Here is a 72089-nt window from a genome sequence, read left to right on the forward strand (position 1 = left end):
TGGAGGAGCAATCTTGCATCACCCAAAAAAAAAATGTTGTATTTTCCTTTTGTTTTGTGGTTTCTCTTTAGGTCTATGAGACCCATCATGTTGGTTGCACTATATAAGATGCATGGAAGCTAAAAATAGCCAAAAATAGTTGTTCACTATTTTTAGGATTTTTGCTCATTTTTGGTCGTATGACATGAAACCTAGACCCAAGGAGCGAATTTGAAAAATAAGATGATTGGTGAAAGAATCATCTCAATATCCTGAACAATTTGAAATATATTTTTGTCTTGAGCAATTTCTCCAATGAAGCTTAAAACTCAAAATTGAAAACCTTAGAGGCCTTGAGAAGGTTCAAAACCAAGACAAATAGATCTTTAATGTATTTGTTGTTGTAGATCTCTTTGACAACTTTCCAACAATATATTATAATAGTGAATTGGACACCCGAATCAAAGTATATGGCTCTCGAAAGTTGTGCCACCAAAACTCAAGTTTCAATGAATTTCACCTAACAAGAATAAATGAATCGATGGACTGCTAGGTGCTAAAGGGGGAAAGTTAAACTTTCTAGAATATTCTAAGGCGGTTATAGGTGCTATATAAAGGGGTGAATGAGGGTTATAGAGGACGGTTCTAGTGGTGCAAATTGTGGCTTTGACTTGCAAATTATTGTAATGAGAATACCCATGAGATTGTTGCATGTTATTTTTTGAATGTTGTAATTTCATTTCATTGAGATAATATAAAGCAAGTATTTCCTCTCTCATTTTCTGTTAATTTCTCTATTGTTATTGTGTGTTGGGTTATAAGGGGAGTACCCTTCATCAACAACACAGTTATTCTTAGTATACATGGCAATAATGGAAACTCTCCAATTAGCACAAAGAGTGGTGACAAGCATAGAGTAGGTCTCCAAGAGAGTGCATCAACTACGACATTCATCTTGCCCTTTATATACTCTATTTGGAAATCATAAGGTTGTAGTTTTCTTACCAATTTTTATTGGTGATCATTCATTCATTTATTTATTTGAGAACTATTATGATTAGTCTTTATGACAAAATTTTCACAAACTAAATATTGTTTGAACTCTAGTGCATGATGATCAACATCTCCTTATCATAAATGGGATATAGCCTTTCTCTAAAGAAATAGAAAGAAGAACATTAAAACACAATACCCACATATTGTAAGTAAAAATAATCTAGCTTAACCAACATAATAAAAAAATTCCAAAAGTAAAAAAATATCAATTCCGAAAATGAGGAACATAAATTCTACCAAGTTCAACAAAACATTAAACATAACCTCAAGAGTCACATGAATAAATAATATCAAATATTTATGGTTAAAATGATCACATATATGATTAAGAGGAATTTTAGATCTCTCACTAAAGGTTCATGCATGGAAGATTGACCTACAACACTATACTAGGATGAGATAATCCTTCCCAATATAGGAGTTTTTTCTTGGCTAGTCCAATTCTAACAAGTAAAAGAATTAAAACCATGAGCATCTCCTAGTCTTTAATTGTTTCTTAGGTAGTAAAAATCTAGAAGATATTGAAGTACTGCCTTCTCCTTAATTGCAATTTTAGTCTCCGATGGTGGAAGTGGTTATGCAACAAACTAAATTGGCAAGGAATCTTCCCCAATCCAATTAGACAATAATTATAGAGTTTCCACTTGTGCATCATGGCTTAACCTCTACTTTCATCTGGAAAATGTCTTTGTTTACTATAATTTGACTGCTTTAGAAAGAAACAAACTTCAAAATATCTAGAAAAGCCCATTGTTCTTTGAACTCTCTTATTTAGCTTATTGAAAGATCTCTTTTAATAGGTAAGTTCCTTTTTCCACCAAAATACCAATAGCCCCAAGGCATTCTCAGATAGGGATGATGAGATTTGAATAATTGAAGTTGAATGCACCCCCTTAGTCAAATTTGCTCATATTTTGGTCAAGTGGAAAGCACCTAACCTTCTTTCATAAAGCTCAACTTTGATGGGCTCTTTAGATAAATCTAGGGACTATGGAATGTGATGTGTACTTAATAATGAAGAAAAAATAACACTAACAAGTTTTTAATTCTTATATTATTGGAGTTGAGATAAAATCAACTCTACAACTCCCAAAGATCACCTGCATGCAAACCTGTCACAGAAGGAGAGAAGCAAAAAAGCTATGGAGGCCAGAATTTAATAATTACAGTTGTTATGAAAATACAAAGAGAGAATCCTTATAAAAGGATACTTGAAACCCTAAAGGAGAAAACCCTAAAGAATTATAAGATTCCTAAGTTTAGCTTAAGCATAGAGTATAATAGACTAATAATTAAATAAATAATTATTAGCTAATAAAAGATTACTTTAACACCCCCTCTTATGATAAACTTAGGGAGTAGTTAAAAAACAACTAAGGACTAAAAAAACATGTAAAAAATTCAGGAAAGCAACAACGGGTCCCGACAACTAGGCCTGATGAGGTACCCAAGTACAATAAAATCTCTGTAAAGTGGAGAAAAATGAGAAAACCCCATGGGAACAAAACTCCTCTCCAAGAAGAGATGAAAGCTCAAGTGAAGGACTAAGAAGCCTCCCAACAAGAGTGTTCCAAAAAATAGGAACAAAAAAAGAGCATGAAATAGCTGCAAGCATTGTTGAAGAGTAACTGTTGATCTGAAGAACCTCCACTGAAATAGAACATGACTAGGTAGAGAAGACTGTAATCTGCATGAGTGCCCTCAAATGCCACTACTGGAATTAGATAGCAAACAAAGGCAAACAACTGAAATCGAAGATACAGATGGCATAAAACACCAAAGCCTGAAGAGCTGATCAATTGAACCAAGGAAGCATTAGAATAATAGGACAAACCTCCTCATAATGCTGAAAAGGGAGAGGGACAGGGACACTGAAAAGAACGACCAACAAGAATTGCATGACAAAGAACCAAGAACATCGAAGGTGCAGAGAAAGTACATAGTATCATGGAAGGAACACTCACTTGACACACATCACGAGGCTAATGTTGTGGAAGGAACACTCACATGACAAAGGTAGATGGAAAACAAGGCAAACATCAACCCCCTCATTGCACTTTATAAGTAGTGCATGTACAATAAGACACAAGATGTGCAAGATCCCAAGTATACAATGCATGGTGGCACTTTATCTCAGTGCATTTACATAAATAAAATGCTACAATGATAAGAAGAGACAAAAGACTGGAAACAGAAAGCCAAAGACAAGACATCCTACTCAAATAAAGAGATCCCAAGACCTGAAACATCCAAGGTATTCACTAGAGTGCTGAAAAGAAAAAAACCGAATAAAATATACCTAGAGAAGAAACTGGAAAGAACACTCATATGAATGGAAAGTACACAGAATAAGATTTCCAACAATATAAAGTTTTCAAAAAATGGAGTTCGGGTGCTCAAGTGATGTCTCCCGGAGTGCAAAAAGGAACCTCTGACTTTGACAGCAAAAAATGCCATCAAAAAAGAAAAATCAAAAGTTCAAACCTCCAGATCTGGATAGAGCTCGGAAAGAGTTTTCCGACGATATAAGGTTTTTGAAAAAATGCCTCTGTATGACCAAGTTACAACCAAAAGAAAAAAAAACCCGTTTTGTAGGGCATAAAAAGGGTATATATTCTTCACTCCACCTTTGCTTGTATTCTAGTTGAAATGGATGTCTCAAAAGGGCTGCTTGCTAAGATTGTGCTCAAATCTTCTACGGGTTGTTGGGCTCAATCTTTGGACTATGAGGGGATACCTTTTTGGTGTAGAAGACGTTTTAAAACATGTCATGCGGTTGCACAATGTGGATTAGAGAAAAAGACTATGTCGGCTTCATGGTGGAAAGGGGCTTCTGAACAATACTATACAGTTGAGAAAAAATCTGAGCAACCTAGGAGTTTTTCACAAGTGGTTGCGTTGGACTCACAGGGTGTTGCGACATCCCCACCAGAGACCACAAATGGTGGGAATGTTAATTCGACATCTTCTTTGGATGTCTCAAAGGGAGGGAACGTTGATGTTGAACATGTTGTACATGGTGATTCCCCGAATGCGAAAGGGATTCGACCTCAAGTTGCTGTGTCTTGTGATAGCATTTCGGCTATCAATCTCGGTGGCTCTTTTGATGTAGGGAGGAATGTTGTTGATCCCCCTGATACGGTGAACACTCTTTCTTCTAGTTCTCTTTCTCAGATTGATGGTGGAATTTCGTTGGCTTGGCATAACAAGGCAACTCATGTGGAGGAGGGCTGGATTACTGTTAAGGGTAAGAAATCGAAGCTTTCAAAACCCTCTCTTGATAAGACTCTCCACTCCCACAAGAGCAGTGCTAAGTGTAAATCTTGATGGTTTTAGTATGGGGGAGCCCTGGTTGGATTTTTTCTGGTCTTTCTCTGGTTTTGTTTTAGGTTGTGGGAGCCTTTTGTTAAAACCCATGTCTTTATTTTTGGGAGTTTTATTCGCTGATTGGCTTTGTCTCTACCCCATCATTGTAATATTGAAAATGTTTTCTATGGGGTTGTTTTGTTGTTGTGGTCTATTTTGGCTTAATGTCTTGTTAAGTCCAAACTAATCTCCTTTTATAAATGGTTTCAGGTCCCTTCAAAACCTGTTTTTGCTTTAATAAAAAACATAATCATCCTATTCTAGTGAAAAATCTTTTATGACTTTACAAGATTAAAAAATATTAATTCTCTTGAATTATTATTTTTTATACTTCAAAGGTTTTAATAGGAGCTATGAATTGATGAGGTCACAACATTTTTAGTGGGCTTGCTAGTTTCTTCAAGTATACCTAAAACCCCAAAAGATATTAAAAGAATCTATATAGAACCATTTACTTAGTTCATGACAACCATAAAAGATCTATGATTTTTTTTTATTTATAAATTGGGGGTAATTTTTTTTCTGATTGGAGTTATGATTTGGTGAGGTTATAAATGAGAGTCCTCATCTCTAACATAAACAACATAACAATAACACATTAATAGGGGTTTGAACTTCGGTGACATGAATCACATCACCACGATTTAACTATCACACTATGTCATTAGCAATATAAGATATTTATGAGTTATTAATCCCTTTATGAATTGATTTTTATCCCTAATTTATGAAGTTTTTGTAGAGTTTTGGTGAGCTTATCAAGGGATGTTTGAGGAGTTTGAGTTTTGTAGATTTAGATTAGTCATCCAACAATTTCTCAAAGTGGTGAGCTATAAAGATTGTTGACACCCTTAATAACTTACCTAGTTAGCAGTCATTAAACAAATTTTGTTGGATGGTTATTTTGGAATTTAATTTATTATAGACAACAAAGAGTCTTGAGTGTTTTGGATCTAAAGATCTTGTGCAAAGGAGTGTAGAGTACAATATTTTGTCAAGATCTTTGCTAGAAAGTGTCTATTCTATCTTTTTTAATCTTATTAACCATCAAAGGGGCAATTTTGTTTATTACCTAGGTTCTTTATTATCTTTATTATCTAAGTTCCATTTTCATCTAACTGATATGAAACTTGTTATCTATTATATGAAGAGAAGAGTGTGTGATTGATTTCTTAGGTTTGATTTGATTGTAAGGGTTGATATATATACAATTATGGGTATTGGATTTTTTTTTTTGAAAAACATCATCTATAGGAAAATTATATGCATAGGATTTAGATTGAGAATTTTGAGATAAAATAAACATATTATTCTAAGGATTGAATGAAAGGTCTAATAAAAATTGAGACCCATTTATCTTGATTGAATTTTAAAGCCACACTTCTATTATAAAGATAGAGGAATAGATAATTCAAAATAAGCATAACAATTGGGAACCTTAAGGGACAGCTTAAAGTTGTGCTACAAAAGAATTGGATGCTAAACATTAAACACCCACTAGTTGCCTTGGTTGAGATTGTAGTTCCAATATTTTCCATGTTTATGCTTATTATAATGTAAACTAGAGATCGCATAAAGTTGCATCCTACCCAAGAGTAGGCCATTGTATATTTAGAGTGGCATGTTTGTTGAAGTTGGTAACATTGATATTTCTACTAGTCTTTAAATTATTCTTAAATTTTGGTCAATTACTACAAAAAACTTGGCCTTTGTTCTAGACACTGAAGAGACTAAAACAAAATTTGAATGTTCATATTTGTGTTTTCTGCTCTTCAATTGGTTACAAAGACATTTAAGAGTACAATTTAACTTGAATTATAAATATGATCAAGGGAATATGAAAGTTGTACTTGATCAAGAATATCACACCTCTAATACAAATGGGCAATTATATTTCATTAACATGATATGATCATGTAGCTTGTCTTAGTTATTCGTGGATTTCCTTAGAATTTTTAAATGTGAAGGATATCATGGACACAAATGAATTGTATCTAATTGATTTATAATTAGAGGTTAATATTGAAAGGAAGACATAGAAAAACCTTTTTCAACTAATTTTAGAGAGTTGCACAAATTTCAGGTCTTTATAATCGTAAAAAATATAAATACATATAAAATACAAACAAAATTATCAAATACATGTGTACATGAGGAAACCTTTTTTAGAGAAAAGAATCCATACTCCAAAGTATGAATTTATTGTATTATTAACAACAAAGGTTACACTATAGTCTTAGGGACATGCTTTTATAAGAGAATCACTAGCATGCAACTTTGAAATAATTCTAGGAACATAATAATGCCTACAAATCAACCATCAAATCTCCATCTCAAGAATCTAATAAATAGGATAAATAATAGAAGGGAACCATTAGATGCTTGGTATTCTTGAAAATAAATATGATCAAATTTTTTCTTGGACATTGTTTAGGCCATCATTTATTTGTATTTTTCCTTTCCAACTTATGAATATATAGATGATGAATTCCACTCTATTGCTAACTAAGTTATTGGAGTATCGTACTTGTTGAGATTTTTTTAATCTAGTTTCATAGCTTATCTGTCTTGGAGAAGTAAAAAAATATCAAAGAGGGTCTACATGGGCTTAAAGGATTATGTTTTTACTTCTCTTGATTTCTTACACATGCAACCCAAACAATGATTGTAAGTGTCTACATTATGAATATTATTTTCTAATGTAGTGACACATCTATAGTTTTTAGATATTTCTTTATATGTGGGCTTAATGCAATTATGCAATCATTTCTAACTATCACACTTTTTTTTAAAGAGTAGAAAACCCATTAATGGTGGTAGTAATAAACACTTTTTTTTTGATTGGTAATATGTATTTTATTGATAGGAGAGGAAACATTACATATACAAAAGTATTGAAATTTGCCAACTTCCCAAAACAAACCACCATGGCTACCCTACACCTACCACCTAGACCAACATGTAATAGTTATCATGTAAAACAACAAAAAAACCAATTTTCGACTTGTCAAAACTACCCCTACAGTAAACCATCCATACTAGTACAATCTGAAATGCCTATACACCATAGTTAAAAAATCCTAAACAACCCTTATCAACCAAATCATTTATAGTATCAACAAAAAATTACAAGGTATTCACAAAATTTGGCAACAAAAATGTACAATTTTTAAACATCATTTTTTCTTTTTCGACCCAAGAGGGCCATTCACCCAATAGTCATTTGGGTTGAAAGACAAATGTTTCATGCTACCTTTCACTGTAACATCACTAGTTGGAGCCAACTCCACATCCTCCTTGCACATAAAGTCCTTCAGGGAACTCCACCTTATTTAAGCCTCGGTACGATGTTCTTTTGTGTCCAATAGTGCACTCCAATAGATGAAAGGTCGAAGTGGAGGCTCAAGATCCCCCACCTACAACCACTCCCCATCTCGAGCCATGAAACTGACCCCTGATTGAGCCATGACAAGAATGATTTCATCCCACACATTTATCCATCACCTAGAGAAATTCTTCTTTGTCACCCAACCCCAAATCCCACGCCATCATCAATGAGACAGTATAAATATTAGAATGATAATGGTCTTCATGAATTCCTTTTTCCATATCATGTCCATTATGACCTTGTTTAGAAAGCATGTCAAATTCAACATTGTAATGTATACACAACTCTAACGGGAAGGACTTTCATCATAAACCTCATTGAAAATGGTAGTGTAAGAATACTGTAAAACACCAAAAGGATGAATGGATGAAAAGGAATTGATCCTTATTCAAGGATACATATCTTTATTACATCATTCATGTCCATTTGGGAGGTAAAGGAGACTTCTTTCATTAGATTGTTCTTATGAATTTCGCCATTATTTTCATCTTCATCTTTTTTCAAGATAATTTTGGGAGAAATATCTTCAAGAAAATAAGTATCATGATGTTGCATTGAATGTATTTCTCAACAAAATAGTCTCTAGGAGAGGAATAGGCCTCTATGTCCATCAAAGTATCAAGATTTTGGCCATTAAGACCATGTTCCTCTTGTACTAAAGTATGCTTATCGGGGAGGTTATTTTTGGGAGAATAGTCATCATTATTCAACGATTCATCTCCAAAATAGAGATAATTGAAGTGATAATGATATCTTCTACTTGCACAAAAACTTCCTCGTGAATAAGAGAAAATTTAGGAGAGGTACAATCATGGTTCATTAGGGTCTTATCTCTAGAAGAGAGTTTATTGAAATGAATAGAAGGTAAAACTTAATAAAGAGGATTGTCAACCATATCAACTTGTATCACAAAAAAATCTTCACAAATAGGATTGATTTTGGAATGGATAGAAGGCAAAGCTTCATAAAGGGGATTGCAATGCATCACAATATCTTTATGAGTGAAATGAGTTTTTGAAGATTTAGAGGATGATTTATTTGAGATGAAGTCATCAAGAGATTCATATAACATATCAAAGTCATCACTAATAAATGGCTTATCAAAGACATTGAAGTCTTGGAAAAAGAGATCCGACATGACTTTCTTCAAGATAGAGATTGGTTTTTCTTTTAAAAGTTTTTATTTCTAATCTAAGAGAAGAAAAAATTGGTCTAACAAATACAATTAATTTTTGTAATCTAATGAAATGAAGCATCCAAAACACTAATGTAATGTAGATTAATACTATTAAGGACACAACAATGCATGCAAATGATTTTTGTGTGGCTTTTTTAGAATTAAAATGTAATATGAAATGACAATGCAAGCAATTGATAAATGATGCAATTAACTAAGAACTGCAAATATACAAGCATTGAATGAATACATATAAATTTGAAAATGTCATGCAAAATTAAATATAAACTAAAAATCCAAACTGATCCAAATGTAAGAAGAGTCGGGTAATGGGTTGGAAGTGACGATTCACTAGTTTATCTATGTAAATACGACATTAATTCACTTCTAATCTATTAATATTATAGGGGAATGAAATCAATAGATTCAACCTTGAGTCTATGGGGAAGAGGGATCAATGCAAATTGGATTCCACTCTCCTTAATTAAGTTGAAAATGAGCTATTGAAATGTTGTGAATTGAATGCAAGATCTAGGGTTAATGATGTAAAATTAACAATAATCAACATGCACAAACAATTTTAGATTATATATGCAGACATAAAGTACAGATCTGGAAAGGGGAAGTAGAGAGGAACCTATGTTTGGAAATTGGAATCGAAAACGTGGGACATTGGTTCTTGGATGCTATTGTCTAGGAGTGTCGGATGCATTAGAAGTGTCGAACAACGGTGTGCAAGTAACATTGTCCTCACTTTTTCACCTATGCAAATCTAGTTCTGATGCTCTGCAAAAAGGATTAGAAAATCTGTTTGATGGCAACACACACAAGAGCACAAGAAACAAACGTTAGTGTTAGCAACAAAAGATTATCCTAAACAGGCATATCAAGAGAGATATTAAGCATGAAATAAAAAGCATATAAACATAAAATGAAATAGCTAATCAAGATGCTCATAGTTGTTCCTCCCTTGTTCCTCTCCTCTCCAAGTCCCAAACGAGTGTAGCTCTCAGCTTTTAGCACTAGCCATGGATGCCATATGGAGATTCAAGATGGTTGAATATGATAAGAAAATACTATGCAAGAGTAGATAGTGATGCTATGAAAAAGCTCTATGCTAATGCCAGTATAACAACAATACTCTAAAATGCTTCTCTTTTGCTTGAGGAGAAGGGTTCTATTTATAGAAGAAATAGGGAAATGAAAGGTTAAGATTGAGCAATCTTAACAAGGGTTAGGATTGAAAGTTGGGGATCCATGTGCACAATTGGCACCAATAAAATGGTGACAAGTTTCAACATAGGACTGGGTTGAGAGAAGAGGTTGGAGGCATTAAAGGCCTGAGAAGACCTCATGGTTATCTAGAAGGTAAGGGTCAAGTCTAAATTAAGATTACCCATTGGATTAAGAGTTAATCCAAGGATAAACCTTTGTGCAAATGTTTAAGAGATAATCATGGTCAAAGCATTAATGGCCTGATGAGACCTTTGGGTTGGGTAGAGGTTGAGTCAAAACAAATGTTTTAACCATGTGGGAGGGTTGAATTAACCATTAATGGTTATTGGAGACTTTGGGGATTAAGTGGTTGAAGGTTGGAAGCTTTCAAAGGTTATCCAAGACTTTGAGGGTTAATTTGTTGAACACACAAAGCATTAATTGCTTTTCAAAGACTTTGGAGTCTTTGAGAAGTGACTCCAATTTGCTTAGGAATGTGACAATATTTAAGGGATGGATTTAGGCTAATTAGGAAGGGGTTAGAAGAATCTAGAAGGGGATTAGATTTTGCAAGTGGATTTGGTGGGTGAGGGAAAATAGGATTTTATTAAAATAAAAATTCATTTATTTCAATAAATGTGTGCAAGTTGTATTTGGATAAATATTCAAATAAATATTAATTTATTTAAATGAGAAAAAGGAAGATAAAGCATTAAAATGCTTGAAGACTTTGAGGGGAACCATTAAAGGCTTGAAGACTTTAAGGAAAACCATTAAAGTCTTAAGAAGACTATAGAAGGAAGCCATCAAGTTTGAAGACTTTAAAGCCATCAAGTTTGAATACTTTAAGGGAAACCATTAAAGGTTTCAAGTGGGTGAGGATAAATAGGATTTTAAATAAATAATTTATTTAAAATAGTTGTGCAACTTGCTTTTGTAGGAAAATACAAGTGGGTGGAGGATAAAGGTGATTTAAATAAATTATTTATTTAAAATAATTGTGCAACTTGCATTTGTAGGAAAATGCAAGTGGGTGGAGGATAAAGGTGATTTAAATAAATGATTTATTTATTTAAATGTGAGAGGTGGGATTTTGGGGGATTTAAATAAATATTAATTTATTTAAATGTGAGAGAAGATTTAATTAAATAAATATGATTTATTTATTTAATTAATGGTCTGAATTTGGTTAAGTGAATTAAATCAAATAAATTGAATAATTTATTTAATTAATAGGAGAAGAGGGTTAAGATGAATTAATTAAATATATTAATTTAATTAATTATTAATTGATGGTTAAATAATCAAATAAATACTAAGTATTCATTTAATTAAGTGGACAGATTTATGTGACTACATTTGCCCCTCTTTGAGACGGTGCGGTTTATCGCGTCGTTTCAAAGAAAGAAAAATAGGTTTGAAGAAATGCCCCATAAAATGTAAATTTAATGGGTGGTATGCCCCCTCGAGGGATGGGCCGAATTTTTTTGAAAAATCGGGCGATCTCTCGAAAAAGAATGAAAAGCGGAGGGGAGGTAGAATAGAAGAAATTAGAACTAATGATGAAAGAATGGGAGAAAATGGAGTGAATATGAAGAAACAACAAGCCAACGAGTACCCTGAGGTCATGCAAGAGATACATAGCAGATGTAGTGTGGGGTTTTGATTGATGCTATACAATTGATCAAAATTGGTTGGACAATCTGGTGCAATCGGTTGAATTGCCCCGGTCAAGTCAAAGCGTGACAGTTGATGTCAGTTGGTCGCTTGGACATGATAAAGTCTGAGTAAGTGAATCAAAGTGACCTGATGTGACTTAGACAATTGATGTAATTGCCCGATGAAGTCAAGGTATATGAAGCAAAATACTCGTTGAGATGTAGACAATTGATGTAATTGTCCGTTGGATTGTGTTTGATTGGTTGATCAATTGATAGTGTGTGCGTGTGATGGATGGTTGTGGGGAATCATAGTAGCCCCGTTGAGACTAGGTCATTATGATAAATGCCTGATGTAGTCTAGGATTACCATAATCGATTACCTGTTGAGACCCGAAGATACTTGATCAGAGTATCTGTTGATAGTCTAGGTGTGTGTGAGACGATGTATCTGTGCAGATAGAGTAACTTTCTTGACTTATTGGATGACTTAGGATAGGAAACACAATCCCTCCTAGTTAGAGATGGATGGTGATGAACGTGGCTTGATTAGGCTGATTGGGACACGATGTAGGGTATGTGATGCTGATTATTGAGATGGGGAGGGTGGGGGGGGGTGCAATGTTAGATAGAAGAAATGGAGGACCTATTACATTCCTATGGAAGAAGAGGAAAATAGAGTATCCATTGTCATTACTATGTATGAATGATATGCAGCTATTTATGAATGTATGGATGGATGGAATGCAACGGAATGCAATATATACAAATGAGATGGAATGATGATCCATGGTGCATTATTTTTCATCATTGAGCTTTAAAATGTTGTAAGAAAATACAAGCAACTTGACATAAAGATTCAAGATGACCAGAGTCTTTCTTACATGGATTTTGATATAGCAAGTTAATACAAGCAACTTGATATAATGGATCAAGTTGACCTGAGTATTGCTTGCGGAACAGATAAGGATTATCTCCTTTCATGCATGACTTGGATCGTCCTCCTTGATCTTAGGCTGATCAGATCCTGAGACAAGTGCATACCGTACTAAGAAATAAAACCTTTATCCAGTTTGGATGAGGTAGGAGGAACCAAAGAAAGAGCATTGTACCTGCAAACAAACAATATATACATAAAGAATAAAGAATATGGATCCTTGGTAATGGTTCATGCTCATATAGTCGAGGTATACGTTGTAGTCAGCAAGCCGTAATGATCTATGACTGCATTTTGCATAAGATCATGTAGCTTGGTGAACTTCCCACGTAGACACCATTAGTACATGCCCCAGAACTTCATCGGAAGTAATGCACAAACGATACAAAACAATGCTGAAAGATCCCGATACAGATAAACAAATGATTGTACTCATAAATCAACCAAGTATTTGATAGCTTAACATAATTTTCTTGTCAAAGAAAATGTCATCTTGTCTTTGTTTTGATAAGGAAGGATGCATCCTTGTTTAAGACAGTTTGGATTGTTGATGTTGATTGTGTTGGTCGAGTGATAAGTGGTCATTTGTGTGAGTATTTTGTCAATGTTTATTTTGTATCTGATCGGATAAATATGTACAAGGTGTTGCCATGTTTTTGTGTGATTTTTGATGGGTTTTCTGATGTTTTTTGGATTTTGTGAAACAATTTTGAATGTTTTTGGTATTTTGAGAGTCATTTTTGAATGTTTTTGATATTTTCTGATGATTGCCTGAATGAAGAGCGTAATGATATATAAGACAATGTAGAATCCACTTCCATCATTAGGGTAAGGGTATTGCCCCCAGTTTGTAGACCTGACTATGAAAAGGTGGGATGCTAGACGCATGGAGTACTTTCTTAATTGCAGATCAAATAACAAGCCATGGTTGGGATGGATGGATGTATGTGTGCATGAATGTGATCGCAACAAGTCTGAAAGATAATGGAGCTATTGCCTTTACGAGTGGCGCCTGTTTGCCAGGTTTTCACCATCGCACTTACCCAAGGTGCCACCGGAGTGGTTGTTCACCGTTTGGATGCATGATTTTTCTTTACTTTTTTGAATGTTTTTGTATTTTCTTTAGGACATTTTTCTGAATGTTTTTGGTATTTTCTAGTATGCAGGGAACCCTGATGCTCTGTACACCTTAGGTATAAAACCGTTTGAGGTGCATGCTATTGATTGGATCTGCAAGCGGTTTGCCTTCTGATGTAGCCAACTGATATGCCCCGGACCCGAATACAGCAGTGACAACATATGGGCCCAACCAGTTTGATTCAAACTTGCCTTGATGTTCTCTGTTTGGTTGGTTGCGAGGATTTTCTCGAAGAACAAGATCACCTACCTCAAATGTACGAGATCTAACTCGGTGATTGTAGCTTCTACTCATGCGCTGCTGATAGGCTTTGAGGTGATTGTATGCAGCTTGTCGCTTCTCATCTAGTAACTCTAAGTCCTGAAGATGAGATACTCTGTATGCTTCATCATCGATGAGATTGTGCAATGAAACTCGTAAGGATGGTATCTCGACCTCAATAGGTAAGATAGCTTCTGCACCATAGACCAATGAATAAGGAGTTGCACCTGTAGGGGTCCGAATGCTAGTTCCATATGCCCATAGCGCTGGATTTAGTTGAACATGCCAATCACGGCCGGCATCATTGACTGTCTTCTTTAGGATCCTCAATATGTTTTTATTGGATGCTTCGGCCTGACCATTGCCTTGTGGGTAATAGGGAGTGGAAAAGCGGTGTTGGATATGAAATTTCTCACAAAGCTCACGGACATCCTGATTTTTGAAAGGAAGACCGTTATCTGTGACAATGGACATGGGCACACCATACTGGCAGATGATGTAATTGAGGATGAATGAGGCGATCTGCTTGCCGGTGACTTGGGTAAGTGGAACAGCTTCGATCCACTTGGTGAAATATTCGGTGGCGGTAATAATGAATTTATGGCCATTGGATGAAGATGGATGGATTTTACCCACAAGATCAAGACCCCATTGACAAAAAGGCCATGGTGTTGTGATTGGTTGCAGTTCCTGGGCCGGTGCATGTATCAGGTCGCCGTGAACTTGACATTTCTTGCATTTCCTGACAAAGTAGTAGGAATCCTTTTCCATAGATGGCCAATAGTATCCAGCTCGCATGATCTTCTTGGCTAGTGATGGACCACTTGAGTGAGTCCCGCAAATTCCTTCATGTACCTCTTCCAAAGCCTTTGTTATCTCACCTTGTTCTAGACATCGAAGGAGAGTACCATCAAGACTGCGTCGGTATAGGGTTTCGGCAATAATGGTATATCGAGCAGTTTGGCGAATGAAGGTTTTACGTTGGTTATTTGATTGGTTGGGAGGAAGGGTGTGATCGCGGAGATAGGTGTAGAACTCACCGTACCATGGGGATTCAGAACCAACAAGGCAACATATCATTTCAGATTCGGGGATATCATAAGCGGGGATCCAAAGCTGTTCTACCAAGAACTCGTAGCGTGTTGAATTCTGTGGAAGATCTAGTAGAGATGCGATGGTAGCCATAGCGTCAGCAGCTCGATTCTGATCTCTTGGTATCTGCTCAAAAGTGATAGTAGTAAATGATGTCTTTAGAGTGTCCACCATTTGCTTATATGGCATGAGTTTATCATCTTTGGTCTGATATTCATCTATTGCTTGTCGAATGACTAGTTGGGAGTCGCCATATACTTGTAGTTCTTGTAATTTCCACTGTACGGCTAACCTGAGTCCTGTGATCAAGGCCTCATACTCTGCTATGTTGTTTGTGCATGGAAATGTGAGCCTGTAAGACTTCGGGATGCTATCACCTTGAGGTGTGATAAATAGAATGCCTGCCCCCGAGCCGTGCCTAGTGTATGACCCATCAAAATATAGTTTCCATGGTTGTGCTGTTGTGATCATGAATATCTCTTCATCTGGAAAATTGGAAATAAGAGGATGATCACCTGTGAGTGGCGCATCGGCCAACTGATCTGCAATAACTTGACCTTTGATAGCCTTACGGTCCACATACTCGATGTCAAATTCACTTAGAATCATCACCCATTTGGCCAAACGACCTGTCAATGCTGCTTTGCTGAGTAAATACTTGAGTGGATCAATTTTTGCGATGAGTTGTACCTTGTGTGTTAACAGATAGTGCCGCAATTTAGTGGCTGCTAGGATTACTGCTAGGCAAGCTCGCTCAATAGGTGTGTAATTGAGTTCATAGCCAACTAGTGTGCGAGAGATGTAGTAAATAGCACACTCTTTTCCTTCTGCATTATGTTGTGCCAGTAATACACCTAATGCTGTACTTGTCGCTGAGATATAAAGTAACAACGGTCTACTTGGATCTGGTGGCATCAGCAATGGTGGATTTATGAGATAGTCTTTAAGCGCCTGAAATGCTTGCTGGCATCTGTCATCCCACTGAAAGCGGATGTTCTTGTGTAGCAGGTGTGTGAATGGGTGACACTTATCAGCCAATTGTGCAATGAATCTGCGGATAGATTGAAGCCGTCCTTGTAGTGTTCTTAGCTGACTGATATTCTTTGGAGGTGGCATGTCCATGATTGCTTTAACCTTTGCTGGATCGACCTCAATGCCTTTGCTTGAGACAATGTATCCTAGAAGCTTCCCGGAGGTCACTCCGAAGACACATTTCTTTGGGTTGAGTCGAACATGGTACTGTTCCAGTCTATCAAAGATTTTATCTAAGATGTGAAGATGTCCTTCTCTAGTAAGTGATTTTGCTAGTAAATCATCCACATAATCTTCCATTATAGTATGCATCATGTCATGGAAGATGGTGGTCATTGCTCTTTGATAGGTCGCTCCTGCATTCTTTAGACCAAAAGGCATTACATTCCAGCAGTATGTGCCCCATGGACATGTGAAGGCTGTCTTATGTTGGTCCTCTGGTGCGATCTTTATTTGATTGTATCCTGAAAAGCCATCCATGAGTGAAAGCATGGCATGTCCTGCTGTCAAATCTACTATGATGTCGATATTTGGTAGAGGGAAGTCATCCTTAGGACATGCCTTATTCAGATCTCTGAAGTCTGTACAAATGCGGATGCCCCCTTTTGGTTTGCCAACTGGCACAATGTTGGAGATCCATTCTGCATAATCAATTGGTCTAATGAAACCAACATCCAGGAGTTTCTTGAGTTCTGTTTTGACTAGCACGGCAATCTGAGGATGCATCTTACGAAGCTTCTGCTTGACAGGTTTGGCTCCTTTTGCTACTGTGAGATGATGCATGACTAAATCAGGATCAAGCCCAGGCATGTCTGCATATGACCATGCAAAGTTGATCTGACGCTGTTGGAAGAACTCTATGAATTGAGGCTGTTCCTCTGGAGTGAGAAGAGATGCCAGATGTATGATATGAGGATTTTCAGGAGTCCCCACATTGTATTCTTTAGTCTCCTCAATGAGGATCGTTGATCGTTCCTGTTGTGTATTAGCAGGGAGAATGTCAAACCCTTCATCCTCAGGCGCCTCAGAGAGGTTTTCACCGTTGGATACGCTCTTTCTTTTTACTTTTGTTGGATCAAACAGTGCCACAGTGTGGTTTTCACTGGAAGATCCATGTTTTAATGTTATATTTTTGCAGCTGAAGGGTTTGGCATCCGCCCCGAAGTATGCTGCGCTATTAAGTTCAATGGCGAATCCAGCTTTGTGATCCCCGCTTGGTAGATTATCCCTTAATTCCAAAAAGTCAATGATAGCCTCATCATTTTTGAAGAGGTCAAGACATGGGGGATTTGGTTGGTTCCATTCGATGAGTTCAGGGTGGATAATGGGCATTACTTCATCGATTAAGTTAAGTGCGGGAGATGTATCAGTGAGGGTTAAGACAGTGTGGTGAAGGTCGTTGATGGTACTCTCCCTATCAGAATCCGGCATAGGATGAGACATAGGGTCTGTGGAAGATGTTTCCAGCTCAGGTACCCAAGTGGTCTTTATCTGTGCTTCTCCGTAAACAGGAATGTCTTTGCGTGGCGGAGGTGGTGACGTGTCTTCCTCATCTGAAGTGTTAAGCTGTACAGAATCAAATTCCCACTCATGTGAGTCGGTCTCTGAATCACTTTCCAGCATCCGATTGCTATACCATACTGGGATGTCGCTGGAGTTGAATACTGCAGGTGTGATTGGTTTATGTACCTTTGAGGTGATCGGTGCTGCAGGAACTGTGATGGGGTTTAAAGGTTTTGTCACTGGAAGTATCGACAGTGTTGATTTAGTGGCTTCTATTGGAACGGCTGGTGCCATAGATGCTGCTACGGGTTCCAATATAGTTGCTGCTATGAATGGTTTTATTGATGTGATGACTGCTGTGGATGGGATTACTAGTTCGATTGGTGGGATGAGTGATATTGATGATGGTTGCGGTTGTGAGCCTTGAGGGGGCAGTGGGGATAGTGCTTGATGGTGCTTTGATTATGAAAGGTATCCTCTTTGCAGTAGGTGGGCAAAATGGTTTGCTGGGTTTTCCTTTGAATCTGAGTTTAGGAAGGATCTCTTTTTCAAAGCCAAGGCCTGTATTACCTTTGGGCTTGAATTCTGGTAGTAGAGGTTCGTGTCGTCCTTGTTTGCAGTATCCCAAAGCACTCTGACCATCATATCCCATTCTTTGCATAATGAGGAGGCCTTTGCCATATTGTTCCGTAGGAAGTGTAACTTGCGGTTTGTCAGTGGTGATGGGATCTTTATAGATCCAGTCCGCCAGGTCCTCATCTTGTGTTTCTTCCTCTTGACTCTTTCCAAGGATGAAAGGCATTAAGGCACATGCTGGCGTGATTAGTGGTTGCTGGAGCAACTGCTGTGGTTTACCATGTGTTCTAGGAGAAGTGGGCATTTGTCCCACACAAAAGAGCTGACTCAAGTTGTATTCTCCAGGACCTTCCTCTGCGATTTTCATCTTAAGCTTTTCTTGCTTGGGTATAGGGGTGTTTGAACTAGCAAGAGAGGCGGGATTTACATATGATGTGGAGGAAATGGCTTCCCTATTATTAGGAACAGTAATTTCTGGTTGATGGCTGATATTATGGCAAAATGCAAAGGGATTTGCATCGCCCAGGATTGTGATCTCTGCACCATTATGTGGGAACTTGATACATTGATGGTAGGTAGATGGAATGGATTGCATGGCATGTATCCAAGGTCTCCCTAATAATAGATTATATGGCAGAGGAAGGTCCAGAACCTGACAAATGATATGCTTTACCACAGGGCCCACTCGGATTGGTAGTACCACAGCTCCTTTGGATGAACGCTCTGCATCATCATAGGCTTTGATGGTGATCTTCTTACGAGGATCCACTGATTCTATTGCATATCCCAATGCTGTGACCAACTGTAGTGTGCAAATGTTTAGGCCTGCTCCATTATCGATCAAGACTCGCTTGATCCTGTGTTGGTTGACGAAGCCTTCAATGTGGAGTGAGGCGTTATGAGGTTGCTGGAAGGAAGAGTTGTCACTTTCAGAAAAAGTGAGACAAGGTGATGACTTTAGACTTCCAACCATGGCTTGAAATTGGTCTGTATTTAGATTTGCAGGGACTGACGCCTCTTGGAGTGCTTGATCCAAGATTGTTTTATGAGAGGGTGACAGACGCAAAAGCTCCAAAATGGATATAAGTGCAGGGGTTTTGTCTAATTGTTCCACAAGATTGTACTGCTTTGGGACGGAGGTGGTGCCTTGTGGAGCTGCCTTGATGGTGACCTTGCCACGACGTGTAACAACATTGCAATTTGAGGTGGGTTTTTTGAAGGTTATGGTTGCAATTTGTTCACTGGCATCATATAGGTGATTTACAGTGTAATTATACGCAGCTTGCGTATAATCAGTGGTATCAGGACCTCGACTGGACGTCGAAGGACCCCTTTGATCTTGCGATGGAAGTGGATTCTTGAACATCTGATGATCATTATTGGTTGTTTTTGGGTCATGCCCTTCAATTTCAATTTCTCCTCGATCAATAAGATCTTGAATGAGATCTTTCAATCGGTGACAATTACTTGTCTTGTGTCCTCTTCCTTGATGGAACTCACAGTGTTCAGTATCTTTCCACCATGCTGGTTTGACTTGAGGCTCATAGTTTGATAACTTAGGTAAAGTGATCAAATTCTGAGAAATGAGTTGTCGCATCACTGTTTCAATGGGTTCCCCTAAGGGAGTGTATGTGCATTTTTGTTTTTGTGGACGAGGTCTTGGTTCATCATGAGATGTGATGCGACCTTGATTAAGAGGAACATTTGTGTTATTTTGAGGTGGAGGATTTTGTCCTGCAAACCAAACCACAGGTTGTGCATTTTGGACAGTCCGAGCATCCACAACCCCATCGTTGACGATATTTTTATTCTTGTTCCAGAAGTTTGGTTTATCACTATTGAATCGCGGGCGAGGACCATCTTTTGGTTCATTAAAGATTTTGATGAGTCCTTTCTTGATGAGTGCCCTTTCACATTTTATACCCTTGGTGATCATATCGTTAAAGGAGTCCGTGTCTTTGACATCCAGGTGAAATTCCATTTCTTCGTTTAAGTTGGAAATGAAAATTTCCACTAGTTCTTGTTCAGGTAACTGAAGAGAATGTCTGCTAGACATTTGGCGCCATCGTTGCAGGAATACTGAGAATAGTTCACCTGGTTTTTGTTTGGTGTTGCATAGATCAGCCATGGTGATGTCGCGTTCAATATTATAAGAGTAATGAGATAGGAACTTCTGGATGAGTTCCTCAAATGTTCTAATGCCACCTGGTAGTCGGGAAAACCATGATGTGGTTGTTCCTCCCAAGCTTTGGGGAAAAAGGCGCATTAAGTATGTGTCTTCATATGCAACTTCGAGACAAGCGGAATGAAATTCTCGGACATGATCGCGGGGATCTCCCTTTCCTCTATATTTTTCAAATTTGGGTGTTTCAAACCCGCGTGGAAAGGGTGGCATATAAAGATTCCTATCAAACGGATAGGGACAGATGTCGTTAAGTGAGAATTGATTGGTCTTAACACCACTATGAAGTTGTTGGGCGAGATTCTCGACTTGTTGCCGCAACATCTCCATTTCATTTGGAGGAGGAGGTGGTGGGTTACCTCGAGGAATGTTATATCTGATGTGATCTCTACCTCTTTCCTCCTCATGGCGACTTTGTCTTTCTGATGCTTGTCTTAATTGGGCAAGATCAAAGTCTGAGGGGAGTTTGGCTCCTTCTTGAGCAAGTCTTAAGAAGTGAGCATCCGCATTGCTCCTGAGAATTTCATCAAATAATCTGTTAAAGTGAGGGTTATGTTGGGCCCTCTCTATTGTTGCAGGAGTGGGAGTACTTGGGTTTTCGTCATTCACATTTCCTCCAAGTGCTTCTTGAAATTCATTGAGGTTGTCCTCTTCTTCCTCAATTTCTATTTCTCGCTGCCTTGATCGTGATCGGGTTTGAGCCATTTTGTTTGCAAGTTTGTTTTGAAGTTGATTGAAGATGATGATGAGTGGTGATGAAATGAAAGATTGATTGGTTGGTGATTTGTGTTGTATGGGGATCTCTAGCACTTTAAGGTAGATGTAACCGAAATTCCTTCTTTGAATTGCTTGTTTGTTTTGATAAGATTTGATGTGATAAGGTGTAGAGAAATCTGAGATGTGTTACAGATTGGACTACCTAGCAATGAGAGGATTCACTCATGAACTAGTTTTAACCTGCGTAGATGTGTCTCTTAGGATGAGCTTATCCTAGATGTAGAAACAATCTAAAAAGTGATGTGATGTGTTTGATTTCAAGCAATATCTAAAAGAGAACTTGGGACAAGAACCTCTTAATGTTTTGAGAGTTTTGGGATGAATTGATGATGGAATAATGATGTATGAATGAGATGATGGATGTTTTGTTTTTCAACTTCAATAAAAACTTTGTGTCACAAATGGAACAAACTCTACTTCTTCCCTTTCAGGCGTTGGTGGCATTTCTCGAGCTGTGTTGTAGGTGATACAGATGTTTGGGAAGAAGTTGGGATTAATCTTTCCTCCTTGATTTTTGTGATAACTCAGAGCTCTATATTGCATAAAAGCTCTGCGGTTCAATGATTCTGAATCAAACTCGTTTGTTTTACCTTGAAGGTATAGACGCATGCGATGTAGAAAGACTCTATGGGAGACAAAGATTTGTCGATTGATATAGAAGAATTTCCTCCTTTTGATTAAAGCCTTTGAGCTTAGTGGTCTCCTTTTCAAGGTGATACTCTGATGACACTTCTTCTTTCGCAAGATGTGAAGAATGGTCATAAATTTTTGACTCTTTGTTTGTTTGCACTTTGTTTTTGGTATTTTTGGTTGTGTTGACAGATGTTGGATGAATACTTTGTTTTTGGGATTGATTTTCTGATTTTTCTTTGACAAGAAAACAAAGCAAGCACACAAACACAAGATTGTAGCCTCAAAGGCACAAATGAGTATGAGTCTAGATCAACCCAATTCTTGGACTTTTTTTTTGACCCTTCCTTTAGATGTATTTTAAGGTGTATTTCCAAAGCCTGAAGTCGGCTCAATTCGCACTAGGTCTGTAAAACGAACACACTTCAAACACTTTTTATCCCTAAGGTCAAATGGCCAGTTGTGATAAATTTAGCCCACATCTTGATATTTCTTCGACTTTGGTACTACATACCTTATGAATCCCGCCGTGGCAGGTAAGGATGTGATATACTAAGTCTTGCACGAGCATAACAAATAGATGATCCCTATGATGGGGGAGTCACCACTTTTATCAAGCCACAAGTGACTTTTCAAAAAGCTATGTTTCTACTCAAGGAAATATGTATGGTGAGTATCTTGGGAGCAAAACCATCTATGCTCTTGCACTAAATTATATCTCAAATATCCTCAATCAATAGAACAGGTGGGCTACTACTTAAAGGTGTTTAGTCATGTTCGATGTTTTTGGACATAAGTTCATTCTGCAGTGACTCACTTAAGAGCCTTGTAACTGGTGGTGGGGCCCATTTGTCCTTTCGGCCAGTTACACTGTAGGAACAGCTATACCCAAGGCTACAGCTTTCGCTCTCACCTGATTTCTATAGCGGCTCGAAGGATTTACCGCTCGAGGTCGTTCCCAAGAGTATCGATCCCTTGGCAGGCCTCTCTTAAAAAGATAAAATTTGAGCGTTACTAACACTTTTCTCTTGCACCTAGGACCACGAGAGCCAAGGGAGAGGATAGTGTGTGTTAGAGGTAGGACCACTCGACCAACTCTTTTGCACAAGTGTGCCAAACACAAAATTCACTTGTTCCTTTTAATTTGTCATCGCAATGATTTTCTATCTATTTGGAGATGTTGCTCCAACAATCATGGTGTTCTTTTTAATTTTCAAAGGCAATTGTTTGAGTAAACTAGAATTTGAAAATCCTGGTCAACTTAATGAAAAACACGTTTGCATGAAGTAAAATTGCTTTGAAAATGAGACAAGTTGATTGTGAATTTTATTTGCACCAAAAATGGAAGTGTGGATTGTGAGTTTTATCTTGATGCAAGAAATAAAATTTGCCTTGTTGATTTTAAGCACCAAAACGAAGTTTGTTTTCTAACTTGCAAAAAAAATAAAGTTGTTTTTGTATAAGTTTGTGGTTCTTTTTACCTTGGAACAATGAAATTCTTTTTAAGAGCCCCAAACAAATGTGTGATTCTTTTTTTAAAAGCCCAAATTTGAAATGTGAAGTTAATTTTAAACCAAAATAAAAAGTGAATTCATTTTTAAAACCAACTTCAAAAAACAAGTTAGTAAAAAATATAAATCTACTTTTTAATCTAATTTAAATCTGCACAAAAGAGAAAAATAGTTAGTAAAATCCGCCTATTTGGTGGGCTTCTACAAGCCTAATTTTTTATTTTTTTTGGTTACAAGGTGATTTGTACAACGTTTTGTTACAATAGCGCTAGTCTGCGTTTGAACAGAGGCACTATTTAACACAAACGTATTAAAAGAAAGGGAAAGACAGAGAAGGGAAAAGCACTGAAACAGGGGGAATAGCGCCAAAATAATGCCAAACGCACCAAAACAGTGTCAAAATCGCAACCTGTGTGACATTTTCAACATTCAAACATGTTATTGGTTAAAAAAAATAAATGATCTTTTTGGTGTTTGGATTCACGTCGGGTTCACCAAATGATGCTCTGCAAAAAGGATTAGAAAATCTGTTTGATGGCAACACACACAAGAGCACAAGAAACAAACGTTAGTGTTAGCAACAAAAGATTATCCTAAACAGGCATATCAAGAGAGATATTAAGCATGAAATAAAAAGCATATAAACATAAAATGAAATAGCTAATCAAGATGCTCATAGTTGTTCCTCCCTTGTTCCTCTCCTCTCCAAGTCCCAAACGAGTGTAGCTCTCAGCTTTTAGCACTAGCCATGGATGCCATATGGAGATTCAAGATGGTTGAATATGATAAGAAAATACTATGCAAGAGTAGATAGTGATGCTATGAAAAAGCTCTATGCTAATGCCAGTATAACAACAATACTCTAAAATGCTTCTCTTTTGCTTGAGGAGAAGGGTTCTATTTATAGAAGAAATAGGGAAATGAAAGGTTAAGATTGAGCAATCTTAACAAGGGTTAGGATTGAAAGTTGGGGATCCATGTGCACAATTGGCACCAATAAAATGGTGACAAGTTTCAACATAGGATTGGGTTGAGAGAAGAGGTTGGAGGCATTAAAGGCCTGAGAAGACCTCATGGTTATCTAGAAGGTAAGGGTCAAGTCTAAATTAAGATTACCCATTGGATTAAGAGTTAATCCAAGGATAAACCTTTGTGCAAATGTTTAAGAGATAATCATGGTCAAAGCATTAATGGCCTGATGAGACCTTTGGGTTGGGTAGAGGTTGAGTCAAAACAAATGTTTTAACCATGTGGGAGGGTTGAATTAACCATTAATGGTTATTGGAGACTTTGGGGATTAAGTGGTTGAAGGTTGGAAGCTTTCAAAGGTTATCCAAGACTTTGAGGGTTAATTTGTTGAACACACAAAGCATTAATTGCTTTTCAAAGACTTTGGAGTCTTTGAGAAGTGACTCCAATTTGCTTAGGAATGTGACAATATTTAAGGGATGGATTTAGGCTAATTAGGAAGGGGTTAGAAGAATCTAGAAGGGGATTAGATTTTGCAAGTGGATTTGGTGGGTGAGGGAAAATAGGATTTTATTAAAATAAAAATTCATTTATTTCAATAAATGTGTGCAAGTTGTATTTGGATAAATATTCAAATAAATATTAATTTATTTAAATGAGAAAAAGGAAGATAAAGCATTAAAATGCTTGAAGACTTTGAGGGGAACCATTAAAGGCTTGAAGACTTTAAGGAAAACCATTAAAGTCTTAAGAAGACTATAGAAGGAAGCCATCAAGTTTGAAGACTTTAAAGCCATCAAGTTTGAATACTTTAAGGGAAACCATTAAAGGTTTCAAGTGGGTGAGGATAAATAGGATTTTAAATAAATAATTTATTTAAAATAGTTGTGCAACTTGCTTTTGTAGGAAAATACAAGTGGGTGGAGGATAAAGGTGATTTAAATAAATTATTTATTTAAAATAATTGTGCAACTTGCATTTGTAGGAAAATGCAAGTGGGTGGAGGATAAAGGTGATTTAAATAAATGATTTATTTATTTAAATGTGAGAGGTGGGATTTTGGGGGATTTAAATAAATATTAATTTATTTAAATGTGAGAGAAGATTTAATTAAATAAATATGATTTATTTATTTAATTAATGGTCTGAATTTGGTTAAGTGAATTAAATCAAATAAATTGAATAATTTATTTAATTAATAGGAGAAGAGGGTTAAGATGAATTAATTAAATATATTAATTTAATTAATTATTAATTGATGGTTAAATAATCAAATAAATACTAAGTATTCATTTAATTAAGTGGACAGATTTATGTGACTACAAGTTCTATGTGTCTCAGTTTTCTCTTTTTGAATTTGTATTTGTTGTCTCCTAAAATTTTCACCTTCACACAATAAAGGAGAAAAATGGTGTTGTTTGATAGGAGTTTGCCTAGGTCAAACCTTGGGTTGGAATTAACTCGTGAATATAATTGATAAATTGAAAGGAAATATCTAAAATAGAATGTTGAATATTTTTGTGCAAGCTTGCTATAGTTGATGATGGTTGGTGATGCAATGCTCTTTGAATGTGACTCACAATTGTCGATGCAATAACATGACATGACAAGACATAAATGAATCAATCATAAAAACATGCTTGCAACATGAAAATTGTTGCAATTTGCTACTCCATAATGATTAGATCTAAATGAATTTGCCAATAAAGCTTGCTCTTGAATGAAATGGATGTGTGTGGATGTAGGATACTTGAGGATGAGATATGAAAATGAAGTGAATGGATGATCTTATATAGGGTTCTCAAGTATTTCATAAATTAGGTTGACCCCCAATGGTCATATTGAGACATCGAGATAGGAATCTGACTAGCGGGAATTGGGCACCAACATTGTCAAAATTGGGCTCAGTCTGGAGGGACAAGGATGACCAAACACCCTTTTTCTATGAAAAAGGCACCCAAACACCCTTGTCCATACAAAATAGTGGAATTAAGGTGTGGATTAGGTGCACTTAGGGTAGAGGTTTAGATCACCATATAAACATATGACTTCAATTTTATAGTACAAAGGATAGAAATGCACTTGGCAAAAAGCTAGGAGAAAAAACACTAAAGCAAGGGCACAAAAAGGAGTGTAAAATTGTAAGGGGTTACAACTTATGATGCTACAGTTATAAAATATTGAAGTTGTGCTCAAGCCTAGAAACTAATCCAAAAATCAACACACTTGACTCTATTTAAAAATTTAAGCTAATGACAAAGCAATAAATGAAGGAAATACACAAAAAATAAGAACAAATTGACCAAGGGGGGGGTGGTTAAGGAACTTTTTAGTTAATTATCAATGATGAAAAGGGTAAGGATTTAAGGTTGAAGGTCTAGGGTGCAGAAGAAAACCTATAAAAATAGATCCACTATTTTGGGGTTAGTTTTGAGGCTTGGGGTATTAGATTAGGGTTTAAATGGATTTAACAAGGAGATCAAGCCAACAAAGAGGACACAAGATAATTTTTTTTTTTTAACATTTCAGGACATGCGACAATAAACAATTTTTAAGATTAAGAAGTTCTCCCCACCTTGGTCCCAAACCTTCTTATAGTAGTTTCCCCATGTTAGAATTGTTTGAAATTTCTATCACTTGATTTCAATATTGAGGTGTCTTAATAGAAAAATTAGGTTTATTTTTGGATACTTTAATTTTTCCTATGCTACAGCATAATTTTTTTTTGAATTGCATATCAATTACAAATATTTGCTCATTCATGCATTAACATGAGACCAATATAAGCTCCTTAAGAGAAAACATACTAGAAAACACCAATGAAGACCACGAGTCACTACTTGGAAACCCACTTTTATTTGGAAACCACCTTAATATTAAAACCAACTATGGAACTCCAAGAGTCTCAACTTAGGATTCCACTTTAGATGTCCCTATTGTTATTAGCAATTAGGTCACATATTTCATTTTTAAGATCCGTGTACCTTATGATGTCATGAATTTGAGCTTTATGATATTGGAATATAACATTAGGATTATAGAGTTTTGGTATGTGAGTGAAGTGTCAAGAGGAAAAATTGGGAGAAGTTGAAGAAGGTTTGTTAGAATAAATCTTGGGCCATGATAGCTTGGTAGGAATTTGATAATCTTGTGAATTGTCTAAATGGTCATATTTTAAGGGAAATGGTATTGATGGAAACTTGTAGGGAGGGTGAAGGTGAAGTATTGATTCTTAATAAAGAGATTTTGGTGACCATGTTAACTATTCCCTTGTGATTATTGTTGTTATATAATTTCTTGTATTACAATAAGTTTAGTGGTCATCAAGGTATTTGTTGGTGTATTTATTGAGGGGTTTGATATTGTCCTCTTTATTTCAAAATCCCAAAGAGTATCGCATACTTAAGAATAGAACTATAATTTTAAAATATTTTTTTAAAGATATATGGCATGAGATTATCCATGGACATTTTTAAAATTGGATTGGAAGAGTAAGGCAATGCCACTAAACTTTTCTTGGGGGCTTTTTCTGTATTGTATGAGGTTAATAGAGCTTACTTCAAGGGATTTTATATTTGGAAGTTTCCTGGATAAAGTATTTTTGGGTCATACTTGTAGACACCTAAAATTGTCCAGTCTAATTAAATAAATATTTTATTTATTTAATTATCTAAGCTTAATTCTTCTATTAATTAAATAAATCTTTATTTATTTAATTAATTCATTTATCTTCTTCTAGCCTTATTTCTCATTTAAATAAATACATTTATTTATTTAAATTATCCTTTTCCTAAATTAAATAAATATTTTTTATTTATTTAATTATCCTACTTCTTCTATTTATTAAATAAATCTTTATTTATTTAATTAATTCATTAGCTTTTTCTACCCATGACACATGTCATTCATCTCTTAATTCCTACACTACCTACCTCTTTCATTATTTTGGTATTTCTTTTACCTACCCTCTAATCCTAGCCGACCTCTCTTTTTACACCTCTCAATCTTAACCCTCCATTTCATATTGTGTCTTCTATTTAAGGAGATGCTTTCTTCATTGTCAAACCCTAATCACTCATGCTAATGACCTAATTTGGAGGACTTGGCTACACTACGATCCTACTTGCAACCACATTCCGTTCTTTGTTGAGCTCTTGTGCATATAAAATCTGAGAGCAAATATATCAAGCAAGATCAATGGAGATAGGAAGAATGGAGATCAAAACCCTATTGGGCATGTGATGGTATAATCTTTGTGATTTCATGTGATTTGCATTGTCTTAGGTAATCTTCATATGTTATGGTGGATCTTTGTTGATTGTTAGGTTAGGGTTTTGTGGTTGAATTCATTTAGCCTTTCAATATTGTTATTATTGTCATCCATTTTCACCATGAACATTTTGGCACGCCTGGTGGGACTCTTGTCCCTTTGCATTTAACCTTTTTGTTGCAGATTTTGCATTTTTGAAGTTGCAGATCGGACATTTTTCGACGGCATTTTAGGTTTTTCCGCGTTTGTAAGCGTTCGGATCGCGTCTCTGATTTTCAGAAGCGTCTGCGGTGTCTGGAATCGCGTCTGCGTTTCTGGCAAATTTTATTTTGCAGGTTTCTGAAAGGGGCGTCTGTGTTTCCGAACGACGTCTGAGCTGTTTCTGCCCGCGTCTGTGTCCGAGAGAGGCGTCTGTGTATTTTGGCCGCGTCTGTGCATCACAGAACTGCGTCTATGTAATACAGACGCGTCTGTGTATGGTATAACAGCGTCTGTGTTTTCTGTTTTGAAATTTTTCAATTTTTCTTTGATTCAATTTTTCAGATTTCGCGCTTAGGGTTTCAGATCTGGTTTATTTTTGGACTAACCCTTGCAGATCTAGCTAACCAAGTTTGTGTAGCTTGTTTTGGAAGCAAAAACATTTTTGTTGAAGGCCCCTTTTTCACAAAGTCTTTTTGGGTTTTTCTAAAATTTACCTAACTTGTGTGCTTGCAGGAAGGGGTGATCATTTCAAACAACCCAAACTACTAACAAATTTTGTTGCAGGGCCTTGGCTAGGGTTTTATAATTTTGTTGTGTGCCTTGTTTTCATAGACTAGCAAACACTTCCATTGGTGCACTAAAATTGAATCATTGTCTTTTGTGTCTTGAGCAATAGGCTCTTTTTGTTTAATCTTTAGAGGGCCTGTCTTCCCGTGTGGTCATTAGGACTACTAGTGAGAAGAGAACGACCCAAGTGGTAGCGAGGAAAACCCACCTCATCCGAACCACTATAATCAAATGTATTCATGGTGAAAAATATGAATAACATGTGCTGATTAGTTCATACCGACACTATGTCTCCCCATAAACCCGTTTGATCAAATTTATTTGATCATTTGTAGGGCGTAACCCCTACCGGCTGGGAGCCTTCTGTATTTACAGAGCTGAAAGTGCCGCATGTATGGCCACACGAGCGGATGCCCTTACTAGCACCATTTTTTTTTAGAGGCCCAAATCCTTCTAGTTGTTGGGGCAGGAGGTCGGACCTCTGGTAGCGGCCCACACACATACGGTTCTTAGTAGAGATACAAAGTTCGCCATGGGGAGTTTTCATGGGGACTGATGCTTGGCTGACCCGAGAAGTGAGTGCCGAGGGTGGAGCCAGTGAGGTCAAGCATCTAAGTATCTGCTCTGAATAGCGTAGCCTCGGGGGTAAAACCCTATGTGGGATCAACAACTATTGTCTTGGCCAGCCATAAGAATTGTGCTTGACTTATGTTAAACATTCAAAACATTCAAGACCAAACAACAAAACATTGTGTCTTTTGTGTCTTCAAGTGTATGCAAAACATTTTACATCAAACAACACACTTTTCTTGGAGTCATTTTGGAGTCTAAACACTTGCAAACATTGAGTCCTCATCAACATTGTGTCCTCTTGTCATGAAAAATAGTCAAACAGTCGGATTTGGTCACAACAAAACAACTTCACAGATTGGAAAAATTGCACGAAGTTTACAGAAACACGTCTGTGTCTGTTTTAACCGCGTCTATGAAGGGCAGAATAGCGTCTATGTTTTTAGAAGCATCTGTGTCGAACAAAGACACGTTTGTGTCTGGGAATCACGTCTGTGCAGTATACAGCCGCGTCTGTGTTAGCAATTGCAAGAAAAAATTCACAATCCAGCAAACACAAGAAATCAGTTTCGGAATACTTGAGCTTCCTAGGTTGTTTCTTCAGGTTTCATCTAGCATTCAACCTGTCCTTGGGTCTCATACAGTCCATCATTGCTTCACATCTCATTTTACATTCACAATTGTCTAAACTTGAGTCAAAAGGTCACTTGCTTGTCCTCATCATACTTTGTCAACACACTACATACAACAACACTTTGCTAAGTGGTCCCTCATCAAGGTTTCTTACCTTTGGGTCTCATTTGGTCTTACTTAGAGTCAAGGTCAACTTACCTCATCAAGAGAAACCATCCTCTCTTTGGAAGTCACACCTACTCTACTACATACATACTTGGTCTTACACTTTGGACATTGCAAGTACACCTCAAGATTCATTTACATTCCATACAACTCTTGGTCTTCCATACTCTTTTCATTTTTCATCTAGTCTCTCACATCTTGGTCAAACACCTAGTTCATGGTTGAAACCCGCCTTCAAAAATCTAGGAGAAAAGCTAAAGAAGCTCAAGAATCCGCAAACATGAGTTCTTATGAGTATGACAATGATTTATTTTTCAATCCTGAGCACATTACATTACTTGACATGGAGGTTTATAGAAACAATCCAAATGTGGAAAACACAGACACTACAAACAACAAGGCTACACACAATGACAATGTGGACAACCTTTCAATACAATCAGCAGACATAGAAGAATCCATAATGAATCCTCATTTCAATAGATTGGTTGAAGAGATAATGAGGAGAGATTGACAATACTTCTTACACATGATGGCACAAAGTGGAGCCAAGATACCTCATGACTTTGACATGTCTCAACTTATGGAAAATCGACCCTCGCAACAAACTCAATCCAACATGGATCAAAGGAGACCCAATAGTGGGGGAAATAGAGGACCGAATATGATGCCTGAGTCACCATTAGTTTTGCTTCAAAAACCAGAAATCCCACATACACAAGCTCAAACATATGATACTTACTTTCGAAGACCATTATGGAAGCCTTATGCAGATAGATATGCTCAATCACATGCTCCAGCTATGGATCAATCAAAACAAGTGGATACTCAAAGGCATCCTCAAAATTTGGACATAAGGAAACCTCATGTCAAATTTGGGGGCAACACAATGGAAAATGAAATGCCTATTGAATATGGTATACATGCACAAAATAGATATGGGGTTCCTCAACATGAAGCTATACCAAGTGCTCCATATATGCCGCATCAATATAGACCTCCATATGGACATGTCTACGATCAGTATCATCCATACATGCAACAAGCTCCTCCTCAAATGGGTGTTTCAAACACGGGGTATGTTACAAGAAATAGATCTCCTCCCAAGAGTAATTTGGAGCAACAAATAAGAGATTTACAAAAGAAAATGGAGGACATGAGTACACCAAAACCAACATACACTATGAGAGATATATGTCCTTATCCATTTGATAAGAGCATCCCAATGCCTCCATTTCCTGCACACTTTGTGACACCAAAATTTGATAAGTATAGAGGAAAAGGGGACCCCAAGGCACACATAAGACAATTTTTCACAGCTTGCATTGAGGTAGCGGTAGAAGAAACATATTTGATGAGGTTGTTCCCACAGAGCTTAGGAGATCAAGCTATGGAATGGTTTTCTCAATTACCTCCCGGTATTAAGTCATGGGGCGACTTAGCAGAGGCATTCATTTAGCATTTCTCCTACAATATAGAAACAGATATCTCAGTCACTACTCTATGCAATACTAAGCAAAAAGAGGGAGAATCTTTTGCGTCATTTTTACAAAGATGGAGAAATCTAGCTAGCAGATGCTCTTGTGAAATCCCACAGAAACAAATGGTAGAAATGTTCACTCAAAATGTTAACAAGGATATTGGCTATGATCTCAGGAAAGCTTGTTTGTCTACATTCAAGGATGTTAGTGAAAAGGGCCTAGCAACAGAAAAGGTCTTAATTGAACAAGGAGTCATTAAGATATTCAAGGAAAACAAAGAGGACTTTAAAGGAAAAGACAAGCCAAGATTTTGGAATAAGAACAAGAATACAGTTAATGATGGTGTTGTTGATGCCAACACAGTGAGACCCAAATTCATCTTTTCTGGATTGAGTTCTACAAATAATCAAGTATATACTCAAACAACTTCCAGATCACGAAGGAAGTACACCCCATTGGGAGAACCACTTGAATCGGTCTTCAAAAAGCTGGTGGCAAACAAAGTGATCATAGTTCTAGATTTTCCTCCATATGAACCAAAGGTTAAGCCGAATTGGTGGAATGATGATGAGTATTGTGAATTTCATAAGAGCAAGGGTCATAAGACAGGAAATTGCCATCGACTGAAGAACATTGTGCAAGATCTCATTGATAGAGGTGACATTGAGATTGAGGGACATTCATCTAATCAAGAACATGAGATGTTTAAGGAACCATTCCCAAATCATGACAATGGAAAAGGTAAAGCCACAGATGATCAAGCCAACTATACTAGAGCACCTTACAACTATGACTCAACTATCAACCACATCTCGATGGACAATCATATCTCTACTATTACTATCAAGAACAAAAATCCTGAGAATCCTCCTCAGAGACCCAGGATTGTTCTAAGAGGTGTGGGATCTTCGTCCGAGTCTACCTCTGAACGTCATGTTACAACCTATCGAGGTAAGATTACTTTGCCAGGTGCCTCCACTAAAAACACCGCTTCTTCATCAACCAAACCTGAGTATGACCTTGTAGAACAATTAGGAAAGACACCCGCGCTCATCTCCATCCTTGAGCTCTTACGCATATCCCCTGCTCATAAGGCTATTCTTGACAAAATCTTGAGAGACACTGCCATCCCTACTGATCTGAACGTGGACCAGTTTCAAGCCATGGTGGGATACCTTTCCATTCCACATTCCCTTACATTCACAGAAGCCGATGATGCATCCGTAAGTCAGCCACATAATGCACCTTTACACGTTGAAGCCTTTATACACAAACATCGAATAAAGCGAGTCCTGATAGATGGAGGAGCTGGTTAAACATTTGTACATTGAGCACCATTAAACAATTGGGATATTTTGACAAAGCTGTGAATTCTACAAATCAAATCACCATCAAGGCCTATGATGATGAAGAGCGTTCATCCAAGGGCACAGTCACCCTACCTCTAAGAATTGGGCCAGTCACAAAGGATGTGGTTTGTCAAGTCCTAGATCTAGATCTCACATACAACATATTGCTAGGACGTCCTTGGATTCATGAAATGAGGGCAGTCCCATCAACGTATCATCAATGCATTAAGTTTCCTCATAATGGAGTCGAGGTAACAGTCAACGGTGATCCAAATCCGTTCATATATTGCAATAACCTGAGATCACATACTGAGACTATCATTCCCAGTAATCGTGAGGCTACTCCTTCCTTGGCATACATTGATCCTGAGTCATTGAAACCTTCGACATCAAGACAAGGTGAACTTAAAGGTAAATTTCAGGACAAAGGCATGGGAGAATATACTTTGAATCAAACCATGTTTTTACGGCAGGTCATGAGCTCTCCAAAAGAATATGGAAGGCCACATCCTAACAAACAAATCTCCATCATGGCATTCAAATGGGATCCTACTACCTTTCAAAGATGGGGCGAACTGGAAGAGGAAAATTTATACAAAATGCTTTACAAAGACATTGAAGAGGACACACATGATCAGATTAATATACCCTGTGAGAACTATGGCAAAGGCTTCAAGATTCTACAAAAATTTGGGTATGATGGAAAAAGCCCTCTTGGGTTACGCAAAGAAGGCACTATGGAGCCCTTACAACCTGAATTGACTGTAAAAAGGGAACGCTCAAAGGGACTTGGTTTTCTGACTTCCAAGATCCACACTAAAAGGACAGAAGAGGCATCACAAACCAAAGTTGCCAAAGTTCAACAAGAAGATACTATTCCACAGATTCCAACGAATGGGAATGGGGTTCAGACAAATCCTCCAGTGACTATGAGCTCACCGAGACATTCAGAGAGCCAGATGAACCCACAGAAGAAGAGGAATTTTACAAAAAATTCAGAGTTGGTCAAGAAACAACTCATAAGGATTTCCCAGAGTCTTCGTTTCAAGGTCTTAGGTTGAAATCACATAGGATGAGGACACCTGTCCCCGAATGCGCTAATAGTGACGACAATTTGGATTTGCTTGCGATCGAAACTGATGAGGAGAGTGCCATCGATGACCTCGACGATTGCCTCGATATACCCGAATATAACCACATCTTCACTCTTAGCCCTGCAAACTCTAAAAACATTAAAGGCCTTCCCCTTGTTCATCCCCAACTCATTGACTGGGATTATGAAGGACCAGCACAATTTGACACATTCCAAAATGACGAAGCTATTATTGACTATCTTGGCATACGAGATGATCTTCCCCCTGGGGACCACAAAGCAGGATATACCATAGAACTCAACAACGTGGCATATTTCGGTGAGGGTGTCGGACCTTCCAGTCACAAAAATGTGAAAATAAGAACAAAACAAGGGTCTTATGGCGAAAACCACACTATGGCGCTATCTGACTCCAAAAAAGTAAAAAGAAAGGATGTATCTGAGGGTGAAAACCTCTCTGAGGCACCCAAAGATGGAAGGCTTGACATTCTCCCAGCATCATATGAGGAAAAATCATCCATGTTGGTAGAGGAGACTATCAAGACAAACATTGGTACAGAAGAGATTCCACACAACATATTCCTGGCTCAATCCTTGACAGAGTCCGAAAGATTAAAATTCATAAGCTTCTTCAAAGAACGACAAGTCAACTTTGCATGGTCATACGCTGATATGCCTGGACTAGATCCGGATTTGGTAATGCATCATTTGACAGTCAAACTGGGGGCAAAGCCAGTGAAACAGAAATTAAGAAAAATGCATCCGCAAGTAGCATTACTAGTCAAAGCAGAGCTGGAGAAATTACTGGATGTTGGATTCATACGCCCAATTGATTATCCTGAATGGATCTCCAATTTAGTACCTGTCAGTAAACCAGATCGCAGCATCAGAATATGTACAGATTTCAGAGACATCAACAAAGCTTGTCCGAAAGATGACTTCCCATTACCAAATATCGACTTGATTGTTGATCTCACAGCAGGTCACGAAATGTTATCTTTAATGGATGGGTTTTCTGGTTATAATCAAATCAGGATTGCACCCGAAGATCAACACAAAACATCATTCACTTGTCCATGGGGAACTTTCTATTGGAATGTCATGCCCTTTGGGTTAAAAAATGCAGGTGCTACATATCAAAGAGCAATGACCACTATCTTTCATGATCTCATGCACATAACTGTGGAAGATTATGTTGATGATCTCTTGGGAAAATCAATAGACAGAGATACACATTTGGACATACTTTCAGTCGTCTTTGATCGGTTGGAAAAATACAAGGTAAGATTAAACCCCAAGAAATGTGTCTTTGGAGTAACCTCTGGGAAGCTCCTAGGATTCATTGTGTCCAAAAGAGGAATCGAAGCCGATCCAGCAAAAGTCAAGGCTATCTTGGACATGCCGCCACCCAGAAATATCAGTCAACTTCGATCCTTACAAGGGAAACTCCAGTCTATACGAAGATTCATAGCACAACTTGCAGATAAGTGTAATCCTTTTCAGCACCTGCTACATAAAAATATCAAGTTCAAATGGGATGAGAACTGTCAACAAGCCTTTCAGACGCTCAAAGATTATCTTTTAAATCCGCCAGTTTTGATGCCACCAGTTCCAGATCAGCCTTTGCTACTATACATATCAGCTACTCCAACAGCACTAGGGGCACTCCTAGCACAACAAATTGTTGATGGCAAGGAAAAAGCAGTATACTATATCAGTTGCACATTGGTGGGATATGAGCTAAACTACACACCGATCGAGCGTGCATGTCTCGCTGTGGTCTTTGCTTTGCAGAAATTACGACATTATATGCTCACTCACAAGACTAAGTTGATTGCAAGGATTGATCCACTAAAATATCTTCTCAACAAAGCTACACTTACTGGGTGACTGGCCAAATGGGTAATGATCCTGAGTGAATTTGACATTGAGTATGTGGACAGAAAAGCAATAAAAGGACAAGCAATCGCGGATCAATTAGCAGATGCTCCCATGATAGATGATGCTCCTCTAAATTCAGAATTTCCAGATGAATCCATTCTAACAATATCACATGCAAAGCCATGGCAATTATACTTTGACGGCTCATACACATAGCATGGGGCAGGCGCTGGTATGCTCTTCATAACTCCTCAAGGTGACTCTATACCAAAATCATACCGCTTATCATTTCCTTGCACTAACAATATAGCGGAATATGAGGCATTAACAACTGGATTACGAATTGCAGTTCAATGGAAGATCCAGGAACTTCGTGTTTTTGGGGATTCCCAACTTGTCATCCGTCAAGCAACTGATGATTACCAAACAAAAGATGAAAAATTAATGCCTTACAAACAAATGGTGGATGATTTGAAACAACATTTCACAAAGATAGATTTTGAGCAGATACCAAGAGAGCAGAATCGTGCTGCAGATGCCATGGCTACAATCGCTTCACTAATTGACCTGCCTCAAAATGAAACCTGCTATGAGTTCTTAGTGGACAACCTGTTGGTTCCTTCATATGAGATCACTCCTACTGAAATGATATGCGTTGTTGGTCCCGAATCCCAGTTATATGGGTCCATATTCACATACCTTCACGACAATATCTTACCTCCTGATCTATCAAACAACCAACGCCGCACTTTCATTCGCCAATCCTCTCGATATGTCATTCTAGCCGATATCCTATACCGACGAGGTCTAGATGGCACTCTTCTTAGATGTTTAGAAAGCGACGAAGCTCAGATTGCGTTACGTGAAGTGCATGAAGGGATATGTGGTCCGCATGCTAGTGGTCCTACCTTGGCCAAGAAACTCATCAGGACTGGATATTACTGGCCCAATATGGAAAAAGACTCATATCAGTTTGTCAAGAAATGTAAGCAATGTCAAATTCATGGAGACCTCATACATGCACCAACACAAGAACTACAACCACTCGCGTCTCCTTGGCCCTTTTGTCAGTGGGGACTCGATCTCATAGGCAAGATTCACCCTCCTTCTTCCAATGGTCATAAATTCATTATCACAGCCACAAAATATTTCACAAAGTGGATTGAGGCTGTGCCTCTCACATAAGTCACTAGGAAACAAATTGCTACCTTCATCCTTAACTATATCATTTGCTGATATGGTATTCCTAATTCCATTATTACTGATAACGGGCGTCCCTTCAAAAATCAGGATGTTCGTGAACTCTGTGACTGCTTCCATATTTCCAATCGTTTCTCCACACCATATTACCCCCAAGGTAATGGCCAAGCTGAGGCGTCTAATAAAACAATTCTTAAAATCCTCAAAAAGACAGTCGACGACGCTGGCCGTAACTGGCATATCCAACTCAATCCTGCACTTTGGGCCTACCGCACAAGTGTCCGCACACCTACAGGAGCTACACCCTACTCACTTGTCTACGGTGCTGAAGCCATCTTGCCTATTGAGGTCGAGTTACCTTCTTTATGGGTCTCTTTGCAAAACATCATCAACGATGAAGATTACAGGGTCTCTCGCTTACAAGAACTAGAACTGCTGGATGAACGAAGACAAACTGCTTTTAATCATCTTAAGGCTTACCAACAGCGAATGAGTCGCAGCTATAATCACAAAGTCAAGCCTCGCACATTTGAGGTAGGTGACTTAGTCCTCAGAGAAAACCCCAAGAATCAGCAAGAAAGAGATAAGAAGGGCAAGTTCGAACCAAACTGGCTTGGTCCTTACATCATCATAGCGGTATATGGATCTGGGGCATATCAACTCTCAACTACAGAAGGTGAACCTTTGGAGGATCCTATCAACAACATGCACCTTCGTAGGTTCTACACATAGCTCTTCAGAGTATCCTAATTCAAAAAATACAAAAAAAAAATTATAAAACAAAAAAATCTTTACTTGGTGAAAACCTGGCAAACAGACGCCTTGTGACACAAAAAAACATTGAAAAATCGAAAAAAGTAAAGAGAAATAATTTCGTCCAACGGTGAAAACCACTTCGGTGGCGCCCTGGGCAAGTACCATGGTGAAAACTGGGTCACCAGCGCCATGCGTAGAGACTTTGCTCCTCTCTCCTTCAGGATTCTCTTTCATCCTTTCACTTTGCACACACTCACATCCTATTCATTCATAATAAACTTACCCAGTCCCATCATGGCTTGTTATTGATCTACCCAAGATTGGTTAGCCATTCATAATAAACCTCCCTTTTCACATCCCTTTCCATCCATAATAAATCAGATCCTATCGGTGGATAAGGCAAATCCTATGTCTAGTGATGGGTGTGGAACTGAGAACATCACATGTTTCAAGGAGTACAGTTTCTTCCAGCTTCCTTCAGTCTATTCACACACAATCCGCAATAAAGCAAAATCTGCATCACAGATCTGCAATAAAGTTTCATCTTCTCCGCAATAAAGTATTAGTTTCATGGATTCAGTCAGTTTCAGATGAGACACAACAACAACAATGGGCTTCAACAAAATCAAATCTTTCAACAGACTCAGACAACATATGGTTCAGTGCTATCTATCCTTTTTGTGAAAGTGAACATTGTGACCATAATCAAATAAGACTTATACAAGTGACAAGAGGCACTAAACTTGAGGACTACAGTGGATGTTGGTGTCGAGTCTTGGTTTTCTTTTGATTTTATCTTTTGGTGACATGTCTTTTAGCTTTTCCAGGATGTCTTTGACTAGAGATTCTATCTCCAGGATGTCTTTGACTAGAAAGGTGAGGATGGGGTATCGTCACCTATTTGCATTTGCTGTTTGTGGATTGTCTCTTAGTAATGCTATGACTTGTCCAAGGATATGAGGACACTGTGAGTCTAGTATGAACTGGGGCATTCCTTGTTTGTGACTGTCTTATCTCCATGCAAACGGGTACAATGACTTTCTGGGTCGAACATATGCCTCGATTGTCATAACCTATTTTTCCATAATAAAGCTCAATGATGATAACGCATAAGAAGCTCTTTCACGTTCATATCTTCTATCTTCCATCCCCCCTTTCTTGATTGACTTCCATCATCCTTCTCGAGTCCGTGTAGCCTACTATCACATGACTGAGTATAATGACACACCAAAAACATTTACATTTCATGTAGTTGCACCTACATTTTCACATATAAGCATTTCACACATACATATAGATATCACAATTGCATCACATCCTGCACACAACACTTGTTAGCACAATTTACATTTGCATTATCATATTCATCTGCATGACATACATTCACATTTGCATCATGCATCACATATACAACATAAAAGAACAAAAATATTGCATTGTGTCATATACATATTTGCATCCATATCATAAGCATACATTCTAAGAACATCTCATCACATAGGTACACATGCATATAGCTGCCGCAAAAATGAATCATCTCTCATATATAATCAAATGTGTCATGATACAATGATGTCAAAAGAATCATATGGCTACAAAATCACCTGCAGGTGTCTACAATACAAAAAAAATGGTACAAATACTGATACAAGGGAGCCCTCTATGGCTATGATGAACTCCCTCCCTCGGAGCCACTGGCCTCGACGGAATCTGAGCTCTAGACGGACCCGCTCCAGGATCACCTGCCTGTCTGGTGGTGGTGGAGGACCCATGACCCCACCACTCGATGTCTGTCTCCTCCGGCTCCCTCCCGTAGCCGTCGCTGTCCACGATGGTCTATGGAAGCTCCTCGCCCGCTGATCTACTGGCACGACACCATAATATAGGTCCCTCCAGTAGGCGATCTCCTCTTCGGATCGCAGCACATATGCGTAGCCTACTCCTGTGTCCTTCGCCGCCTGTCTCCCTTCCCTCAGTGCGGTCTCAGCCTCAGTATAGCGCTAAATTGCCTGATCCCTCTCCCGCTCAGTATCCCTGAGCCTGGTCCCGAGTCGGTCCCTCTCCCGCTCCAGATCCTGGATCTCATCTGCCTGGCCCTGGCAGATCTCCCTGAGCTCAATCAGCTCATCCTCCTCTGGATCCCCGCCCTTTGCCCCTGCCTGTGGCTCTCCCTCTGCGGGTGCCTGTACCTGTGCTGGTCCCTGTACCTGTCTCGGTGCCTGAACAGGTTCCTGTGCTCTAGGACCCTATACTGCTGGTACCTGCAGGGGCAATCCACTGCGACCCCTCACCACCTGGGCTGGTCCCTCCTGTCCCCCCTCCTCTCCCCAACTACTCCCCTCCACCTCCGTCGACCTCTGCCTCCATCGCCTCCACCATCCTCATCATCATCTCCTCCAACCTCTCCCTCCAGCAGCTCTCCCAGATCTGTCAACTGTGGAAATGGATGCTCTGCCCAGTAAGCTGTATACTCTGCATCCATACCTGCATCCTCAATCTCTGACCACATATTTTAGGGTAGGGGCATCATCTCTGCCAGCTGTGTAACGGCCTGATCATAGGACAACAGCGGTCCGAACTGCGCCTGATCCCTGACTGTACGGGCATACATACCTGAGCCTCGTGGCATCCTCTGGATCCTGCCAAACTGTTTGCCTACCCTATCCACCAGCTGTCTCTCCAGTATATAGGGCGTCTGCCCAATCAAATATCTGCTCCTGAAGGTATAAGGCAGCTCCACTGCGTCATCCTCCCACTCCTTGCACCCCAGGTATGGCCTCCAGATGACTACATCAATGTCATCTATCACACGCCTCTAGTGCTCTAACCTGCCAATCCAAGGCTGTGAAGTAATCATATCATAAAGATGTACAAAGCTCCACCCCTGACCTCTGCCCTTGAAGTGTATCGGTCGTGTGATAGGCAGATGCTCGTATGCCCACACCTGTAGCAGTGTCACTCCACAACCCAGTCCCACTGATCCATGGTAGACGAACTGATGCAGCTCATAATATAGATGTGCCAAGACGCATGGACCCCATGCATATCTGGTGTGCTCAGTCACCAATATCTCCGGTGCTCCTCCCCAGCCCACTGCCAACCCCCGTGTCGCTCTGTCCGGACACAAGAACCCACTGATGGCTCTTCCGATCACAGCTGGCAAAGCTAGTCCTATCGCGGTCATGGTATCCCATGCCACGTGCCCTACTTTCATCTCTAGCCCGGGATCCTGGAATACCCGTCTCAGCGCCTCTCTATCTCCATCTCGATCGTATGGGATCAGCTCTCCATCGATCGGTATGTGCAAAATCCTGTAAACATCCTCGAGGGTCACTGTCATCTCCCCCATCGGCAAATGAAAAGTGCAAGTCTCAGAGTGCCATCTCTCTGCTAGCGCAGTCAGCAAACCCATGTTTGCCCGAAACTCAGGCACATATAGCACATGTCTGAGGCCCATCTCCTCAATAGCAGCTCTGTCCTCAAACGAAAACTCTGTTCGCAATCTCTGTGTGGACGGGAACCTCTCCTGTGACTCTAGCATAGGCAGATACTCCTGCAGTCAAACAATCGAATCATGTCAGTTATCGTGGCATTCACTGTTTATCACAAAATGCTACTTGCTATCTAAATACAGATGGTTATCTATCCTAGTGACACTCACTGTTCATCACAAAGTGTTGCTATCTATCCTAGTAGTGCTCCCTGTTCATCACAAAGTACTACGTGTGTGACATTCCCTGTTCATCACAAAGTGTTACTCACATTTAGCACTCCCTGTTCATCACAAAGTGCTGCTCATCCTTTGGGTACTCCCTGTTCATCACAAAGTACTCTATCTTGGTACTCACTATTCATCACAAAGTGCCTTGATCTATCCTAGTCTTCCTAGAGGACCTGCTTGAGTGTATCCTCTCAGCAAGCTTATCCAATCGACAGCGTATGTTCATCACAGAACTGCCGATTTGACCTAGAAGATGCAAATTCATACTTTTCAAATGCAAACGCGCTTTCCTGACATAAACATGCATTTATTACATTACCTAGTATGCATTAATGACAACAATAAATGCATCAAAGTACGAGGAGGTTTTGTGGTACTCACTGGCTCTCCTGCCTCTGCTGGCCTCTGAAATCGGTGAACACGATCGAATCTGTGAGTGAAAGCCATCGCTGCTGACTGCTCCTGCTCTATTTTCGCTCTGCAATGTGCTCTCGTGGATGTGTAGATGACAATGAGGATGTATTTTCCCCCGTGGTCTATCTTATAGACTACCCCTAGCCCTCGCTTTCGTTTCCCGAGTCAGTCTTCTTTATCCCGTGACTCTGTCACTTTATCCGATCAATCCATTCTAGCCTTTCTTTCTTATCGAGAGATTGTCTGCAATCTTTTCAAACATTTTCATCCAATCTCTCGAGGGGGCATATCATTCCCATCCTGGGGCAACTATGTATCAGTTCATATTATCTTCTTTGAAACAACGCGACAAGCCGCATTGTCTCAAAGAGGGGCAAAATGTAGACACCTAAAATTGTCCAGTCTAATTAAATAAATATTTTATTTATTTAATTATCTAAGCTTAATTCTTCTATTAATTAAATAAATCTTTATTTATTTAATTAATTCATTTATCTTCTTCTAGCCTTATTTCTCATTTAAATAAATACATTTATTTATTTAAATTATCCTTTTTCTAAATTAAATAAATATTTTTTATTTATTTAATTATCCTACTTCTTCTATTTATTAAATAAATCTTTATTTATTTAATTAATTCATTAGCTTTTTCTACCCATGACACATGTCATTCATCTCTTAATTCCTACACTACCTACCTCTTTCATTATTTTGGTATTTCTTTTACCTACCCTCTAATCCTAGCCGACCTCTCTTTTTACACCTCTCAATCTTAACCCTCCATTTCATATTGTGTCTTCTATTTAAGGAGATGCCTTCTTCATTGTCAAACCCTAATCACTCATGCTAATGACCTAATTTGGAGGACTTGGCTACACTACGATCCTACTTGCAACCACATTCCGTTCTTTGTTGAGCTCTTGTGCATATAAAATCTGAGAGCAAATATATCAAGCAAGATCAATGGAGATAGGAAGAATGGAGATCAAAACCCTATTGGGCATGTGATGGTATAATCTTTGTGATTTCATGTGATTTGCATTGTCTTAGGTAATCTTAATATGTTATGGTGGATCTTTGTTGATTGTTAGGCTAGGGTTTAGTGGTTGAATTCATTTAGCCTTTCAATATTGTTATTATTGTTATCCATTTTCACCATACACAATACTAAATATGTATATGGACCCATGAATAATTGAGTAAAACCACTCAAGTACATTATCTTTGAGTGGATGTGGAAACAATTTACATAAAGTGTGATTAGCATGCATGCAGTCTACATAAAAAGAGTTGAATATTTGTATATATGTTATTAGGTTTCATTTTTTATCAAAAGGGGAGGGTGATATGCCTCTACGTTCAGGTAAAATGGGTTTATAATAATTCTATAAGAAATGGGATTGTTATGTATTCCATTGTGATTTATCTTGAGTTGGTATGGAACACATATAGTTTATACCACAATTGTTTAAGTTGATCCCAGATATGGGATATAGAAGCATTAGAGGTAGAGGATAAAGAATGAAGTGTTGGGAGTATGCAATGAATATTGGTTAGGTGAATAATGGGATGGAGTTTAGTGAGGTGAAGAATAATATGTGATTTGTTGGGGTGGAGTGCAGAACAAAGAAAAATTACATAATAGTTATGGTATATATTAGATCGGAAGAAAGCAGGGTAAATGAATGATAAAGGATATATGGTGGTATAGTAGTAGAAGATATGGGTGAAGGAAATAACTTAAAGGTAACTTGAGAGCTGTAATTGTAGTCATGAGAAAATGAACATATGAAGGGATGTGTGTAGGATAAGATATTTTTATAGGGGTATAAGTTAACATAAAGAAAGAAGTATTGGATGGGAAAGTAAATAGTGAGATATTAGGTTAAAGAAGAGGTTGGATGGTTGTAGAGTAATGGATGGAATAAGATCAATAGATGATGTTTGATGAAGGACTACTTTACCTAAAACTCACACATAACACAACAACAAATATTAACACATAAATTGCAAGAAGAAAAATAACCCACTTTTGATTTTTTTACATATTCAGGGATTGCAATGCTACAACCACATGAGCTTGACTTATTAGAATGAAAATCAACTTGATAAGAAAAATATACAATTTAAAGCCACAATCGACATCGATGGAGCTATATTTTGTAATATCTATTCTCCTCTTTATTTAGCACCAATAATTCCCTTAGAATGTTCTAGAAAGTGTAATTTTTCTTCTTTTTGGTACCCAATAGTCTACTAGTTCATTTTCCTCCCTACAAATATTTTCATTGAAACTTGAGTTTTGGTGGCACAATTTCCAGGAGCCATAACTCTTGACTTGAGTGTCTAACTTACTATTATAATAAATCATCAGAAAGCTTGTGAAGAGATATACAACAATAAAGATCATTTTATCCATTTTTCAAAGTTTTTTGAGGCTTCAAAGGTCTTAAATTTTAGTTTGAAGCTTTATAGAAGAAATTTCTTGGGACAAAAGCTTTAATATCTTTTAAATGGTACAAGATATTAAGATGATTCTTTCACCAATCATTTTTTTTTTAATTTTGCTAATTGGGGTCATTTTTCATATGCATATGCCTGAATAGGTTGACTTGCCAAAAATAGCAAGTGGTTATTTTTGTTCATTAGGTGACACAAGATTTCCCTTACACCACTAGATGCTCCTACATCAATGTTGTGGTAGTCTAAAAAAAATGGATTTCATACCTTCAAGGAGTTGAATAATGTTGGATGGAGTGTGTGCATGCATAATGTGTTCAATATTTCATAACATCTGTAACCTAATTAGATTAGTTAGGTTAAGGTTTCCTAAAGAGTAAATTCAATCAAATGGGATTGCAACAACATTTGATTTGATGACATTCTTAACCTCTTGTGATTGGGAGAAAAAAAAAATTGATTATGAAGGTCAATTTAACCTTCTTAATCAAAATTTTCTATTATAGGGAAGAAAGGAACACAATTTTCCATAGGGTTGAATAATGATATTTATCTAGTAATTGATGGTTTTAAATGGGGATTATGACAAGGGAATAATCTAGGAATAAAAAAAATTTCTTCAAGAAGAATGAATAGGGAAAATTAATTAGGCATACTATCATAGGAAAAGGAGAAGAAGCTAGTACTAACCAAGGAATGACAAAGTGTATATAATACCTACTTATTTTTACATGAATTAGAAAGCTTTAATTAATAAAACACTAAAAGAATTAATAAAACACTAAATGATACTATAATTGATTTCAATTAAATGGAAAATAGTAAGAACATTTAAATGCAACTCTAAGACTCACACATAGATTAGAAGTGAAAATGCAAGTAAAGTCACATTCACTAAATGAAAAACCTAGAAGATAAACCTTTTTTTATGGTGGGTCTAAAGGTTGATTATAATTGTGTGTGAAAACTAGTGCAACTTAATGTTACCTAAGGCCATCTCCAAGTAGATTAACACTGATTAACAATCACTAAAGATAGATATAATAACACAAAAATAAATTAGATAAAATGTTATAGATTGAGAACACAAACTCATAAACTAGACCACTTTTAAGAATAAAGAAAATAACTTAGAACGTGTAAACCTATATCTCAACATTATTGTAAATGTAAAATAGACTGTTATTGTTTCTCTACAATCAGATTTGCTGTGGCTTCAATATCTGATATGTTAGAGTTAGATCGAAGAAATGAAAATCGATTATGTCTCTTATCGATTTGCCTCTGTAGGTACGAAGGCAAATGTATATATATGTCACCGATGTCTTCTGGTTTTTCTTATCCACGTCGAACACCCCATTAAATAGGAAGGATGTCGTATATATATTATTGTCTATATGGAATCGTGCCCCCACAGGGGGTCATGATCCTATGTGGAACCACGTGGTTCCACATAGGGTCATGACCCCTGTGTGGAGCCATGATCCTCTACACCGGCGTTTCATAACTTTAACCAACCTTAACATTTGCAAAGTGAATTTGTTAGTTAACACTAACAAAATTCCAATGTTTATTAAATCGTAAATAACAGAATGTGCATTGATACAAACAGATTTAGTTTACGACTGAGACTATAATTTAACACTCCCTCTTAGTCTTAGGAGTATAGGCCTAAAATTTTAATTGAGCTCATCACCAATCTCATGAGAATCACATCACCTAGGTGTGAAGTATCAACGTGTGATACTAAGGATATACTCACTTTGATATCCAAGTTTAAGTATCAGCCTGTGATACTAAGGATATACTCACTTTGATATCCAAGTTTAAGTATCAGCCTATGATACTAAGGATATACTCACTTTGATATCCCTGTTATAGTATGTGCACTGACATTAATTTGCTTACATAATGTCTATAATAACTTATCATGTTACTGATATTCAAATTGTTTGATTTTAGTTTATATGATCTTCCAAACATTTATAAGATCGTCACCTTATAATGTTAAAATACAAGTGTTCATTAACTAAAGAATCGTCATCCTTTAGGAATGAACACAGGGAAAGGTTACTTACTTCATATACTCAAGTATATGACCAAGAAGTTTACATAATTTTAGACATCAATTACATTTTAACCATACCAAGATACCTCCTGAAGTGATCAATTTTCACTCTTGCTAGGGGTTTGGTGAGAATGTCAGTTGTCTGATCTCCTATATTGACATATTCCAGTCTTATTACCTTCCTCTCTATCATGTCTCTTACATAGTGATATGGGATCTCAATGTGCTTGGATCTATCATGGAAAACTAGATTCACTGAAAGTTTAATGCAGCTCTGATTGTCACAATGAATGATAGTAGGCTTTAGAATTTCACCAAACAGTCCTACTATCAATTTCCTCAACCATACGGCTTCCTTAGCTGCCATGGATGCAGCTATATATTCAGCTTCTATGGAGCTTTAAGCTATAGATGATTGTTTTCTACAGATCCAAGATACCATAGCTGATCCTAAGCTAAAACAACATCCTGAAGTGCTCTTCCTGTCTATCACGCTTCCAGCCCAGTCTGAATCAGAGTATCCATGTAGGTTCAATGCAGTGTGTTCATAATGCAGTCCATAGTCCAAGGTACCTTATAGATATCTTAATATATGCTTTAATGCAACCAAATGTATTTCTTTGGGTTCAACCATGTGTTGGCTGAGTGCATTTACTGCATAACATATATCAAGTCTGGTATTGACTAGGTACATTAATGATCCAATAATCTGTCTGTATAATGTTGGATCTGCAAATTTGGAATCTCCTATAGCTTCTTTTAGTTTATGTAGGTTTTTTTCCATAGGAGATGACATTGGCTTACAATTCATCATTCCAAATCTCTTCGGAATGTCAATGGTGTATTTACCTTGGTTTAGATAAATACCATTTGGTTTTTTCCATACTTCTAATCCAAGGAAATAAAGGAGTAGACCTAAATCCTTCATCTCAAACTCTGAAGCTAGTTCCTGTTTGCATTTTTCAATGAGATGATCTTCACCTGTAATTAATAAGTCATCTACATATAATATGAGTATCAACATTTCACCTTTGATTATTTTGAAATACAGATTTGGATCAGCAATGTTCTTAGAGAAACCTATCTCTAATAAGTAACTATCAATTCTTTCATACCATGCTCTGGGAGCTTGTTTTAATCCATACAGTGCTTTCTCTAACTTGCATACATGTGTTTTAGCATTATTTACCTCAAATCCCTCAGGTTGCTCTAGATATACTTCTTCTTCAATTGTTCCATTCAAAAATGTAGTTTTTACATCCTTTTGATGAGCTTTCCATCCTTTAGACGCAGCAATAGCCAGGATTGTTCTGACAGAAGTGTATCGTGCAACAGGTGCAAATGTTTCTTCATAGTCAATTACTTCCTTCCGTGAGAAGCCTCGAGCAACAAATCTTGCCTTATGTTTTTCTATACTGCCATCAACAACATGCTTAATTTTAAAGAGCCATTTAGAAGATACGACTGATTTTCCTTTAGGTCTAGGCACAATTTTCCACACATCATTCTTTAAGATAGATTGATATTCCTCTATCATGGCATCCTTCCATACTTGCTGTTTAAGAGCCTCTCCGACACTTGAAGGTTCAACATTTATGAGGTCTGTCATTAGAGTAACATAGCTAGAAAACTTTGAAGGTCTTTTGCTTTCTCTAATTGTTCCTCGAGGTGCTGCAAAGGATTCTGCTTCCTGTACTGTTTTAGTGGCCCATAGTGGTCTCTTCCTGGGATTCTCTGTTGCAGTGTTCTCAAGTTCCAAGGTGTTATCATCAGGATGCTCCCTCTGAGTTTCAGAAAGAGAATTTTGTTCCAAGTTAATGGAATTAGTTGGGATTTCAGGTGTGATGGAAGTCCTTGTTTTGTTAATAGCTATATTTTCCTCAAATATGACATCTCTGCTTATTTCTATTTGTCTTTGACCAGGGATGAATATTCGGTAGGCTTTAGATGTTTCACTATATCCTACAAAAATCCCTTTCTGTCCAGTAGGTTCTAATTTAGTTCTTTTCTCCTTAGGTACATGAATATAAACAGGACATCCAAATATTTTGAGATGGCTAATATCAGGTTTAATTCCAGTAAAGACTTCTTCAGGAGTTTTGTCACCACTATGAGAGTGAGGACATCTGTTTTGAATGTATACAATGGTATTAGTGGCTTCTCCCCAAAATGCAGTTTCTAGGTTTTGATCTAACAACATAGCCCTTGCCGCTTCTACTATTGTTCTATTTTTTCTTTCAACAACCCCGTTTTGTTGAGGATTGTAGGGTATAGTGAACTCCCTCTTAATCCCAACATCTTTACAAAACTCTTTAAATACTTCTGATGTGTATTCCCTACCATTGTCAGTCCTAAGAGTTTTGATTTTCCTACCAGAGTGATTTTCTGTAATAGATTCGAACTCTTTAAATTTCCTAAGAATATCTTCAGACTCTTTACTTTTAAGGAAATAAATCCAAGTTTTCCTAGAAAAATCATCTACAAAGATTACATAGTATAATGCATTTCCTAGTGATGGTTCAGACATAGGCCCACATACATCAGAGTGAACTAGTTCTAGTATTTCTTTAGTTTTTCTAGAACTGTAAGGAAAAGAGCTTTTTGTGTTTTTCCCTAGTGCACATCCTTTACAAACATCTGAATGAATTGGCTTTAGTTTAGGTAGTCCTATGACTAATTTCTCCATAGAGGGTAGAGGACGAAAATGTAAGTGCCCTAGTCTTCTATGCCAAATTTTCGCTTGGTCTATGACTTCATGAAGTAAGGTTTGATTTGGCTCATTACACAATTCATATAGGTGTCCTTGTCTGTAACCAATCACTTGTGCTCTTTTGAAGGTGAATGTTTTTGGCCATGCCATTACCTTTCCTTTTATGAATGAGACTCTATATCCGTCATCCTCAAGTGCAGAGATAGAGACTAAGTTCCTTTTGATGCCTGGTACAAATAGTACCCCGGTGAGTTGGATTGAGATTCTAGACTTCAGTCTGATTGTACATGTCCTGACACCTTTTACAGGATGTGCAGAGTCATCCCCTATTGTTACCTCTTCATTTGATCCCTCTTCCATTGAGTCTAGTAATTCTCTGAATCGGGTGACATGTCTTGATGATCCACTGTCTATCACTCAAGTGTTAGACTTGTTTGAAGCTTGACTTGATAGTGCTGAAAATAATACAAATTTCTCAGATTCAAGTTCTGTGTTCCTCTCTACTTTGGCGAATGATGCCTGCTGTTTTACTTTGTCAGGACAATTAAATGACGTGTCCGTACCGATCACATCTATGACATTGGATTTTTGACATGTCTTTCTTATGCACACTTTTCCCATGATGGAATTTTCTCTTCTTGCCTTTCTTACGAGAGTCAGTATTCAGAATGTGGAGGTCCTCATCTTTAGTTTTGTGATTTCCCCCTTTCATTTGCCTTGACTCTTCAAGGAGGTAGTCATCCCTTAGTTGATCAAATTCTATAAATTTATCCCTTGCATTTATGCCTTGTTGGAATGATTCCCAGGATTCAGGTAATCCATCTAGAGTAATCATTGATAGTTCTTGCTTCTCGACATGATAATCAAGTTTTTGTAGTTGATCTCTGAGTGAACCTATCCTCATGAAGTATGAGTTTATTGTTTCACCTTTATTTATACTTATGTGGTTCAACTGTCTTTTTAGAGCTAGGGTTTTGCTCAGATTGTTTATCTCATACGTCCTTTCAAGGGTTTTGAACATTTCATAAGCGTTGTCATATTTTAATATAAGTGGTATTATGTGATCCCTTACTGCATCTATCATGATTTTTACAGCTTTATCATTTCCTTCATTCCACACAGTTTTCTCAGGATCGTCTGCAGGTTCGGGCTTGTCTTCTTTTATGAATTTGATTACTTTGTTCTCTTTTAATACTATCATAATTCTGACTTTCCAAGCCACAAAATTTGCTGCACCTTCGAGTCTATCCTCGAATCTGATTGTGTTCGCCATTTTAGAAATCTTCGATTTGCAATGTAAACTTTTCTTTTAGTCTATTCGGATCTTAAGTAGTTAGGCTCTAATACCATGTAAATGTAAAATAGACTATTATTGTTTCTCTGCAATTAGATTTGCTGTGGCTTCAATATATGATATGTTAGAGTCAGATCGAAGAAATGAAAATCGATTATGTCTCTTATCGATTTGCCTCTGTAGGTACGAAGGCAAATGTATATATATGTCACCGGTGTCTTCTGGTTTTTCTTATCCACGTCGAACACCCCGTTAAATAGGAAGGATGGCGTATATATATTATTGTCTACATGGAATCGTGCCCCCACAGGGGGTCACGATCCTATGTGGAACCACGTGGTTCCACATAGGATCGTGACCCCTATGTGGAGCCACGATCCTCTACACTGGCGTTTCATAAGTTTAACCAACCTTAACGTTTGCAAAGTGAATTTGTTAGTTAACACTAACAAAATTCCAATGTTTATTAAATCGTAAATAACAAAATGTGCGCTGATACAAACAGATTTAGTTTACGACTGAGACTATAATTTAACAATTATCATCAAATTTATAATCAATCAACTTACAGAGACAAACAACAATTTTTTTTACAAATTATGAGTTTAGGCCCTCTACGTTGAGGGTTGTAGCCAAGCTAGTAGCCTAGTGAACTATATGTTGCATTTTGTAGAAACTTCAATGATGCTTAGAAATACCCTTATTAGAAAACTATTTGTGTGGGCACCTAACAATGTGAAAGACCAAAAAGTGGAATCGAATATGAAAATAGATTGATGATGGTCAAAATACATTCCAAAATGGACAAAAACAAACATAAGGATATATACATCAAGAAAATTAAAAAAGTGAACACAAGACATGTATAGTATAAGTTGTCAAATACTCTTAAACTGGAATTTAGTTATATTATTGCCGAAGACAAGGCCATTGAGTTTTGTAGTGGTTTTAAGGTTTGTTTGGTTCTCTTATTTAGCCAATTATATGGCTTGATCCTAGGTCACTATCCAAAACTAATGTATAGAGGTTCTTCTTAGTATTTTTAGCAAGTTTCTTTTAGCATTATTATTTTTTGATCGGTAAATGTTTCTTTATATTGAAATGTCGAAAATAGTCTATTACATATGTTTTTTAGCAAAAAAAGACCCACCAAATCACCAACCACCAAAAAAATAAGTACATGAAGTCTGATGATTACATACAAAGGCTGGCTAATTAAACAAAAAACCAACAAAACATAAAAACTATTGTAGCACATTAACCACCACAATCTCCTTTCCTTTCTCGCATCCATCCATAGCACGTTCATGTTGATCCTCATCGTCGACATGGTCATCATGGGCTTCCGGGGGAAAGCCAATCCACAACGACCTACCACCCGTGGTGTTCTTGGAGCCTCAAGGCCTTTTGCGCTATTTCTTTAGAGAGGAACCCGAGCTTGAGTCCCCGCTCAGTCTACTTCCAATAGAGGGGCTCCATTTTTCCAACTCTAGTGGAATTTCAGAACTTTCCCATGCCCTGTTATATTCCTGTACTCCTTGCATACCAATTTGGGCCAAAGCCCTGCAAACTTCCTTACTACAGTTCACACTGCATAAAAGAAATGGGTGTAAATGGGGTTGAAATTCGCTCGAATGCAACCACACACCATTTGGGAAAATAAAGCCTTCCCCATCCCTCACCATCCGAATGAAGCCCTCCAAGTCGCCTCTCCATTATTCCTTCACACCATTCGAGACCAACCAGTGAACACGATCCACCCCTACCAACTCAAAATCCCAGGCAACAAACATGGATGCAATATCCACATTAGTACGATATTTAAATCCCCCCCGCATGTATTCATCATCGAGCACAATCTTCACTTTGTTGAGAAAGTCTCAGTCTTCAAACTTGAAGACATTGGAGAGACACTCAACAGAAATGGTACCCCAAAAGGCCACCATAGGGTGCCTCACCTTAAGGGAAAAGTTCAGCTCCATAACTGTACCAAAACACAAAACCTGCACTACCACCACTCTTGAACAACCTTACCAAAAACTGACTTCTCTATGCTCAATAACCAAGGTCAAGCATTTCTTCCCTAACACGATAAATCCCTTCTTAAATGCAAATCATCCTTCGATATCCTTGAAACATTCCTCGACTGCACTTCATTAATTCGAGTACCCCTTTCGAGTATTCATCACATATGGCCATCTGTCGAGCTCCACCACCCTTCCCGAGAAGACAACTTGCAACTTGGAGGAATGACGAACACCATAGACTATCAACCCATACTGCCGCCAAAATGTACTCAAACCTCGACATTAAATGCTCGTCACCTCAGTGGTAACAGATAGTATCAATCAAAAATCAGCCCCAAGATACCGCATCTACTCGGGCACCGATACCCTCATCACACCATCTCCAAAGCCAAAGCCTCATTTGCACATCTATCAACCTCCACATTGCCACCTCAGATGATGTGAGATATCTTGAAGTCTTCAAAAAGTTTCAAGCTTGACGTGATCATGTCAATATCATGACTAATTTTCCAACTTAGCGAGCTACCACAGATGATTGCATTGACGATCACAAGGGAGTCCCCTTCCAGATGTAGCTTGTTCACCCCTAATCTACGAGCTAGACATACATAAAGAATTGCCACTTTGGCCTCAGCTTCGTTGTTGGGACCATTTGGAAACCTTTGCCAACCTTCACCAATTTTGACCCCTAGGAAGTTCTTCGCAACACACCCAACACTCGACAATCTCGGGTTACCCTTGGATGCATCATAAAAATTAATCTTTGTCCATCCATATTTTGGGGGGGTCCACTCAACCACTCTCTCCCCAACGTCTACCCAATTAACCCAATCCCGCCCATTAATGGGTGAAAATTTCAAAAGAGGCCACTAAGCTTGTATTCTGCTATCCCAAGATGTGTAGTGATACTTATGAAAGTTCACCCTTGTAGCAGCCGAATTCACTAATTTTGAAATCTCCTGCTCTATCCTGAACCAAAGCTTGTCACTCCCTTCTGATGGTTCTGATACTTAATGTAAGTACAAATGCCAAGCAAATAAGATGGGATGGGGGGGGGGGGGGTGAATCATACAAACTTAATCTTCCATAAAAAACATCAGATTCAACCTCGGTAACATATACTTTAGTAATATATCCAAAACTGCTAAACATGCAAACTTAAAAGCATATAAACATCATAGCACTCATAACACCAGATTTAACATGGAAACCCAAATAGGGAAAAACCACTATGGGATTTCAGACCCACTAAGAAATATACTCTTCTAGATATGGTCGGTTAAAAGCAAATCCTATTAAAGATTACAAATACATTGCTAGATGTGACCCGGTTAAGGGATTTCCCTCAGATCTGTTAGGATCTTCACCTTGTTAGAAGTGACCTTGTTAAAGGATTTCAAACACTCAATCAGAATGTCACCTTGCTAGAGGGTTTTACAAATAAGACTGTTAAGTCCTCTTGGTTAAGAGATTTTCTGTCACTTCACAAAATAATAGTAATAAAAATCTATTTGCAACTTCACATCTAAAATGCTAAAGCAGATTCTTATTTGCTCAATACAATATAGACATAGAACTAATCTTGTCCATTTGCTGGGCTCTATACTCTGTTATTCAAAATAGGTCTTCAAGCTTTAGTGCTCGGTAATCACTATGTAGCATCCCTGTGCATACACTTGCCCGCATACATTGTTTATCAACAGTTCCTTATTTATAAACAATTTGCCAACCACTTAATCTCCTTGATCATATTTCCCATGGTCAATCATAGCCATCAGATCTTCAAACTTTGTCTAGGTTCAATGTATTTGTTGATCTGAAAACATGTTACCCCACCTTGGAACTTGCATACATTTCTTGGAACTTGTGCTAGGGTATTGCGGTTCAAATCTGAGCTGTAGATCTTCCTGCCGATTTTCCTTTGCCATAGATTATTTAACAAACTTCATTCATGACATACCAATCATTTAATCATATCCAACTCATCAACTTCCTTCATTAAATAATGCATGTAATCATTTAATGCATTCTGTTATTACTCGGTTGCAACTCAGTAAATACTAAACTTCACTTGGTAGACATTCTGCCTTCATTAACCGATAGCGATAACCTTAGGGTTTACCGACTAGGTTCCTTAGGGTTTATCGACTAGGTTCTTTGCTCGATTACATAGTATAGTATTAACCTTACAATCAATAACATATGTATGATATCAAAACAATCTAAACATCATGATCTCATCATTGTCTAACTCGGTAATAGTTGCCCATTGAATAACTTATTTCTCCCCTTATTCATCATATTCTTTCTGTGTCTTTTACCGACATCTTTATACTCATCAAATCATACTTCTTAAGATATGACAACATCATATTGAATTAGAAAATCAATTTCTTGACATCAATGAAAAAATAATAATACTAAGACAATAATCATCCTTAATCAATTATATCCATAATCATCAACAACCTTCTCAATATCCTTATTGAAATGCCAACAATCTCCACTTGTCTGTTATAATGCCAACAATCTTCCCCTTTGGCATTGATGGCAAAACCAATTGATTTGACCTAATTGATTCGGATTGCTGTGAGATTCTGAAATGCTCTCCTTCTGTCATTAGAATTCTCCCCCATACATTAGTCTTCTCCCCCTTTGACAACAATGCCAAAAAAAAGAACTAAAACATGATTTCTTCCTGTATAGAGTGAATTCCTGCCATTATGTATCAACTTAGTCTCAATCAGAGAATTTTGTCTTCAATTCCTGTTCCTTGTATTTGTTTCCTATATTGTTTCCTGCACACCTTTAGAAAACCTCCTAAAGTGTGTAAATCGGCATCAACTCCTAAAGATATTCTGTAGAGTCATCGAATTGATTCCTTCACCGAACTCGGTCAGTGAGTAGAAGATAGGGGTAGGACCCCTAACTTACTTCTGAGATACTCAAAAGTGTCCCTTGACAGTGGTTTGGTGAAGATATCTGCTATTTGTTCCTTTGTGCTAACATACTCCAACACCACTTTCTTCTCTTGAGCTTCTTCTCTAAGATAATGATATTTGATAGAGATGTGCTTTGTTTTAGAGTGCATAACAGGATTCTTTGAAATGTTAATGGCACTAGTATTGTCACATAATATAGTTACTGGATCGGTAACTTTCTCATTTATACCTTCCAACAGTTGTTTGATCCATGCTATGTTGGTACAATTCAATGTTGCAGCAACGTATTCAGCTTCTGCTGTTGACTGTGAAACACATCCTTGTTTCTTGCTAAGCCAACTCACTAGTCTTTCTCCTAAAAAGAAAGCTCCTCCACTTGTGCTTTTCCTGTCATCAATGTTGCCTGCCCAATCAACATCAGTATAAACTTTTAAATCAAAGTCATTTCCTTTTTGATATACTAAGCCATAATCCTCAGTGCCTTTCAAGTATCTGAAAATTCTCTTGATTGCTGTCATGTGTATTTCCTTAGGATCTGCAGAGAATCTTGCAACTATACCTACTGCATGTGCTATGTCTAGTCTGCTGTGAACAACATATTGTAGCTTTCCAATCATGGATCGGTAAAGTGTCTCATCAATAGATGTAGATTCATCATTCTTTGATAATTTACAGTTGGTAGTCATAGGAGTACTTACTGGTTTTGAATCCTCCATTCCAAATTTCTTCAAGATTTCCTTTATGTACTTGGATTGAGTAATGAAAATCTCATTTTTCATTTGCAGTATCTGTAAACCTATAAAATACTTTATCTCATCGATTAATGACATCTCAAATTCTTTGCTCATTTAATTTCCAAAGTTCTTGCATAAAGAGTCATTTCCACAAAAGATAATATCATCAACAAATATGGCTGAGATTAGTATTCCATTTTCATCATTCTTCATGTACATATTGCTATTTTCACTTGTTCTTATAAAACCAATCTTGATTAAATAAGAGTGCAATCTTTCATACCATGCTCTAGGTGCTTGTTTCAAACCATATAAAGCTTTGTTCAATTTACATACCTAATCTTAATTCTTGTTTTCAACAAATCCTTCAGGTTGTTCAATAAAAACTTCTTCTTCTAATATACCATTCAGAAATGCAGATTTGACATCCATTTAATATACCTTGAAAGTTTTGTAAGCAGCATATGCCAACAATGTTCTTACTCCTTCTAGTCTAGCCACAGGTGCAAAAGTTCAATTCCTTCTTCTTGAGCATAACCTTTGCAAACTAGTCTAGGTTTATTTCGAATGACCTCTCCTTTTTCATTCAACTTGTTTCTGAAAATCCACTTTGTACTGATTACATTTTTGCCCTTCGGTCTTGGGATTAGTGTCCATGTGTCATTCTTCTTGATTTGATCAATCTCTTCTGTCATAGCATTTATCCAATCTTCACTGTTAAATGCCTCTTTCACTATTCTCGGTTCAAATTCAGATATCAGACATGTGTTCTGTCTCAGTTTGTTCCTTGTCATCATTGGATCATCCTTATCTCTTATAATCTTACTTGATGCATGATGTCTTCTGACATACTTGGCTAATACAGGCCCGGTAAGCTCTGTATGATCTTCTTCATCACTCAGTAATTGGATATTCTTTTCATTTTCTTCAACAGTTCTCTCGATAAGACTTGTCGGTTGAACATAGACAAATTCATCATAATCTTCTGGTTCTTTGGAGTTTCCTTCATCATTTCTTTCTGCAAATTCATCAATTTTCACATTTGCACTTTCTACTATTTTGTTAGATGATTTGATCAGACATTTAAATGCTTTACTTCTAGAAGAATAACCAAGAAATGTTCCTTCTTCACTTTTCTGATCAAACTTGCCATTTCTATCATCTTTGTGTTTATAGCATCTACTTCCAATGATTTTAAAATAGCTTACATTAGGTTTCTTGTCATAGCAGATTTCATATGGTGTCTTCAAAGTACCTTTCTTCAGTTGTACTCGGTTCAGGGTGTAAACTGCTGTGCTTATTGCTTCTCTCCAAAATGTTTGTGGCACTTTCTTTTCAATCATTGCTTGGATATGTTCTTGCTTTGCCTTTATTTCTTCCATTGTTAATGGATAGGTGCTTGGTGTGATGAAATCATTCTCCAAATAATATACAACATATTCTCCAACTCCTGATAGGTCCAACTTCATCCTTTTCTGCCATGTAGAGAAACTTGACTTGTTCAGCTTCGATGCATCCCTCTTATACATCTTTGGATCTTTGCCTCAAGTACATTTAAACTTTTTCTTCCGGAGTCCAAAGCTCTGATACCAATTGATGGTTCTGATACTTAAGTATAGATGCCAAGAAAATAAGATGAGAGGGGGGGGGGGTGAATCATACAAACTTAATCTTCCATAAAAACATCAGATTCAACCTCGGTAACATATACTTCAGTAATATATCCAAAACTGCTAAACATGCAAACTTAAAAGCATATAAACATCATAGCACTCGTTGTTACTACTTATCAAGTTGCCATTAGTTTCATGTCAAAGTTATACTATATACTCTAGTCGGTTACTACTACCGAAATATTCTGTCGGTATGCACAGTCTAGTCGGTTACAGAAGAAAGTAGTGTCAAAGCTTAGTTTACACTGAGCTGTCTACCGAGTATCATTCCATGTCTACCGAGCAGCAAAGATGACACACCGAGTTGATATACACCGAGTTAAACGTGTTACCAGATTCATTGAACTTGGACATACATATGAAAATGTGTTACAAGATCGAGGAACTTCTAACCGTTATCGCATTGGAAATTGCACTTAAAGATTGTGTATGATTTTGAGGTCATCTAACCAATGAAATATCTTGCATGGTTATTCATTCGATAAATCATATTTGTAAGATTGAAGCAATGAATGGATCACCGACATAAGAGATCTATTTATACAGCATGAGTTAAGAATTAACAAGGTGTGTGCACGAGTGTAAGAAGACAGTTACAGAGACATAGAGGTCACCAAGAAGGTTTTCAGAGAACAGTTAAAGAATAGAGTAAACAAAAGGGTTTATCAAGTTACTATATGGGTTACTGAGGTATGCTATAAGCAAGGTAATCATATTCTGAGCACATAGAATCTGCTATAACATTCTAGATGTAAAGTTGTAGATATTTGTAATGATTTTATTGTAATATTTTGAAGTTGTAAGAGAAACCTTTAATAGGGTAAAAGACTCTAATCAAGTCTATAAATTGTAAAGCCTCTAACCAGGTGCAACATTTAGTTTAAGTGTTGTAAAATCCTTTAGCAAGGTAGATCTAACAGATCTTATTACTCCTAACAGGGTAAGCTATTAGAAATAGCTAAACATGTAGCTCTAACTGAGCACTCTTTATTATTGCAGTAGTGAAGTTGTGGGTGCCATCCCCACCGTAGTTTTTCTCTCTAACCAAGAGTTTCTGCGTAACCAAAATATATGTGTTATGGAGTGAATCATGTATGATTGTTATCTATTTGTTTTAACTTTATATTATGTTACTGCACTATTCGGTTTATGCATAACAGTAAAGTTCTTATTGAAGAAAAGTTTTGAAGTACTGATTCACCCCTCCCCTCTCAGTACATTAGCTTTCCATATTGGGCCTAACACTCATAACACCAAATTTAACGTGGAAACCCAAATAGGGAAAAACCACTGTGGGATTTTGGACCCACTAAGAAATATACTCTTCTAGAGTATGCTCGGTTAAAAGCAAATCCTGTTAAAGATTACAAACACATTGCTAGATGTGACCCGGTTAAGGGATTTCCCTCAGATCTGTTAGGATCTTCACCTTGTTAGAAGTGACCCTGTTAAAGGATTTCAAACACTCACTCAGAATATCACCTTGCTAGAGAGTTTTACAAATAAGACTGTTAAGTCCACTCGGTTAAGAGATTTTCTGTCACTTCACAAAATAACAGTAATAAAAATCTAACTGCAACTTCACATCTAAAATGCTAAAGCAGATTCTTATTTGCTCAATACAATATAGACATAGAACTAATCTTGTCCATCTGCTGGGCTCTATACTCTGTTATTCAAAATAGGTCTTCAAGCTTCAGTGCTTGGTAATCACTATGTAGCATCCATGTGCATAGACTTGCCCACATACATTGTTTATCAACAATTCCTTATTTATAAACAATTTGCCAACTGCTTAATCTCCTTGATCACATTTCCCATGGTCAATCATAGCCATCAGATCTTCAAACTTTGTTGAGGTTCAATGTATTCACCGATCTGAAAACGTGTTACCCCACCTTGGAACTTGCATACATTTCTTGGAACTTGTGCTAGGGTATTGTGGTTCAAATCTGAGTTGTAGATTTTCCTGCCGATTTTCCTTTGCCATAGATTCTTTAACAAACTTCATTCACGACATACCGATCATTTAATCATAGCCAGCTCGTCAGCTTCCTTCATTAAATAATGCATGTAATCATTTAATGCATTCTGTTATTACTCGGTTGCAACTCGGTAAATACTAAACTTCACTCGATAGACATTTTGCCTTCATTAACCGATAGCGATAACCTTAGGGTTTACAGACTAGGTTCTTTGCTCGGTTACATAGTATAGTATTAACCTTACAATCAATAACATATGTATGATATCAAAACAATCTAAACATCATGATCTCATGATTGTCTAACTCGGTAATAGTTGCCCATTGAATAACTTATTTCTCCCCTTATTCATCATATTCTTTCTGTGTCTTTTACTGACATCTTTATACTCATCAAATCATACTTCTTAAGATATGGCAACATCATATTGAATTAGAAAATCGATTTCTTGACATCAATGACAAAATAATAATATTAAGACAGTAATCATCCTTAATCAATTATATCCATAATCATCAACAACCTTCTCAATATCCTTATTGAAATTCCAACAATCTCCACTTGTCTCCTATAATGCCAACACCTTCCTCCTTCCCTTGGAAAATACGGTGATTGCGCTCCTTCTAGACTTCCCAAAGGACAGTGGAAGGGACAATATCCCAAAGACATGAAAAAACAGACCTGGTCTTACCTCTTGTCCAACATTGAAGCCAAAATTTCACATCTTTTTGCAATGGAGCTAACCATTCCAATATACACAACACTTTCTCCCAACATACCCAAACAACTTCACAATGAAGGAGAAGATGATCAATAGTCTCTTCCTCCCTACAACACATAACACATCTATACGGGCCTGAGAAGCCAAGCTTTTTCAATCTATCCCCTGAATATCCTACCCCTCATTGCCAACCAAGAAAAAGAACCAGCTTTCGGTAAACATTTTCCATTCCAGCACACTTGCATCAACCATTCTTCCCTAAGCAAGTCAGATTCAAGCAATTTATATCCAATCTTAACCGAATATTGACAACTGTTAGCCACACACCAAATGATTGTGTCTTCCATTCCTGAAAAGGAAATGGGTCTATCCTTCAACATATCCCCTTGAGTCTTTGGCAAGTGAAGTTCTCCCACATCTCTCCAACACCAACAATCAATTCCCTGAGAAGACTCTTTCACTATGTAATGTGAGACTTTGAATCCCCAAGTTGCTACTACAACTCTTTTAATCTTTCTCCACTCTTCTACTTCACCCAAAGCCTGATGACCATCCCAGGAATCCTCCTAGAAAAGAGCTTTATGACCATCTCCAATATTCCACGAAATATGCTCCATTATGATCTTCCTACATTCTAAAAGGAATTGCCAGATAGCCGATCCACTATAGGGGTTTCTAATTGTCAAGATCCTCGCCGGGTCATTACTGTCAAGGTATTTATGAGATAAAACTATGACCCACTTCTGATAAGGTTTTGAAAACATTTGCCAAACCAATTTAGCTTCCATTGCCAAATTCATTTTATTCCAACTCCTAATCCCAGCACCTCTAGCCCGATTTGGCTTACACACTTTGTCCCAGGCTAGAAGAGGAATTTTATCCTTATCCTTTGAACCATTCCACAGGAATTTTTGAAGTAGTCACCGGTGAGGAGGGACCTCAAGGAGATCTGTCCAAACTGGTCAGCAAGAGTAAACACAATGAAAACACATAGATATGATTGAGGCAATGCTGAACGAATAGTTTTATTGCATGAAATTTGATTACATCCAACCGGTAACAACCGGGTTACAACATATCGACACACAGGCCTGGTAGAATAGTTCACAATCGGGACCTTGAATCGAAAGATCTCTTCTAGGCATAGTCTATCTATCTGATACTCCTTGATTATTCAATTGAATATTCATTGATTACATTCTAAAGCATGATTACAAATATATATATCAATCCAAAGGATCTAGTTGGCCCAAAAGGGATCAAAATTCGAAAAACAAGACCCAACGTACAAAAATGAACAAGGTAGGCTACTAGCATTTGGCATTATAATAGACAATGGAAGATTGTTGGCATTTCAACAAGGATATTGAGAAGGTTGTTGATGATTATGGATATAACTGATTAAGGATGTTTACTGTCTTAATATTATTATTTTGTCATTGATATCAAGAAATTGATTTTCTAATTCAGTATGATGTTGCCATATCTTGAGAAGTATGATTTGAAGAGTATAAAGATGTCGGTAAAAGGCATAGAAAGATTATGATGAATAAGAGGATGAATAAGGTATTCAATGGGCAACTATTACCGAGTCAGACAATGATGAGATCATGATGTTTAGATTGTTTTGACATCATATATATGTTGTAAATTGTAAGGTTAATACTATACTATGTTACCAAGCAAAGAACCTAGTCGGTAAACCCTAAGGAACCTAGTTGGTAAACCCTAAGGTTATCGCTATCGGTTAATGAAGGCGAAATGTCTACCGAGTGAAGTTTAGTATTTACCGAGTTGTTACCAAGCTGTAACAGAATGCATTAAATGTTTACATGCGTTATTTAATGAAGGAAGCTGATGAGCTAGAACTGATTAAATGATTGGTATGCCATAAATATAGTTTGTTAAGAATCTATGGCAATGGAAGATCGACAGGAAGATCTATAGCTCAGATTGAACCGCAATACCCTAGCACAAGTTCCAAGAAATATATGCAAGTTCCAAGGTGAGGTAAAACATTTTTCAGATCGAAAGATTCATTGAACCTGGTCAAGCATGAAGATCTGATGGCTATGATTGATCATGGGAAATGTGATCAAGGGGATTAAGCGGTTAGCTAATTGTTTATAAATAGGGAACTGTTGATAAACAATGTATGCGGGCAAGTGTATGCACAGGGATGCTACATAGTGATTACCGAGCATAGAAGCTTGAAGACCTGTTTGAATAACAAAGTATAGAAGCCCAGCAGATGGACAAGATTAGTTCTATGTCTAGATTGTATTGAGCAAATAAGAATCTGCTTTAGCATTTTAGATGTGAAGTTGCAGATAGATTTTATTACTGTTATTTTGTGAAAGTGACAGAAAATCTCTTAACCGAGTGGACTTAACAGTCTTATTTGTAAAACCCTCTAGCAAGGTGACATTTTGATTGAGTATTTGAAATCCTTTAATAAGGTCACTTCTAACAAGGTGAAGATCCTAACAGATCTGAGGGAAATCCCTTAACCGGGTCACATCTAGCAATGTGTTTGTAATCTTTAACAGGATGTGCTTTTAACCGAGCATACTCGAGAAGAGTATATTTCTTAGTGGGTCCGAAATCCCATAGTGGTTTTTCCCTATTTGGGTTTCCACGTTAAATTTGGTGTTATGAGGTTTATGATGTTTATATGCTTTTGAGTTTGTATGTTTAGCAATTTTGGTTATATTACTGAAGTATATGTTACCGAGGTTAAATCTGATGTTTTTATGGAAGATTAAGTTTGTATGATTCACCCCCCCCCTCTCATCTTGTTGGCTATTGGATCTATACTTACATTAAGTATCAAAACTATCAATTGGTATCAGAGCTTTAGACTCCACAAGAAAAGTTTAAAGGCACTTGAGTTAAAGATCCAAAGATGTATAAGAGGGATGCACCGAAGCTGAACAAGTCAAGTTTCTCTACATGGAAGAAAAGGATGAAGCTGCATCTATCAGGAGTTGGAGAATATGCTGCATACTATTTGGAGAACGATTTTGTTACACCGAGCACCTATCCATTGACAATGGAAGAGATAAAGGCAAAGCAAGAACATATCCAAGCAATGATTGAAATAACATCTGCATTTTTGAATAGAATATTAGAAGAAGCAATTTTTATTGAACAAGGTGAAGGATTTGTTGAAGACAATAATAAAGATCAGGTATGTAAATTGAACAAAGCTTTATATGGTTTGAAACAAGCACCTAGAGCATGGTATGAAAGATTGCACTCTTATTTGATTAAGATTGGTTTTATAAGGACAAGTGAGAACAACAATATGTACATGAAGAATGATGAAAATGGAATACTGATCTTAGCCATATTTGTTGATGATATTATATTTTGTGGAAATGACTCTCTATGCAAGAACTTTGGAAATGAAATGAGCAAAGAATTTGAGATGTCATTAATCGGTGAGATAAAGTATTTTATAGGTTTACAGATACTGCAAATGAAAAATGAGATTTTCATTACTCAATCCAAGTACATAAAGGAAATATTTAAGAAATTTGGAATGGAGGATTCAAAACCAGTAAGTACTCCTATGACTACCAACTGTAAATTATCAAAAAATGATGAATCTGCATCTATTGATGAGACACTTTACCGATCCATGATTGGAAAGCTACAATATGTTGTTCACAGCAGACCAGACATAGCACATGCAGTAGGTGTAGTTGCAAGATTCTCTGCAGATCCTAAGGAAACACACATGACAACAATCAAAAGAATTTTTAAATACTTGAAAGGCACTGAAGATTATGGCTTAGTATATCAGAAAAGAAATAATTTTGATTTAAAAGTTTATACTGATGCTGATTGGGCAGGCAACATTGATGACAAAAAAAGCACAAGTGGAGGAGCTTTCTTTTTAGGAGAAAGACTAGTGAGTTGGCTTAGCAAGAAACAAGGATGTGTTTTACAGTCAACAACAGAAGCTGAATACGTTGCTGCAGCATTGAATTGTACCAACATTGCATGGATCAAACAACTGTTGGAAGGTATAAATGAGAAAGTTACTGAGCCAGTAACTATATTCTGTGACAATACTAGTGCCATTAACATTTCAAAGAATCCTGTTATGCACTCTAAGACAAAGCACATCTCTATCAAATATCATTATCTTAGAGAAGAAGCTCAAGAGAAGAAGGTGGTGTTGGAGTATGTTAGCACAAAGGAACAAATAGCAGATATCTTCACCAAACCACTACCAAGGGACACTTTTGAATATCTCAGAAGTAAGTTAGGGGTCCTACCCCTATCTTCTACTCACTGACTGAGTTCGGTGAAAGCATCAATCCGATGACTCTATAGAATATCTTTTAGGAGTTGATGCTGATTTACACACTTTAGGAGGTTTTCTAAAGGTGTGCAGAAAACGATACAGGATACCATACAGGGAACAAGAATTGAAGACAAAATGCTCTGACTGAGACTCAGTTGATACACAATAGCAGGAAATCACTTCATACAAGAAGAAATTATGTTTTAGTTCTTTACTTTTTGGCATTGCTGTCAAAGTGGGAGAAGACTAATATAAGGGGGAGAAGACTAATATAAGGGAGAGAAGACTGAAGAAAATAGGAGAAGTCTAATGTATGGGGGAGAGCATTTCAGCATTTCGGAATCACAACAATCCGAATCTTTTAAGGTCAAATCAATTGGTTTTGCCATCAATGCCAATTGGGGAGATTGTTAGCATTTGGCATTATAACAGACAATGGAAGATTGTTGGCATTTCAACAAGGATATTGAGAAGGTTGTTAATGATTATGGATATAACTGATTAAGGATGTTTACTGTCTTAATATTATTATTTTGTCATTGATGTCAAGAAATTGATTTTCTAATTCAATATGATGTTGCCATATCTTGAGAAGTATGATTTGAAGAGTATAAAGATGTCGGTAAAAGACACATAAAGATTATGATGAATAAGAGGATGAATAAGGTATTCAATGGGCAACTATTACCGAGTCAGACAATGATGAGATCATGATGTTTAGATTGTTTTGACATCATACATATGTTGTAAATTGTAAGGTTAATACTATACTATGTTACCAAGCAAAGAACCTAGTCGGTAAACCCTAAGGAACCTAGTCGGTAAACCCTAAGGTTATCGCTATCGGTTAATGAAGGCGGAATGTCTACCGAGTGAAGTTTAGTATTTACCGAGTTGTAACCGAGCTATAAAAGAATGCATTAAATGTTTACATGTGTTATTTAATGAAGGAAGCTGATGAGCTGGAACTGATTAAATGATTGGTATGCCATAAATATAGTTTGTTAAGAATTTATGGTAATGGAAGATCGACAGGAAGATCTATAGCTTAGATTGAACCGCAATACCCTAGCACAAGTTCCAAGAAATATATGTAAGTTCCAAGGTGAGGTAAAACATTTTTCAGATCAAAAGATGTATTGAACCTGGTCAAGCATGAAGATTTGATGGCTATGATTGATCATGGGAAATGTGATCAAGGAGATTAAGCGGTTAGCTAATTGTTTATAAATAGGGAACCGTTGATAAACAATGTATGCGGGCAAGTGTATGCACAGGGATGCTACATAGTGATTACCGAGCACAGAAGCTTGAAGACCTGTTTGAATAACAGAGTATAGAAGCCCAGCAGATGGACAAGATTAGTTCTATGTCTAGATTGTATTGAGAAAATAAGAATCTGCTTTAGCATTTTAGATGCGAAGTTGCAGATAGATTTTATTACTATTATTTTGTGAAAGTGACAGAAAATCTCTTAACCGAGTGGACTTAACAGTCTTATTTGTAAAACCCTCTAGCAAGGTGACATTCTAATTGAGTGTTTGAAATCCTTTAACAAGGTCACTTCTAACAAGGTGAAGATCCTAACAAATCTGAGGGAAATCCCTTAACCGGGTCACATCTAGCAATGTGTTTGTAATCTTTAACAGGATTTGCTTTTAACCGAGCATACTCTAGAAGAGTATATTTCTTAGTGGGTCCGAAATCCCACAGTTGTTTTTCCCTATTTGGGTTTCCACGTTAAATCTGGTGTTATGAGGTTTATGATGTTTATATGCTTTTGAGTTTGTATGTTTAGCAGTTTTGGTTATATTATTGAAGTATATGTTACCGAGGTTGAATCTGATGTTTTTATGGAAGATTAAGTTTGTATGATTCACCCCCCCACTCTCATCTTGTTGGCTATTGGATCTGTACTTACATTAAGTATTAGAACTATCATAGGCCTCCACCAAGAGATTCCTCCAGAAAATCCAAAGGATGAAATGTAGAAGGTTGAGCACATGCCAAGAAGCATCGAGATCAACGTCCAAGGCTCTGTAAGCTTTGGAATGGGTTCCGGTAGATCACCAGAATAGGTCTTAGGCAACTGGTAACAAAGGAACAATCGGTAACAAGAAACTGTCATGGAAACCGATAGTGATATCTTTTCGAAAAGTGATCCAAATGAGATGCAGTTTGAAAGCAATAAAGATGATCAAGTCTTCAAGTAGAATCCAACTCCACAGGATCCAGTGAGCCAAAACCGAGACACACAGAAAGGAAAACTGAAACTGCAAACATAAAACAAAACATAAAAGAAAATGTTTTTGGTTGATGCAAGATTGTTGTGAACCGGGGATGCTCCTGCATCAATTTCCTCATGAGATTCTCTATACTTTGGATAAATTTTCCTGGAATATTGAAACACTGCATAGCAAATAAGGGAGTGGCCGAAATCACGACTTTTAACATAGTGATTCAACCTGCCAACGACAACCACTTCCCTTTACAACTCTCCAATTTGCTTACACAATTTGAGACCAAGTTGCCCCACAAGGCCATCTTGTTATCCCCCACAAACAAGGGAATCCCAAGAAATTTATTTGGTAGACACCCCGCATTAATACCAAGGGTATGAGCTATCTCCCGCCTTAATCTAACATTAGTATTAAAGAAATATAATTCATACTTATGCCAATTTACTGCCTAACCTGAAACATTGCAGTATCTGTCTAGAATATATTTCATGATTTTCGCTTCCCTTAGAGAAGCCTCCCTAAACAATAATGTGTCATCTACAAATTGAGTATGGGTTACCACCTCCATACCACTAGCAATGTTAACCTCCATCCGACTCTGATTGATCATTCTTCCCAAAGCTTCTGCCATGATTATGAAGAGGAAAGGGGAAAGCGGATCACCTTGACGAATACCCCTTGAAGTTGAAAAGAAACCTTGAGGGGAACCATTAACAAGGATCGAACACCTTGGGGATGAAATGCAATTATAAACCCAAACATTCCAATGATGGTGAAAGCCAAACTATTTCAAAACTTGCACCACAAACTCTCTATTGACAAGATCATATGCTTCCTTGATATCAATCTTTACTAGCATCCTCTCCACCTTTGCAATCCTAACCGAATGAATTGCCTCATGAGAAATAATAATTTCATCCACAATAGAATGATTAGGGGTAAAGCCACTTTGTTCCTCCGAGATAATTTTTGGGAGTAATTTCTTCATTTGGTTGGCCATAAGTTTTTCTATAATCTTATATGTAGTGTTACATAAAGAAATTGGTCGGGTATCATCAAAGGACCTCACTTCAGGTTTCTTGGGGATCAAAGCAATACAAGTATTATTCAGATCCTTTGACATATACCTTTTCTCTCTGGATTCCTCGACCATAGCTAAAATATCAACCTTGACAACTTCCCAAAATTTTTGAAAAAAGAAAGCTGGAAACCCATCCGGGCCAGGATATTTATCGACACCAAGCATAAAGATTGCCTTCTTCACTTCCTCCATTGAGAAACGTTGCAGCAAGAACTTGTTATCATCCTCTGAAATTATCTTAGGGATATCTCCCACCCCCTGTCTTGCAACCCACGATCAATAGCAGAAGGCACATTCAACAGTGCCTTAAAAAAAGAAACTGCCTCTTGATTGATCTGTTCAAGAGACTCCAAAATTCTGCCTTGGCTATCCGAGATCCTATTAATTCTTTTGAAGCTTTGCCTCACTTTCACTGACTTATGAAAAAAGTTGGTATTTCTGTTTCTTTTAGCATTATTAAGGATTCTACATACATTCTCATATATTTCACCAAGTGACAAAGTGACAAATCTATGAAGGGGACCCTACAAAATATAATCATTAAACAAAACTCTACCTTAGTCCCCTAATGGGGATTCTATAAAAGTCCACATGAAATAAAATATTGATAAAAACATTGATATGAAGCTTATACTTAGAAATCAAATAAATTATAAGAATAAACGCAATATTTTAAAAACTAAGGTAAATGAAAACGATGAAAAATGAACAATAAAGATAGTTTTGGGAGAAATATTAGGAGGTCAAAAGGTAGAAATGCATAAAAAGAGGATAATTTAACTCTAAAGAGGGACACGTAAAGGGGTGGAAAACATAAGTTTAGGTGAAAATAGTATGTTTTTCAAGGAAATTGGGAGACAACTAAAAGTAAGCATTTAAGGGTTTCTATAGGAAAGATACGAGATAACAAATACAAAAAGACAACAAAATGGAAATCAAATGTAATAAATATACATTAAAAGAGGATATAAATGGTGTAATAGCATTATAAAGGGATTTACAAAGTGTGTATGAAATTATAAAGGAAAAATGAGGCAAAACCCAAGTCAAGAATATCTATTATTCACATAACAAAAATGAGAGATGGATGATGAAAATGACACAAAAATTGATAGCAAGGGACCAAAAATATAAATTACTAATTAGGGTGAATAATATAACATTGTAATGATAGGATTTTGGCAAAGGATAAGTTAATTTAAAAAACCAAAGAGGGGTTTTTTAATTGCTCAAATGAAGACAAGGAGGGGATGAAGAATAAAAAAGACAACAAATAGAAAGGGAAATGATAGAAAAAGGATGGATACTAATAAGGGGAGGTAAATGAATATTGAAGGTAGATTAAGGCCCACAATGGATGGAATTTATTAGTAAAACCAACAAAAAAACATGTCTAAGCTAGTGCAAAAATCATGAAAAAGAAATTTGTGACAAAATGAAGAGGTATCTTGTAACTTATCATGTAGAAATCATGTAAATTATTGTAAACCTTGATTTGAAAGATAACTCATAATAAAAATATAGTGCAAACTAGCTTAAGATCATTCTTCAAAAACCTATTTCTCAACCAAAGTTCTCAAGTGAAAATTTACTATCCATTACATAAAAAATGAGACAAAGTAGAAATGTTTTATCCAAATCTTAAAGGGAATTCAAGGAGGAAAACTATCTCAACTTAAGATACCTTAATTATTGTACATATTATCCAAATTTGAGATTTATTGTAGAAAAAATGAAGCTGACTAGTAATTACCCACCACCAACCTGATTAAACCCTAATATAAAAGATCAAGGGTAAAGTGGGACATATAAGGGTGGTTGTTCAAATAAACTTTGAGATTTAATTATTTTAAAATACAAAAGTGGATGATTTAGCACTAGACTTAGGATATAGGATATAATTGCTTTGATTGAGAAAAGGTCAACAATGATTGTTAGGAAAGGGTAAGGGTGTCATTGAGAAAGGATAAAATACCTAGGGGGAAGGATAAAAAGGGGATAAAAATATTAAAACAAAACAAAACACATAGGCAAGGGTTTAGGATTATACCAATTCATTTGAGTGCACTAATTTGAAAGATTCATACTCCTTGGTTGCTTTACAATGATAGAGAATACTTAGATACGACAATATACAAAATGAATGCAACTAAGTTTCTTTAAATACAAAAAATAACAACAATTCATGAGAATGTGTGTTTAGTCAACTTAACACTAGTGAAATGGGTGGAAATAAGCTAAAATTGATTTTGAATTTTAGAAAAATGGGGTTTAGATCTAATAAATATGGGAATTGAATCGTGTATGCGAATATAACCAAGGTTGATATAATAGAAAAGTTGATGTAGAATCTAAATGTCTAATCATAATAAGTGCAATAAACATGACCCATATAAAGTGATCTACAAAAATGAACAAGTGTCATGTAGTGGCTAGTACTTTCCTTTTTAGATTTGTAATAAAACCGAGTAGTAGTTTATGTCTAATTTATTGTTATTAGTGTAGGAGATAATTTAGAATGATAATTAGGTAGAATTATATAGTTATTAGTAGATAATTACGAATGATAATTGGAAAGATCCATGGCTATAAAATTTTGATATTTTTCTATTCAAGTTTCATTTGTACAAATACGCATAGAAGACAACAATTGATATTAATAAAATTAGACTTGATTTTTTTAATATTAATAAAATTAATCTTCAGTTTAATTTTTAATTATATTATTTTAACATTTAATTATTTTAATTAAAATTGTGTATTAGTAATTATAACTCTCACCTTAATAAAATACTCTTAATAACTATAATACAGTTTAAACACTATCACATGTAGGAGGCTCATAACCAACCGTTGCATTGTGGGGTCATCCCCTAAATTAAACTATGTAATTATAATTATATTAATTAATTTTATTATAATTATATTTTTTAATTATTATTTTAAGATTATAGTATTTTAATTATATTTATGCAATATTAATCTATAATTTGAGAGGAGATGCAGGGGGGACCGTTAGACAATAATGGGGGATTTGTAGGAAATGTTCTCGGGGATGGTCTGGCTGAGAACAAGGGAGAAAAACATAAGG

This window comes from Cryptomeria japonica, chromosome 5, assembly GCF_030272615.1.
Source record: "Cryptomeria japonica chromosome 5, Sugi_1.0, whole genome shotgun sequence".
NCBI classification, from domain to species: Eukaryota; Viridiplantae; Streptophyta; class Pinopsida; order Cupressales; family Cupressaceae; genus Cryptomeria; species Cryptomeria japonica.